Here is a 72,089-nt window from a genome sequence, read left to right on the forward strand (position 1 = left end):
TCTAGAGCCTAACAATAAGGTTTATTATAAACTGCTAAATCAGTGTAAAAGTAAAATAGAAAAGGCAGACTAGCAAAGACAAATCTGATTTAGATATAAGAGCCACCTCCGAAACCTAGGAGGCAGGCCCAATAAGTGACAGAGGTATACTGCTCTCAAGATCACTAATTTTAGAATTGGTTAAAAAGATTAGTCTCTCATGCTACTAGTTAGTACTCAATATCTTTACAAATAGGTAAAGGTCTGGCACAGAACTGATACAATGGACTCTGCTATACAGCTACAAATTGTGTTTTAATTGCAATATACAATGTATTACAAGATGGCGATGGTGAGCCTTATGGAAAATTCAATGCATTTTTTTAAAAAAATGCCTTTTTTAAAAAAGCGCGTTTTCAGAATGGTTTTTATATGTGTGTCAATTCCACCAATATCGCTACAGTATATGAGTAAATAAATAGATATGGCCATCAATGTTCAGAAATGCTTGCTTCTGACTTTTACCTAAGAACATAAGAATCTAATATTAGCCTGCTGGATCAGGCCAGTGGCCCATTTAGTCCAGCATCCGGTTCTCATCATAGTGACCAGCCAGATGACTGTGGGAAGCCTCTTGCTCAGTAAACTCCCTGCCTATAGGATGTGGCATCGGCAGATGACGTCAGTGAACAGGAAGCTCAATACGGAAGAAGGTATTTGCCTAGCCCTGAGTCCTTTGGAGCTTTATAAGTAAGAATGAAAACCTTACCCCTGGTAGCACATACACCAGGGGTCAGCAACCTTTTCCAGCCGTGGGCCGGTCCACAGTCCCTCAGACCATGTGGTGGGCCGGACTATATTTTGGGGAAAAAAATATGAACGGATTCCTATGCCCCACAATTAACCCAGAGATGCATTTTAAATAAAAACACACATTCTACTCATGTAAAAACACCAGGCAGGCCCCACAAATAACCCAGAGACGCATTTTAAATAAAAGAGCACTCTTGTAAAAACAAGCTGATTCCTGGACTGTCAGCGGGCTGGATTGAGAAGGCAACTGGGCCGCATCTGGCCCCAGGGCTTAGGTTGCCTACCCCTGATATAGACAGCCAGTGCAGTGTTTTTAAGAATGTGGGCATGGTAGGATGTCCAACTCAGGAAATTTGCTGCTACATTCTGCAATACAGTCAAACCTCGGTTCCCAAATGCCTCTGTTTTGGAACGTTTCGGCTCCTGAACGCCAAAAACCTGGAAGTAACTGCTCTGGTTTCCAAACGATTTTTGGAAGCCAAATGTGCTACGCGGCTTCTGTTTTGAGTTTCCCTATCGTATTGAGGCTACTGCTTTCAGTTTTCGGTTGTCGAACATTTCAGAAGTCGAACGGTCTTCTGGAACGGATTACGTTCGCAACCGAGATTTGACCGTAGCTGCAACTTCTGGGCCAGCCTTAAGGGCAGCCTCACACAGAATGCAGTCTTGAGGTGACAAGTGCATGAATCACAGCGGCAAAGCTATTGCTGTCCAGGATTGGTCTTGCTAGCCTTTTGGTCTGCTGGCTTTTTGTCTATAAATAGAAGGGTTTGTTTTATTAAAAGTTTATGTTTTGTTTTGTTTTAACCAGCGGGGATAATAATAGCAAGGGCAATATCTTCTGCTCATGGACAATTTAATGTTGCCCCATCTTCCATTTCCCATGCCTCTCATTTAGAAATAGTTACAAAGGTTTACATTGACTCTCCCACCTAAGGTGACATGTGGAGGGGGGGGGAATCACCCCCAGCTGATGAGGAGATGATAGCAAGTCCCACTTTCTCAAATGCCATGTTGTTGCTTAAGCTCCAGTGACAGTGACTGAAACTGGTGGATTGCCTTCTGGGAATATCTTTCACTGGACAACATGACAAGTTGAATTACAGCTGTATAACAAATTCTACATAGTACAACAGCATTTAGAAAATTGTTTTTGTCAGCTAAAAGTTATTGATTGAAGTAAAACTGTATTTAAAGGCTGCAGTGAGAAGGAGTAAAATGAGCACATAGGAGAGAACTTCTCGAGCAAGCATAACATTGCTTGCTATTTTTGCTACAGCAGTTACTGCTGAAGAAGCAAGCCATTTCATAGACCCCATGGTGGTGTGCCTCTTCAGTGCTTGAAACAGCTGCAGAGAGGGGTGGGGTGGGGTGGGAAGGGCAGTTCCAGCTAATGTGGCCGGCTCACTCTTGCTGTGTGCTTAATAAAAAACCAAAAGCACCTATTTGGACTGAACTGTGGCAAAAAAAGAAGAAGCAAGAATACCTACTAAAGACTTAGGAATTGGGTTCATAAAGAAAAATATCAGCTTAAATTCCATAACAAGAAACTTTAAAGTTGATGAACTTTTCCTTGAAAATCCCAGTTAGTAATATCAGAGTACTTGAAGAAAAATTGGACAAAAAGCCTGCACTGAAATCTCTCAATAAGCCAAAATAGTGTCAGCTGAGTGTGCCCTGCTAATTTAGAAGATTGCTAATCAATTTAAAGCTAACGCAGAAATCAGGTTTTATGAAGAGGGCCAGTTGATATCATTAAAGCAAAATAGTGTATTTTAGAGTCCTACTAGCAGTAGTAAATGTCAGTCTGTTGCAGAGATACAATATCTTTTTCAGACACCCAGGGCAGTACTCACATGAAAACCCAGCGCAAATGCAAAACGAAGACATGTTCCTTAAGCACAGCCAAGGGATGGTATTAAACACCATAAATAATGCAGGCACGAGAGGTTTAAAGCTACTGAGCAACTGCTTGACAAGAAAGGCATGGTAGGACTTCAGATTTACTAGCACCTTTTAATTTGTAATGTGAAGATCAACAAAAAAAAGGGGGGAACTATATAAAGAAAGCCCTGGTGTTGATGGCTGAGCAGGAAATGACGCAAATACCTCTTTAAGGAAGAAAAGCTACAATCCTTAGGACACGAACACTGAAATTCTATGCATGCCTACCCAGAAGTAAGCCATGTTGAGTTATATTGAGTTTATTCCCAAGGAAGTGGATAGGATTTCAGCCTTAACAGAAAAGTAACGCCAGCTGAACACAAGAAGACACACTTCTGGCTAAAGATATTTCAGATTAGGGTGAAGATCTGTTGAAATCCAAATACGGCATGAGCTTTTGGCAACTGTGAAAATTCAGTCCTTGAAAGACTTTCCCCCTACATATATTTAGCTATTTTTCATTAATTGCATGTCAAGGTCAAAAATCTCCATTAAGGTTGGGAAAAGGCAAGGAAATGTAAAAATTGCAAAACCTTTGCCCCCAGTGATGTTTAATATGTGCAATATGAGAGAGTAAACAGGACAAGAGGTCTGTGTTGCTGGTACTACAAACCACTAATTTATTGATAGGCACCATTTTCAGATTCACAAACTGTTACATGAAATCATTATTTATACAAAAGCAAACAAACCTGCCCCTCTTCCCAGTATTAATTGCATGGTAATAGTTAAGTATGGCTAAACTATTTTTTGTATTTTTATTTCCCCTCTGATGTTAGGGGGAAATCTCTTAATTTTGAAGAGGTGCTAAAGAAAGGAGGGGGAGGAACAGGATGTTTTTATTACTGTTTTTACAAAATGAAAATGGCATTGCATTGCCCTGCCTTCATATAGCTGCATATGTACAGGTCCTCTTTGACGATGCTCTCAATGTGTGGGCATTTCAGGGAATGGGCTACAGATATCAGGAGCGGGGATGGCTCTGGTCTCTCCTTCCCATGTTGAGGATACACATGGAGCGTGGGGTTCTGAAGAATCCTACTATTTGGTTCCAGTTTTGCCTTTTGGAAAGATGTTGGGAGGATGCCATTTTAAAATGTGGCAAGCGGGCGTGGTGACCAAAGAGAGTTCTTCAGGTTTTAGACCTTTCCCAAATGCCTCTAAATGTGAAATGTCTGGGTAATCTGAGAAGTATGGCTTGACAAGTAATCTGGAAAATATGTATATGTGCTGCCGAAGCGAGCACAGTAATCTGGAAAATATGAAAGGATAAAGCCTTGTTATATCCTAGCAGTTACTACATAGGCAAAGATTCTTTTGGAAAAAGGAATCCTGTATTTTGTTGAATTCTTTCGAGGCATAGAGTCTTGGGAACAGAGCTATTGGAAAGGCACACCAATGCCATCTCTTCCGTGAGCTGTCCATGGTTGCAGTGTCTATGACAGATCTATCTCTCAGCCCAGGCCAGAATTCCAGAATTCTCTGGCCTAAGCATAAACTATTCCACCTCAAGACTTACAGAGAATTCCAGAAGGAAAAACAGCAGTCTGCTTGTAACTGTGAGCAAGGGAAGTACTCTAAAATAAATCTCTTAATATAACAACCATACTATCAGTCCATATTCTGAGTTTTAGGAGTCCCTGACCAAGGTATTCAATGCATGGAATCCTTTACTGTGTAGATCATCTTGTCCTCTACAGACTGATGTGTGTGTATGGGGTCTTTCTGTCTTTCTTCTATGCATCCACAAAAGGTACTGGGCCTCAAGCCTGCATAGAAATCTTACTCCTTAACCTGAAAGCTCGGCTCCCAGAAGTCTAAAAAGGTAAAGGGACCCCTGACCATTAGGTCCAGTCATGACCGACTCTGGGGTTGCGGCGCTCATCTCTCTTTATTGGCCGAGGGAGCCGGCGTACAGCTTCCGGGTCATGTGGCCAGCATGACTAAGCCACTTCTGGCGAACCAGAGCAGTGCACAGAAATGCCATTTACCTTCCCGCCGGAGTGGTACCTATTTATCTACTTGCACTTTGTGCTTTTGAACTGCTAGGTTGGCAGAAGCAGGGACCGAGCAACGGGAGCTCACCCCGCCACGGGGATTCGAACCGCCAACCTTCTGATTGGCAAGCCCTAGGCTCTGTGGTTTAACCTGTGTCCCTCCCAGAAGTGTAGGGGCTGATTAAATATATTTAGCTGGGGAGGAAATGCACTCTTTATGTGCTCAGAGACAGATTATTATTTCACCACATGTCCCAGACATTGAAAATGGACCCCTAAATAATCTCAAAGAGTCCAGAACTGAGAAGGCCTGAGAAGCTCAAATTAAGCCATGTCCACACAATTCCTTTCCGTGCTTTCTGAAGCCGCTCAGCTATTCATGAAGTCTGCTGCTGCATCGTGTGGGTGACATCTCTTGCTGCCTATTTTATTTGTTCCTATCAGGAAGAAATGTATTTAGCTGCATATTGTATTGCCAGGTTTTTCTGTTTTTAACAACATGCTAATATCAGGATATCAGTATAAATACACATGCAATTGTCAGTTAATATTATGGTATGATTTTCACAGTGCCTGAGGCAACAGATCAGTATTGTCAGAAGGGGGGAAAATAATGTGGGGGGGGGGAAATAATGCAGAGAGAGAGAGAGAGAGAGAGAGAGAGAGAGAGAGAGAGAGGCGCATTTCCACATTCCTTCACCAAGAGCCCCATGACTTAAAACAGGCTCATTATCAACACGTGGTTCTGTACAATTCAATATGAATAATCTACATGCTGTATATCTGTGCAGCACCATATGTTGTGCATATGTAGTTGTGAAGAAACTGTGCGATGCCAAAGGGGACTTGCATTTTAAAGCAAACAAATTAACACTCTGAGTGCTACTAGAGATAGAAGGAAGGGTATGTGATACAGCGTGTCTCAGATTCTGCAAATCGTGTTGTATAGTACAGATCAGCCTGAAACACCAAGAGATTGCATGGGCCAACCAGGCCATCTCAGAGGACTGAAGCAGCTGGACCACTTCCAACGTTTGAGGCCTCAAGCCAAAATGTAACAGTTCTCTGTTTTACAACATGCACTTGATGATTCAGCACCAGTCAGTAGTAGTGGTTTGTTTACATAGTCAGTTCGTCTGAAAGGACATGTTCATCACAGTCTAATCTCGTGCCATCAGAACCAGTATTTTTAAATTAATGTTTATGAACATCTTTAACTTGTAATATAACCAAAATCTATACCAGTTTTTTTAAAGTCTTTTACCAAATCACATCCCTTATTTGTTTAAATTTGCAACCCTAAGCTAAGTGTCAAATTTTCATCTGATCCACATAAAAACAAGTTGCTAGACATATAAAATGCCCCCCAAGTGTTTAAATTTGAAGTCCCCTTTCTGATAGATTCTGCATGGGTCCGCCACTGCACAGCCTGTGACTCACTGCAGAATTCTTCTACAGTCTGTGACAGGCTGAAGCCACATACCATACATTAAGCATGAATAGACCACTTCAACTGGCATGGCTCCCCGTCCCCCATAGAATCCTGGGAAATGTAGCTTCTTAAGGGTGCTGAGACTGGTTAAGTAAAGGGACCCCTGACCATTAGGTCCAGTCGTGACCGACTCTGGGGTTGCGGCGCTCATCTCACTTTATTGGCTGAGGGAGCCGGCGTACAGCTTCCAGGTCATGTGGCCAGCATGACTAAGCCGCTTCTGGCAAACCAGAGCAGCACATGGAAACACCGTTTACCTTCCCGCCGGAGCGGTACCTGTTTATCTACTTGCACTTTGACGTGCTTTCGAACTGCTAGGTTGGCAGGAGCAGGGACCAAGCAACGGGAGCTCACCCTGTCACAGGGATTCGAACCACCGACCTTCTGATCGGCAAGTCCTAGGCTCTGTGGTTTAACCCACAGCGCCACCTGCGTGAGACTGATTAGGAGACCCTTATTTTCCTTGCAGAGCTGCAATTTTCAGAATGGTTTAACAATCAGTCTCAGGGAATTGTAGCTCTATGAGAAGCCTAGGACAGGACTTTCAAGCAGACTCAGCAGAATACGCAATAGAGGCCTGAAACGCAACAGAGATAGCTCACTACAAAATGAAGAAATCCATATTACCCTCTAAAGAGGTCCCCCCTGTAAGACCATTAACTCCAGAGTCTAAAATCACCTAACTGTACTACTGCACTTGTTACTTTGGTGTGTGTTTCCTTTTTTATTTACATTTTATTCTTTTTCTAACTGCTCTGGTCATATGACTGAAACAGCAGTATATATATATTTTTAAAAATACTTACATATAAAAATAAATGTGCACTTGAACTTTGCTGCACATAAGTGAGTTAGGACCATATGATTTGCTGCATCTTTCCAGTGGGTGCTTCGCTGCAGCAAATTTACATGCCTGAAGGATCAGCATCAAACACGATGATCTGCATTGGCGAATGATGCAGATCCCTGCGCAGAAGCGACTAACTTGAGTGTTGGAATGTCGTCATGTGTGAAGCTACCCTTACAAAGGCAACTGACTCTTGTAAGCATGCTCTGTTGTGAAAAGAATTACCTGGCTGTCAGTCATGTTACTTTAAAATACCTAGGTTGCAAAAGCCATATGTGTCATTATAGATATAGCGGTACTAGCAACATCCTCTTTTGTTAAACAAGGAGGCAATAAGACTAATTAACACTCACTAGGGAACCTGAAATAATGATCCCTCTCTCTTTGGAGAGCCAATTACCCCAAATATTCACATTAGCTACTTAGTGCTTCTTTGAAAGAAATGTCTTGATTTCTTCTTTTCTTTTTAATTTAAAGCATTATATAACATGTACCATCGCATTATAAAATGTTATGTCACATCCTGACAGGATACAGCTAAGGGTACGCTGAATACACTGGGAGCTTAAAAATCTGTTGAAATTAATAAGGAACCTAACTTTGCCTGGCAAGGAAAGCTTGGGTGATATCTCTCCAGCGCCTTTGTCATGGGGGAGAAAACACAAGGACTGTCACTATTGCCTCTTACAGAAACGCAGGACAGAGCATCTCTTTTCTGTGGGGAAAACAGATTGAAAAAACAACCAGCACTTATTCACTTATTCATTCAAGTATGCAATGCGTAATTTAATGATCTTTGAGGGACTTTCACCCAAAAGAACTTACCTAGTTCCTCAAAATGGATCTCGTTAATTGTTTACTATCATTTTAGACAGAGCAAAGAGAGAAAGTGTGCCTCTCTCCTTCCTTCCTTCCTTCTTCCTTCCTTCCTTCCTTCCTTCCTTCCTTCCTTCCTTCCTTTCTCTTTCTCTTTCTCTTTCTCTTTCTCTTTCTCTTTCTCTTTCTCTTTTCTCTCTTTTGGGATCAGAAAGCAACACCTCACAACTGAACATGTTTGCTCACACCTTGCATAACAATTACTCAAATATGTATTGATGACTGACGGACTGAATGAATGAATAAATAAAATTATGTAATTCTTATTAAGCTCTTGACGCAATCAAATGACAGTAATTTTGTGCTGTACGATATTGGTTGCTAGCCAAATTTTGATTGAGGCCATTGTTAAGGTGCTGTTTATAAAGAAACACGGCAAAAACATGAGCTTCCCTCTCTCTCTTTTTGCACTTAGCATCTTAACAACAATCCAAACCTAGGCCAATTATTAAGGTTAATTTGAGTCATGAATGGTTTCTTTTGTCATACATTAGGGAGTGATTGTCAATTATCTGTACAAGGTTTTGGCCATTTTAAACACTCCCCTTCACACCCATCACAGCATGTGGATCCTTAAGCATCAGGGTTACAATTTTAAAGAAAAAGCCATGTCCCAATATTGCACCGCAACAAATTTCCCAGGGAAACCACAAGTTTCAGCTGTTTGCCCTGCACTGTTACTTTCATAGTACATTATGCCCCCTCCTCAAAGAGGCCCAGACAAGGCTATAAGCTCCATGGAGTTGACAGTGTCTCAGACTCTACAGAGCAAAACAGAAACACCTTCCTATATTTAATATGGGGAAAACAAAAAAGAGTGAACTCGTTAAGCTTACTCTTGTCCCAGGCACACAGTCAGGTGAATCAAGAGGAAGAAGTACCATTACATGGGCCTATGGCAGTAGATTTCAACCTTTTTGAGTCCACGGCTCCCTTGACCAACCACATTCTTTCTGCAGCTCCCCTGTGGGAGCAACTGACACTGGGGTTTCGTTGCAGGATGCATGCAAGTGGGGATTCCCGTTCTAAGTGCACCAGAAATGGAGAATGTGGGGAAACTAGGAATCTGGGGTGTGACTGGGAGGCAGCGAGGAGGAGGTGGACCCAAGGAAGGGTGGCTACTAGGGAGAGAGAGATGCCGGAAGATAATGGGCTGCAAGTTAAAACTGCTGGCTCCCCAGAATGTTCCTGAAATACACACGGAGTCGAGTGTGGATTTCATGCTCTTTATTCAGCTCATAGTAGTGAGGAATAGAAGTTCTCACAAAATGTCTGCTTTATATACATTATTTACACAATGGGCCCCAAGTGATTGGCTAATTCTGGGATTCTCCTGTAGGCCAATCAGGTTGCGGATTCACTTCCACCTGGAGCTGGATTGGGTGGCTCCTGCGGACCAATCATACTGCTACATTGTTCTAGGATCAATCAGACTGCTGCATTTTGGATCCTCTTCAACTCAGTACATAACGGTTCCTCAAAGATAGAGAGAGAAAGAACATGCAGAAAGATATAGGCTACAGGTTAATGAAATGACAGCCCCCCAGAGTCCCCTGAACGTTCCTCAAGTCTCCTCAGGGTGCCTTGGTGCACTGGTTAACAACCAATGGCCTATGGCATAAGTTAAGTTCCAGATCAGAGGGGCCATAGGAAACTTCTTATGTAGAGTTGGGCCAGTGGTCCATTTGCTTAGTGTTGTCTACACAGACTGGCAGAAGCTCTCAGGGTTTCAAACAGGGAACATTCCCAGTGCATCTGGAGGTGCTGGGAGCAGGGGCAAACTCTGGTAATATTCCTGAATGAGGAAAAAATTTGGCACCCCGCCTAAATATATGTTTGCATGCCATCCTCTCTCTTACCTTCCCTTCTGCACGTGCTCTAAAGTGCACCACATCATAGTTGTGGCATATTTTGCACTCCTTTGGCTCAGCACCCTGTGTGGGGAACTGCCCACATCACTCTAAATCCAACACCGCTGGGGGATTGAACCTGGCACCTTCTGAATGCAAAGCAGATGCTCTACCACTGAGCTACAGTCCTAGCCCAGAAGAAATTCTACAAAATGCAGAAAAATTGCTTAGTTCTTTGACCTCAGAGCCCTATGAATCAATTTAAGTGAGGAATCAGGTGGCAGTGTTACACTGACTGTGACATGGCATAAATAGGACAGATCCATATGATTATGGGGGTCGTGCCTTCCCTGCCAATTTCTTGCTCCTCTACAGGGAGACTTGCTCCATGTCTTGAGAACCTTGGGTCTAGCCCTATTGAATTTAAGATGGATAATATTGCTTTCTGCTTTGCCAAAGGTCCACCAGCAAAAACACACACCACGGTCTCCATTTTTCCTTTGCTCATGCAGTTTCTGTGCATATGGGTGACTTTTTGCAGGGTTGAAATCTTGAGTTATTCACAGGAAATGTGGCATCACTGTTTTCCATGTTTTCCATTACCTGGAAACCTATTTCTTTTGATTTTTGCAGCCTAAGATGACATTTTCGGACTATGGCAGCTATTAGTAGCCCATTTGTTGTTCTCTTGCTATTTTATTTATCCATTTTATCTATATAATATTAAATGGTTTTTATTCTGAGGGCCCTCCTTTGCTGCTGACTTTTTATCAACATGCCACCATTCCTGCAGCTGCTGATTTCCTACAGCAAAATGCTTGAATCACATGATTTGTAGACAGATTTATCTATTGGTATTAGGTTTGGGTTTGATGCAAAAGGTGTGCATCTCCTTAAATTACTCCCAACTGAAATCAACAGTGGTAGAAGTCAAAGGGGAGCATGGAGGGGGAGAAGGATGTCTCCAGACATTTTTCAGAACCAGAGCAATGGCATCATCTGTCAGAACAGTACTTGTTTGCAGTCATTTGCATCAGGTCCAGTTTATAATAATTCAATTGTTCCGAGTACGCAAAGAACAATCGGACTGACTCCTTCCTTTCCTAAAAGGACGGCAAGCCACCCATCAAACAATCTGCACACTCCAAACTGAAGTGGAGTGTGATAGTGCTGCAAAACAAGATCAAGGGAAGTAATAGTGCCACTGTATTCTGCTCTGGTCAGACCTCACCTGGAGTACTGTGTCCAGTTCTGGGCACCACAATTCAAGAAGGACACTGACAAACTGGAACGTGTCCAGAGGAGGGCAACCAAAATGGTCAAAGGCCTGGAAACGATGCCTTATGAGGAATGGCTAAGGGAGCTGGGCATGTTTAGCCTGGAGAAGAGGAGGTTCAGGGGTGATATGATAGCCATGTTCAAATATATAAAAGGATGTCACATAGAGGAGGGAGAAAGGTTGTTTTCTGCTGCTCCAGACAAGTGGACACGGAGCAATGGATCCAAACTACAAGAAAGAAGATTCCACCTAAACATTAGGAAGAACTTCCTGACAGTAAGAGCTGTTCGACAGTGGAATTTGCTGCCAAGGAGTGTGGTGGAGTCTCCTACTTTGGAGGTCTTTAAGCAGAGGCTTGACAACCAGGAGTGCTCTGATGGTGTTTCCTGCTTGGCAGGGGTTTGGACTCGATGGCCCTTGTGGTCTCTTCCAACTCTATGATTCTATGATTCTATGAAAGCAATAGGAACAAGTAGCCACGGACCACACACACACACACACACACACACACACACACACACGACACACACAAGGAAGAATCCTACCTTTGTAACTCCTATATTTGCAGTTCAGAATGAACTATATTTACTCGGAATTAAGTCCCTGATGAACATATTTAATCCAGCAGCTTTGGTCTGATTCTTGGGGTGTGCTTTTGTAGTGGCATGGCTATGGTGGGCTGTCATGACAAGACCCTGCATTTCAAACTTTGCCACTAAATCACAGGGAATCAATGATATGTTGACCTCGCTGCAAGTATTGTTAATAATGATCCGGTAAAATGGTTTAGATGGGCATTATCTGAAAAGGCTACTGACTACGATACGAGTGTAAAAAGTGGCACAGGAAAGTATCCTCAACAAAAAGAAGTGAAGCTGAAAATATGAATGGCCTGCAAAAATAGCTGCTTAGTTCCAGGCTTTAAGGTGACACTTCAGGATGATTTTTCTTTCAAATTTTCATCTCTCTGCAGCTAAGAAAAACTGACGGAGATTGACAGACAGAGGAAGTGGCACTAGGATGACATGAAGCTGTCAAGGGGGAAAATATCAGCTTCAAACAAAAGAGAATGGGCAAATATTAGGAATGTTCAACTTATGGATGGTGCTTCCAGCCTCTAATGAAAGAGCCACAAGGCTTTTTCCTCTCCACAACTGCTGGTAATGGAGAATACATCTGCAATGAGAGGGACTATATATTTCCAGCCAGCCATGGGCAACATAGCATTTGTATAAGTGATGTGCATTTCTTGGTCTTTTGCTGTGCCTTTCACCAACCTTTTTTCATGTGGAGAAGCATTTAAACATGTGATCCTTCACCTGCAATTTGAATTTGGAACTGTACAGTCCGGCAAGAGCCACACCGTGTGGTTCTGCTGATTGCATAGCTTGGTTGCAAACCCTGTTTCTCAAACTTGACTTTTCCAGCATCTTTTTAAAAAAGAAGTTTTTAAAACCTACCCTGAATTATCACATGATTGTGAGTACATATGGATAAAGTCATACAGTGTGTGTGTGTGTAGAATCACACCCTGGGCAGGTCCTTACAAGCAGAATATACTGAATGGACAGAGGCCATCATCTCCATAAGGCTTATCAGCTCATCATCAGGGAAAGCACTGTGCCTTCATAGAATCATAGAATCATAGAGTTGGAAGAGACCACAAGGACCATCGAGTCCAACCCCCTGCCAAGCAGGAAACACCATCAGAGCACTCCTGACATGTGGTTGTCAAGCCTCTGCTTAAAGACCTCCAAAGAAGGAGAAACTGCACAGGCAAAGGGGGGGGGTCACCTGATATCATTGTGAGAGCCTTTCCCACCTGTCAAACCTGGTCTGCAAGGAGTAGGGAAGATAAGTATCTAACCCATTGGCCAGATCCCGTTTACCCTCCTGCCATAAGTAGATCGTCCTTATGCATAGGATCCATGCAAGTGCAAAGTTGTACACTCAGATATTCTCTTTGCGTGATACAGGACACTGCAATGAATTTTGTGATTTGTGCAACGAGGTCTGGATCAGACTACTCCACGGGCAGGATTCAACAAATGAGTCTCATCCTCAAAAGTCCATGCAAGGACTTCCTCTTATCCTCCCCATGTGATCCCTGAAATTGGCACCAGGCCATAGGAGCGAACTCCTAGGGGCTGAGGTCCCTTCACCTCCCCAAAAAATTGTGAGGGAGCCCAAAGTTGATGGGCACTGCCATTTATTATTATTGTTATTGTTATTAAAATTTGTATACCACCCTACAACCCAATATTCCCCTCTTCCACAACACATTTTAAAAGGGCATTGGATGTGTATCGGCCAAATAATAATAATAATAATAATAATAATAATAATAGTAATAATAGTAATAATAATAATATATTATTTATTATTTATACCCTGCCCATCTGGCTAGGTTTCCCCAGCCACTCTGGGCGGCTTCCAAAAGAATATTAAAATACTGTGATACATCAAACATTAAAAGCTTCCCTAAACAAAGGCCTGATAAAAGAGGAACGTTTTTGCCTGGCCCCTAAAGGTGTATAATGAAGACACCAGTCAAACCTCCCTGGGCAGAGCATTCCAGTGGTGTTCATGTACCACATCTTGTGATCGATTATGGGGGTGGGGCTTACCTCCCCCCAATATTTTGTCACGCCTGCTTGGGGGCCACATCAAAATAACCCATGGAAAAGCATGGGGGGGGGAGGAGAGGGAAAGGATATGGAATTGTTCCCTCTTGCAAGCTTGCATGCTTGTGCTATTGGAGCAATCTCCTTAATGCAATACTGAATTCTTCCCCGCATGTTCAGTGTGACTCCAGCCATTTGTAGAGAGCTTACATCTGATTATCTTGCTTTTCTCCAGCTCTCAATATGCGCTTCATGTGGCATTAGTTGAATCAAATGCATTACCTGACCACTGCAAGCAGGGCTCCTAACACTTGGTGAGGTTCAGAGGGGTTCCTATAGCTACCCTTTTTCCAGTTGTATCTGCAGTATGTTGCACTCTGGGTTCTTTTGCCAGCATCCTGCCGTACATACACATTTGCACGAACTCTAAACTGTCAGCCCATCACAAGAGTAAACCCTATTCAGTGAGTCTGACTTGCAAGGAAGCATGCATAGGTTTGGGCTGCAAAACCCATGTTCTCTTCCTCCAACAGGCACCAAAATAACCACTTCTTTTGCAACTGTTTTGAGCCGAAATGATGGGCAATTCAAACACCAGTTAGCTTTAGATTACTATGAAATTGTTGCGAAGCCAATTCAGTAAGTTAATAGTAAAGTTAATGGATACAGTGCTTTGCTCTTTGCAATAGACCGGCATAGTTGATGATGTGGCACCTGCAGACTGTTAGAATTACAGGTTAGTTGTTGTGCAAGAGGATAACATGTTCCCATGGCAGGCTTTTGTTCATGGGATGTAAAGAAAGAAAAGCAAGAAGATTCAGTACTGATTACAGCTATTGCTGAACTCAGTCTCGGTCTCTGTCTTTACTGCTGCTGCTATTACTGTACTTGGCCTTGCAACCTTTTCTACTCAACTCTGTTACCTCTAAACCTGTCTTGGGCAGACTTTTCCTATCAACAAATATATGCCCCCCAAGTGCTATACTGCATTCTCGGTACCTGTTTGGTTTTGCTAGGTTTTCACACAATAACAAACATTGTGAGCACATTGGTACCTCATGCAATATCATGCAAGGAGTTCAATAAGCCAAATTAAATAAATCACTAAAATCTTTGCCAGCATGCCTTTAAAGAAGATCCAATAAACCATAACTGAAATATATAATATTTATTCAAATATAACAAAATCTACACCCCCCAAACCACACCAAACAAACACAATTAGCTGACTCAAATACAGTGGTACCTCGGGTTAAGCACTTAATTCGTTCTGGAGGTCCGTTCTTAACCTGGAACTGTTCTTAACCTGAGGTACCACTTTAGCTAATGGGCCTCCTGCTGCTGCTGTGCCACCGGAGCATGATTTCTGTTCTCATCCTGAAGCAAAGTTCTTAACCAGTGTGGTGTAGTGGTTAAGAGCGGTAGACTCGTAATCTGGGGAACTGGGTTCGCGTCTCTGCTCCTCCACATGCAGCTGCTGGGTGACCTTGGGCCAGTCACACTTCTTTGAAGTCTCTCAGCCCCACTCACCTCACAGAGTGTTTGTTGTGGGGGAGGAAGGGAAAGGAGAATGTTAGCCGCTTTGAGACTCCTTGGGTAGTGATAAAGCGGGATATCAAATCCAAACTCCTCCTCTTCTTCTTCTTCTTAACCCAAGGTACTATTTCTGGGTTAGTGGAGTCTGTAACCTGAAGTGTCTGTAACCTGAGGTACCACTGTATGTAGTCTGGGCAAGGAAGTTCCCTAAGGTTGGTGAGATCAGGTCCCTTCTGCCTTCTTAGCATGTTTAGCTCTACATGTGGCTCTGCAGTAAACGATTGGGAGGAATTAGTCCTCCTTTCTAAGAGACCCTTGAGTATATGAACCTGACAGGTGCAAGTTGTTTTTCAGCCCAGTGTGCTTGCCAAGCCTGAATGGCACCCAAAACAACTCAACACCAAGCGAGTGATGGATGACAAAGAGTGCCCTTAACTCAATAATGCCTCGGGCATTGACCACACCAGATCTTAACTTCTCTTTCCAGCCTGGACTGAAAGCCAATTAAACCACGCAAAAACACCACTCCAGGAACTGGACTTCCTGCAGTATGGACAGGCAAAAATTGGAGTCCCAAGGCCAATCAGGGACACCCCTAAAAATTGCTACTCAGTGCCCAAAACAGGAACCTAGCTGACCCTGTACTGCAGAGGGAGGGAAGAAGGGCACTGCAAAGAAAATGATGGACTGTTTGAGGTGGACCCAGTTTCTAAAGCCTGGTTTCTTCTCCATCCTGATTGACCTGATGGCTTACCTGACCCTTCCCCAAATCTTCTGCATAGCAAAGCCATTTTGAGTCTTCTTTCTAGAGGTTGGCTCTTCCAGAGTGCTCAGCCTCCAGCATTGTGCATGCAACAAACACTGACATTCCCCACCAACTCCAATCTTGGGGTCAACCTGTCACCTCTGTATTGGCTCTATTTGCACTACCATACATAAAGCAGTACAGTGGTACCTTGGTTCTCAAATGCCTTGGTTCCCAAATGCTGAAAACCTGGAAGTAAGTGTTCCAGTTTTTGAACATTTTTCGGAAGCCAAATGTCCGATGAGGCTGTCGGCAATTGTTTCCGGGGCGTCTGCACCAATCAGAAGCTGTGCCTTGGTTTTCGAACATTTCGGAAGTCAAACGGACTTCCGGGATGGATTAAGTTTGGAGCTTTTGTTTTTGCTATTTGTTTTGCGTTTTTGTTTTTGAGGCTTTTTCAGTTAATTTGTTTTTGTGACTTTGTGGAACCCAGTTCAGCTGCTGATTGTGTGACTGTGGAAATGGATAAAAGCCTCCCCCATCCAAACAATGACTATCATCAGTGCAGGTAAGAATTTTTTCTTTTTTAATTTTATCATCTACAGTAATGTCTTATTCATTTTATAGTACAGTACATTGATTATTGCTTTCATTTTATGGATCAATGGTCTCGTTAGATAGTGCAATTCACGTTAAATTGCTGATTTAGGGGTTGTTTTTAAAAGTCTGGAATGGATTCATCAGTTTTGCAATACTTTCTATGGGAAAGCACGCCTTGGTTTTGGTATACTTTGGTTTTGGAACAGACTTCCGGAACAGATTAAGTTTGAGAACTAAGGTACCACTTTGAACACTTCCCTTAAAGAAGCCTGGGAACATTAGTGTGTAAAGGGTGCTGAACGTTGTTAGAAACCCCTATTAACCCCCCCCCCCCGAAGTTACAGTTTGAAGAGTTTCCTGGGAAGAGGGACTGATTGTTTAAATCACTCTGGGCAGAATGCAGGAGGCAAAACTGGAATTAGATGGCTCTGCCTGTAAAAATCTGAGCTGGAAGGTACTTCCAGTTCAGGGGATACTTTCCATGTTTCAGGTTGAGCTCTAGAGTGTAAAATGGAGAACATGAGCAGCTACTATGCAAATATACCCCACGAAGCTCAAACACCTGGTATTGTCATCGTCACCTTTTAATTAAAAATACGTATTGATCCCCAGCATTTCAATGAAAGAACAATTAAAGGAATACCGCACCCTCGAAGCACTCGGGAGAGCAACAACCGAAGCTCCAGCATGCTTTTCAAATGTTAAGCAATTTATCTTGCTAAAGGCTACATATTTAGAGCAGGAAAGCACTCCAACTAGATTGATACAGTTGTTGTTTCAGCGCTTGTCCAAATAGCCTTTTATGTTGCAATCAAGTAATAGATACAAGATTGACAAGTTACAAAGAAAAGGAGCTTTCAGTCAACAAACAGACTAAAACCCATTATTGCAGTGTGTGCACTGTGTCCTAGACTTGTAAACACATCTTCATTGATCCCATAGAAAGATAGTAATATCTCCCCTAGTATGGCTCAATCAAGATGCTTTTCACAAAGAAAAAGTGCAAACAGTATTGAAAAAACAGAAAGAGACTGATGTTACAGTCAAACAGTAAATAATGGCTGGTGTCGGGAAACCTATCTATAACCTCTCAAACTCCTGTCAACTGGAATGAAAGTTATAACCTCTCTATTACGCATACAAAAGATCAAAACAGAAGTAACGTGTATAAGTCCTCATTTTTTTGTTCACGTTTTACCAGCTGAGCAGATCGTTGTGAAAAAGAATCTCATTTTCTAGTTTGGCAGAATTTGTATAAGTGCTGTGGGGAATGGATAAGTCTTAGAAAAATGTTTTATTATTCAGAATTTTCTTTGAAAATACATATAAGAAGGACAATGAACATGTTGCACAAACTGGAGTATTAGGCGTGGGTGTGGAAAGAAATGATGTTCAAATGGATGCTTTGCTTGAATCCAAAGCTCTAGCCGTTCTCAAAGAAATTTATTCTAAACACACTGGGCAAATGCAGAAGATGGTGGTTGAAATGGATTTGGGGAGACTGCAATTGGCTCAGTTCGTCAACTTTATTTTCTTGATGGAGCTTTGTGGCTTTAACACCTACACGGCAAGGCAGAAATTCAGCAAATGAATCTCTTCCCCACTGTGGATAACAACGTTGGCAAACCTACCAGCTGGAAGTACCACCATTTGTACCAGGTTAATCCAGAAACACATTAATGGCAAGGCTGCTTCACATTTCCTTGTAGGTTATTTGATTTCCCTACACTTTTATGAAAAGCTGAATTAATTGATTCCATTGTGGGGTGTGTGGAAACGGTATGCTTAAGTGATGAAAGGTTGCTATAAAAGTTGTGTCTCTGGCATTAGACTGGTGATGTGCCCTTCATACATCACTGGAAGTTGCACTTAAAGCATCGTAGGGTATACACTTCAGATGGACGGGTGCAATGTGATCGTCACTCTACGTATTTTTTTTAAAAAGAAAGTTTTTTATTTATACAACAAGAAAAAACAACAACAACAAAAACCCAAATACCAAATTACACACAAATTACAAAAGTAACCATAGACACATAATTTTCTTAGCAAACAATAAAACATCTATTGGTCTTAACACTAAAGACCCAACCTCCCGTCTATTCCATATTTCAAATTCATATTACTTATTGCCAATACACATTTTTTTCATAATTAAACTTATTCTCAATAAATCTAATTTCTTATATCTACCTTGCAACTATTACTGAAGTTCCTCGAATGCTGCAACAGAATTTAAACTACTATATTTATTTTTCAGATATTCTTTGAGAACCTCCCATTTAGAAACAAATTCCTGTTTTGATTTATTCTTTATTTTTTCTGATGAACCATCTAATTTGGCATATTCTGTCAGCTTTTGGATCCAATCTTGTATAGAGGGGATTTAATTACTCTTCCATTTTGCTGCGATCAAAACTCTTGCTGCCGTCGTCGCATATAAAAAGATAGCCTTCCTCTTTTGTGGAATATCCAAATCTGTTATTCCTAGGAGGTAGGCCTCTGGTTTTTTATTGAAAGAGATCTTTAGCATTTTTTGCAGTTCTGCATGTATACTCTCCCAGAATACCTGTATTTTCCTACATGTCCACCACATATGGTAGAATGTTCCTGAGTCTGCGTATCTCCAACAATTACTTGACACATTTTTATACATTTTTGAAAGTTTCCATGGTGTTAGATACCATCGATGTTGCATTTTTTGAAAGTTCTCTCTAATCGTGTAACAATTTGTGAATTTCCAATTGATCTTCCATAAATTTTCCCATTGGGCCATGGTTATTGAATGGCAAAAATCCTGGGACCACCTCACCATTGCCACTGTTACCTCCTCCTCCTTGACTGTCCAGTCAAGGAGGAGTCGATAAGTTTTGGAAAGAGTTTTTCTTTTAGAATTTACAAGATCAGATTCGAATCGGGAAATTTCTGTTGAGAACCCCTTTTGTGTGTCAGATTTAAATTTTTCAAATAATTGATGGTATTGGAACCAGTCTGAAATGTGTTCTCTTATTTCCTCAAAGTTTTTTAATTTTATTTGGTTATCTTCATTTTTTAGAAGTATTTTATATGTTGGCCAGCTTTCCTGAGTATTTTTCCGTTTTACTGCTATGGCTTCTACTGGAGAAGTCCACCATGCTATAAGCATCGTAGGGTATACACTTCAGATGGACGGGTGCAATGTGATCCTCACTCTACGTATTAATTGAGTTAAAATATTGTTTTGGCCAAGGCAAATCTGCTCCCGTGTTCAGAGATGGACAGTTTGCTTTCCATTTTATTTCAATGATTTAAACTCCATAATGGGAATATGGCCAGACGTCCACTTTCTTATCATTTTGGGGGTGGGGAGGGATTATGTTAGCATCTTGGAGGCTTCTCAAACAGTTTGCGGGAAAGGGAGCTTCAGCTGTTTCTCTTGATCTGTGCAAGTATTTTGCACTACAATGGAAGAACACTAACTGCTCTGCCCCTAATAAATAATATCATAGAGGAAAGCTCATTTCTCCTCATTTAGCTCTTTAGCCATTTCTCATTTAGCTCACTTGTCTGTTGTTGTTGTTGTTTTTAAAAAAATGTATGGGAATTTCCTCACAAAGTGTCTGATCCTAAGAAATATGTTCATCTATAGAAGGGTAAAGGTATAATTTAAATTCACAGTGTGCTTCAATTTATGACACACACACACACACACACACACACACATATATATCTCCATATTAGCCTGTGTGCAAATCATTCACATTGTCATGATTAAAATAGCCATGCCGCATCTTTTGACACATGGATTTTATTCCCCAAATTAGACAGAAACTACACAATGTGACATGCATTAAAATTGCATCTTTAAAGTTTGCCAGAGTCAGGCTAGAACGCTGATGAGGATTAGATTCCAGTCTGCTGCGATTAAGTTTCATTTGAACTTTATATTCACTCTTAGAAGAAGAAAAAAAGCATGCATACCTGAAACTTGAAGAGTTTATTTTATGCATTAGTTCTTCTGCATTGAGAATGGAATAAATGCCAAAATAACTCAGGTCATTTGAATGTAAATCCAAAATCATTCACACTGAAAAAAACACCCCAAAAACCTTAAATGCTGGACAAGTTCACCTTAGCTCTTCAGAAACAGCCAGTCAGTTGCATTATTTAGATTTTTCTTTGACACTTGGTAAAAGACAAACCACATTTTGGAACTAAGTAAAAATCCTTCATTAAAATATCTAGCGGGCTATGAAAAACAAAAACTCTCTTCTAATTTTACAATCCATTCATCACAATTCAGTTTCATAGCTTAGGCTTTCAAGAGATCATCTACAGACGATATTGAAATATTCACAAGGAATTCAGTGTTTAGAAATAAAACAAAATTAGATACAAAAATGGCACTTCCCTCCAGCAAGCGAAACTGTCTTGCTCTAAGAGAGTTTTATGACCACCTAGATCCCTTAATTTACAGCTAAATTTAGCACATAATCTATATGTGCATATGCAATGAGTTTACTGTTTTCAGCCCTTGCAGGCAGTAATCTACTGCAAAGAGTCATCAAATATAATTTCCCTAAATTGTCAGCCCTTTTTCTAAAGTGTCTTGCTAAGAACAGATCAACAGAAGGATGGCATTTGAATTACCTTCATCCTAGTTCTGCAAAAAGTCCGGTCCATCTCAATTGACATTCTGCATTCTATACTGAAACCTAGTATAAACGGACAAGTGGAGAGACACATAAATTCATAGCGGTATGAGAGTGTGAGTGGGTGTGGGAGTGTTGTGTGTGAGTGAGTGTGTGAGTGAGTGAGAGATGCTTTTGCCCATTCTCACACACACCTCCTGTGAACACTGTTCATACCAAATAATCATATACACACTAGGAAAACACATCATTCACTTGCTACTCTCACAAATCCACAGCAATCACATAACCAGTCCAACAACTGACAAACACTTTAATAGTTATGCCTGCTTCCCTTTCCACCAACAGCACATAGCTCCACCACCTGCCCCTTGGCTTTCTGTACTAACATTAAGTGGCTGTTGTTTTGAGGTTTTAAAAAACAAACAAACCAACTTCTGAATTATTGGAATATTTATGGCATTTCCATAACAACTCAGTGGCTGCTAGTGTGGCTCATTTCAAACAACCAAAACCAATAGCGACAGAAACTGTAAAGACTGTAGCCTCCGTTTACTGCAGATTTTTGTTTGTTTTCCTTTTATCAAGTGTATCTGGTGGGGTGTTAATTGACAAAATGACTAGTTTGATCTAAATCTTTGTGTTCTGTGCTTTCATTTGATACTTCAAGCAATTATCTAAAGCAATTGTGTGCATCATAAGAGATTGTCTAAATTTGACAATGACTTTGCAAATAAATAATATATAAACAAATAGAGACCCGGGGTGGGGGGGAATCAGTTTGTCATTTTTTTATATATACATCATTCCTCTTTTCACTATATATAAGATATAACATTGTTTGTTTTTATGTATTAGACATGCACAAATATATATTTACCATGCTAGCAGGGATAGATGGAAGTTGAAATCCAAAACACCTGGCTAATACACAATATAATACATAGTGTGCATTATTCTAACCATTCACTGGCCAGCATGATCACATGGCCAGCATGATTAAACCGCTTCTGGTGCAATGGGACACCGTGACGGAAACCAGAGTGCACTGAAATGCCGTTTACCTTCCCACCACAGCAGTACCTCTTTATCTACTTGCACTGGCGTGCTTTCGAACTGCTAGGTTAGCAGGAGCTGGGACAGAGCAATGGGAGCTCACCCCATCACATGTATTCGAACCGCCAACCTTCTGATCGGCAAGCCCAAGAGGCTCAGTGGTTTAGACCACAGCACCACCCACTTGATGACAGCTTCTAGCAGCCACAGGTGAGAGCTGAATGCAGGGTGAGGACCAAATGTGGATAAACTACCATAGAAGGAGCACATCATTTCCCCAACCAGAGGTACTACCCGTCCCCTAACACCCCAGGCTACCCCTACTGTATCATATTCAGTACCCTGTGGCTCCTGTAAGCAACATTGTATTTGTAGCTCAGCTGTGTGCCCACAAATTGCCAGTGTCTTGTGGTAGCCTATCAAAACATGTTGGTAGGGACTGATTATCATCCACCATTTTATAACCATCCTGTAAATGCCACAAAATTTCATTAGTTATGTTTGTTAAATATTAAGCTTGGGGCACCACTACCATCAACCTATGTACCGTTCTCAGCAACCCTTTCTCTACAAAGGAAACGTTCTTTAATCTTAAGTATGCCAGTTGGGACATGGATGCCATCACTGTCATTGTAACACAGATGTCACAATTTGCAAAAATAAAAATAAAAACACCATCAGAAAAAAAGTGATCTAAAGTACAATTATGGAACTGAACCTACAAATTGGAGTTCCAGAATTGTGAGTTAAATTAATAAAGTAAGGAATAACATATGAATTCCTGCAGGACAGGAGTAGGTAGCCTTTAAAAGCATTCAACACCACCAGATATGTACACCGTTCATTTTCACAAATGGAGTCTGTTTCAATTCTCAGCTGTTGTATGATGATTTGACTTGGAGCAAAGGCAGCATAATTGGATAGCAGCTGAAATGAGCTTCATTTGAGAAAGGCTGAAAGAGCCATTGCTGGATTTCCAGGAGTGTGAATTAGAATTCCAAGAATATATAATACAAATAATTCTATTCTTTAGAAGTGAAGGCATAAAAGAATTTTAGGTTTTCTTATTTCAGGCTTTAATTGAGGCCTAGGTTGTAACTCATTTTCATCCTTGAATGGGTGGTAAAAACATACACAGCAGGTAATTCACACTACCTGAAAAACTGTTGGTGCTGTAAGAAGACTAATCAGGATAAGCTTCCAGTAGCAAATTATCAGCTACAAATTAAAATCTTGGCTTATGTCTGCTAAAAGCAACCTTTTATTTCCCACCAATACACATATGCCAATATTAGTAACAGTTGGATTACTCCAGAATATGGAAATGGAGGGGGGAGGGGGGTGTTCTGTTCTGTTTCTATATTATAGATAACACCAAAGGAATTTTAAATGAACACTTCAAAATCAATGTTTGATTCAGGAGGAAGAAAGCAGAACTGAGTTCTCTTTTTGTTAATGTTCAGCAGTAGGTGTTAGGGTTTTTATTTACCTGATGTATGTATTCTGCCCTAATCTCTCTGAGATTAATGGAAAACTCCTCTGATTTGTTTGGTAGTTGCATAGATGGACAGATGATAGATAAGATAGATGATAGATAGATAGATAGATAGATAGATGGATAGATAGATAGATAGATAGACATAGACATAGACATAGACATAGACATAGACATAGACATAGATATAGATATAGATATAGATATAGATATAGATATAGATATAGATATAGATATAGATATAGATATATAAGTCAGGATGCTCATAACATCATTGATCCTGTTATGTTTTATTTCCTGAGGTAAATACTCCTTTTTTGCATTCACAAAGCTTTCTTTTACTGTTGGTACTCTGCCTTAACTGACCTTCATTTACCGGTAAGTGTTGCTGTTCTGTTGGCATTCGTCTTTCTCGGGAGACAATGGAAGAGTGCTCCATTGGGGTGGGGGCAAAGTCAAACTGTTGGAGACTTACAGTGCCTGCTGTGTCTGTAGAGGCTGAGATAGGAGAGACATGGTTTATTGCAGGTGGGGCAGATGAAGGGGTCCGATTTTGCTGCTACAGGTGTGGGAGCTTATATAGTAAAGGATTGCCTGGACCTTGCCTTGGCTTCTTACAATTACTCTGGGTAGGCCTATGTTTCATTATCTGTAGTGTGACACTTGCACCGTGGGCTATATATCTCATCCACATGGACTAAGAAAGAAGGTCTGCAGTGACTTATAGCCCCCTTGCTGCAGGAGCACCCTATGCCTGACAAGTCATCCAAGCCATCAGAGGCCCACCCCCTAGTGGAGCAGTCTTCAGCCCCTTTCCAGTATCTGGAAAACACAATGAAAAACAAGGACTGAGAATATTGATAAATACTATAGCATGAAAAAGATCAACAACCCCCAGATTTAAGGGCACAGTCCAACTAAAGTGAAAAAATGTCTAAGTACCACTGAGTTCAATGGAAGAGTTAACATGCTTGCTTCCATTCTATTGCAATAAAAGGGATTTGGGTAGATAATGGCAAATATATATATATATATGTTTTATAGCTACCTGTATAGATAGGAGCTAGTTATTTATAACCTCCACCTGTCCTCCAAGACACCCAAGAGCAGTTTTTCTTGTCACATACAACAACCCTGTGAGGTTTGGTTAGATCAAGAGATGGAAATTGGCCTAAGGTTGCTCATTGAGGGGTGTGTTTTTTTGGCTGATCAGAGATTTCAACCTGAATCACCCCAGACCTAATCTGACATTCTAAGCACTGCACCTTCTTTTCTTGATTTGGATGTCCAAATTCATCAGATTTGCAAATGCTTTGCTTGCTAAAGCACACTCTTTTAGTTTAACCAGCACCAGTAGTTAGGCAATAGACTGGTGTTTGACTGTAGACGTAGCCACCTGAGAAGTTAGTGAGATACCAGGTTGAAAAGTCAGATTTAATTTGCAATCCCATGACTTTCTATTACATTCTAATTAGGCTTTGTATTTTTGTTATTTACCCCAACACATTTCTTCACTTCCTCTTTAACCTGCCTTTTCACTCGTTAATAACATTGTTCAAATAAAACCTACCACCACCCCCTGCATTGAATTATAGCACAGAGGGCTCAGAGTGGCGCTATGTCTTGGAAAATGCAATTCGTCTGTATATTTCAGTAAAGGGATCATTAATTGCTGCTTCACGAGGTTATATTCCTTTTCACTTTTATATTAATATATACAGCCGACTGCCACAATGGTAGTATAAATGTATATTCGAACAATATATAGGGATGCAGTTGCTACTTCTCAGATATTAATCTTTTTATATTTCTTAATTACAATACTGAATTGCATTGCTGGGAATGTATTATTTCAAAATTTTGTCTAAGCAAAGCAAACTTAACTTTGAACTGTCAGATGAAATGGAATTGGTATGTTCCGAACTGCTGAGCCTGGAAGGTTTTTGCAAAATACAAGCTAGCAATGCACTACTAAGAACTTCATCTTCCTTTCCCATCATGACTGGAGCAGCCACTCCTTAATGGTTCCACTCACAATCCACATCAGCTTGACGTTACTAATCCTTACTTTTTGAAGGGTCTCCACTTCTTGGAGCGTGGCCTGAATCACCCAGTGATGCGGCTGTGCCACTGCTAATCCCGAAAAAGAGGTTGGGGTGCTGAAGGTATGACAATCAGCTGGCCTGCCCGGTAGTTCGTATGAATGGTACCACTTCCCCTAACCTTGAGTACTACTGTGAATAGGGGACCAGAAGGTTCAGAGGCAGAAGGGAAAGTCTGGGGATAAGAGCCTGAGAAGGGATAGAGGAGTAATGCATGAAGCACTCAGAAATAAAGAGGAAGAGCCCTTAGAATTGATACTAGATGATCATCTATTAGGGATGCTGTAGATACATTGCTTTTGGATTCCTCTGCCCATGTTGTATCCCATTTTCTACTAGTGTTGAATGGTCATAATTTGAATAATGTGGATTGAGATATATCTAGTGATGTTTCTACATTGGTGGAGAATTCCATCAGTCTAATGGGAAGGGTGCCAATTCTGACCAATTTCCCACCTGCTGCAGCCCCATGGTATTCCAAAAGGGCTCTCCAATCACCTGAAGCACATCTGGGAGGAAGGGGACAATTGGGAAAAATCAGCTCCGTTGCCATTCCACTGACAGAAATGTCACCTGGGTCAAAGTCCCTTCCCATTAATGGAATAACATAATTAGGTACAAATCTATAGTGTGGATATGGGTTGATCTATGGGGGAACTAGATGATACTTTGCTATATTTCAGCTGTACAATTCTGTGATAACACTTTCCCCTTGTATCTGGGTCCTTGGACCATTTTGATCCCAGCAGTCTTGCCTTGAGCTGCGGCAATGGACTTATTTGTGCCAGTTTTGCCAGCATTGGCAGGATGACCTATAAATCAACTAAGATAACAGTCTGACGTATTACGCAGTAGATGGAACATAAAACTGTTCTTTAAAAATCAGTTAAATTGCTTGGAGGAACAACAAATTCCTACACCAGCCCATTCTTTGTGTTCTGAAGTGCAATTTACAGGGCTAAACCAAAGCATATGTCATACCTTTAATTTTGTAAAAAGTTATGTACAAGTCTATTATTCAAAATAATCACATAACTGGGAAATTCACTGAACAGCTACCTTTCTCCTCAGCGGGGTGCCATTTTATAGACTTTAAAATTCACTAAGTTCAAGCAGCTTTCGTTCTAAATAATACATGTGCTAAATATGTCACATTAAAAGTGCTTTTGGCATGTAAATGATCCGTTTTCACCTAGAAATGCTTTTAAAAGAATCTGAGCTCACTTTTTGGGAAATTATAAGTGCATTGAATTTCATTGTCCTACAGAACCATGCAGAGTTGATAGAAGTGAACTACAATGACAAGCCAGCCCTTGTCAGCCCATACACTTAAGTATCATTTGAACTGTCAGAAGTATATGCAGTTCTGTTGGCTTCCACACATTTTCTATCCAGATTGGAAAAAATAAGATTTGTTTTGTAGCTGGCCCTTCATCTTACGCATTTCCACACCCCCCCCCAACCTAAATGTTAGCAATCCATTGTGTAGTGGAGGGAAAGTTAGCATTTTGGTGCCTAACTCATTTTGCTTGCAAAAAGTGCTTTTTAATTTTTTTCTAAGCTTCTGTCTTCTGCTTACAACCAGGTACTGTTTCTGTCTGCAATTTCTTTAATGTTAGAACACAATGCAATGGATTTTACAGATGATTTAAGGCATTTTCCTTCCAATAATGAACTTATAAATACAGCTTTAAAAAAGTTATTTCTCTTCGTTATACTCTTTACTCCCTCCACAAGGTACACATACCAAAGAAGGAGATGAGAAGTTTAAAATTGATTAAATCTTTTTGCCAGCTACCAGAACTTCATGCGAAGGAATTTAATAATGTCAGGCTCTATTTCGCACTTCTCTCTTTTATTCTTCCTCGCTTAAAACACACAGACCAGCTCAAAATCCCATTTGGCATTTCCAGCTCTCTGATAGAGAGGGACAGGACCTTTGGGGTGCACTGCACATTTGGCAAAGAAACAAGCTGTCAAAAACAACTTGCTTTTCGTTTTAGATTTAAAAGCAAAATCTGTTCAAAGTCTAAAACTAAACGAATCTGACTGGTTGCGGTCAAACAACAAAAACAACAAGAGAGATGTAAATAAAGTATGTTGCGCCACACTCTATTTAGCTACCTAAGTAATTACCTGATTTGGGGGGGGGGTAATTTAGTTTGCCTTCCACCAGTAGGAACACTAACTGTAGCATTCAGCTTTTGTGTTCAACAGAACTTCCAAGGTTTTGTCATTACCCAGATGCAGAGGAACAGTGGAAGGCACCAGGTGGGAAACCCCCAAAAGAACGCCCAGGGGAAGAAGGCTCAGAGACCGGGGATTGGTGGTGGGATGACAATGAGTGGTCAGAGGGAGACGAGGGGGCAGACTGGGAGGAGGAGGTGTCGGAAGCTGAAGAGGCAACAGGGTTTAGTGAGCAGGAAGAGGCTGTGGCAGAGAGCAGTCCAGAATCAGAGGCGGCAGCAGAGGGGAGTCAAGATACTGAATAGAAGCAAGCTGCTGAAGATGCCAGGGAATCTCCTCCTCCTGCTACGACCAGCTCCCTTCCCCATTGGTCTCCCAGAAAACACTGAGAAAGGAAGAGAGCGGAGCAACAAGAGATAAGACCACCAAGGGAGGCTCCTTAGAGAGCAGTGGGAAGGTCTTCAGTCCTCACCTCTGCCTCATTGGTGCAGGACCTTCTGGGAAGAGTTGCTACGACTGCTAGCCTGCGTTGTTTAGTTTCTTTACTCTCGAATAAGAGTTCACTGATACCAGTGTTATTGTTTTTTAATTGCTGACCTACTCCTGACAGGTTTGCAGTGATTCCTCTCTACTGAGGCTCCTACAGGATGCTCTGATCTGAATGGAGCTCTCTATAAAAGGAGATCACCCCATACACTTCAATAGCAGGGAAAGAATTTGTGTCCTCTGTCTGTCTCTGGGCCCCCAGAATGAGCACACAAGGCACTATTAGATACAGGTCACTTTATGGGGATGTAAAGGATAAGAACAAAAATAAAGGCAGAGTCTTTTTACACCCCAATCCTAAACGGTGTCTATCATGCTTTTCTCAAAAATCATATTGCCAATGAAGAGTTCTAAAAAGTCATGCTGATTTACTGATCCAACATCTTTCTTAGATATAGTTGCTCTTGCTTGACAAGATGTGCAAATATGTACACACACCACTATCTGACCCTCCTTTAGCAGACATAGGGTGCAAACCAGCCCAAACCTGTTTGAATTGACTCAGAAGGGCTTTGCACATATAACTGTGGTCTGGTCTTGATTACTGTAACTCTGCATCCTAATCATGTGGATGTGGACATCTTTTCTCTGAAGCCCCATATCAGTTCTACAGCTATAAAGGCCCAGGAGGAAACAGCATGTTTATATCACATTCACTGCATAGCTTGTTTTGGCTTACTCTATATAAAAATGTTAATATGAGAATATTTAGAAAATGCGTCAAATATAGACAAATATTAGGGTTCAAAAATATGCAGAAGAACTATAAAAATGACAGCTATACAGAAAACAGTGTAACAAAGAGAATGCATTTGCAAAAGAACATAAAATAGATTTGGAATGTTAATAAAGAAGAATCACTGAGTACAGCCAGATTTCCTTTCAGAAAATGAGAAATGTGTCCATCGCTATAACATACTTTTGTTTTTAATGTACACTTTATACACATTGAAATAAATATTTAATAAAAATGATTAAACACCATCTTCTGACAGACAAGAATATCACAAATAGTTCTTTGTAGGAAAACTTTATCATGACTTTTTTTTTACATCGAGCCTGAATTCCTAAAGGAAAATGGATAGATAAATAAGCTTTCAAAGATCCTCGTTTATTCTTTTTAGTGTGGTCAGAATAATAATATGCAGCTGCCAAACGAAAGTACATAAATCCAATTAATATGCAATATTTCTTTTGGTGTGACAGTGCAATGTGAAGCAGCCTCATGTAATTCCTCTCCCTTCTTGGATGCTTCTCTACTTTGGGTTCTGTGAGGCCTTGGAATTTGGAACACAAAGGACCCTGAGTAAGGGGGTCTCTAGATCCCTCCCTGGACTTCCTTTTCACCTCTTTATCTGTCCTTAACAGTTGGTTTGTTTTGCTAAGGCTTCTTTGTGTTTCCGGCCCAAAACGCCACTAAATAAAGAAAAAATGGAACCACGACACCCAGGCTCAGGAAGTCTCTAAAACACCTAAAGTAGCAAGGCTAAATCCAGCTAACCTTCAGCTGCATACAGCTGGCTGTGTTTAGAGATCTGCAGGAAATGATTCAGCACCCAAGCTAATGTGGCTATTTCTTTCAAAGCAAATGACAGGGAGCCCTTTTGAAGAGTTGCTGCATTGTTAAAACAACGAGAGGTGCCAAGCAGTTCAGAAAACTGGTCTTTGCCCATTGGCTTTACGCTCCACCTTAGACTAATTTCGACCAATTATACGTGGGGTGGGGGAAAGAAATCAAGTAAATAATACTAGGTCATAGCCAAGGCATGTTATCTGGTTCAAAATAACCAAGCAGGTTGCATGCAAGGAAGGAAACACAACAGGATTCATAGAATTGGTTGGCACAAGATATAGCCAAATAAAATATTGTTTGCAATAAACAGTCCATCATTTACATGTATGTTTTTGTAGATGAGGCAGCTGTATCCTTAACCTTTGATAGAGGGCTTGGCCTTTAAATAGTGTCACACTTCTTTAATTATGAGTTAGCTGCTCTTCCCCAACTGTTCAGCAACAACACCAAAAGAGAACATTGCTCACTGACTGCTTGTTAAAATGTATATTTTATCATGTAACTGCTGGGAGAAAAATCGTAACCAGTATTAGAGATTGAGGGTGGGGAGTGGGAATTAGAACTGAAAAATATGACTTCAAATTTACAGCTGTTTATCAAAAGATAAATACACCCTGGTGTAAATTTGGAACCCAATTAGAATATTTCATTTCCAGTGAGATTATACATTCAGAAGAATATGGTAGCTGACAGTCATTTGCAAGCCAAGGAGTCAGTTTTTCTTAAACGCTAATATTTCCATCTCATTAGCATACAGGACTTGTCATATCACAATGGAAGGGTCTCAGAAGTTTGAAAAATCATCCTTAATTACCAAACAGTTAAAGTTTCTGAATAAAAACAAGAAAAGTGGACAGGCAGCCTTTGAAGTAACAATACGAAGCTCATTTAGAAAATGTTAGAAATGGACAGTTATTTCTCTATTCACCTCAAAAATGACCAGAGTTTTGTAATCATTGGTTGCAAGGACTATGAAAACCTGGAGGGGAATCATCCCCTCAAGGAAAAAGTACATTTCCTTTGTATTTTATTTATTCAGCAGGTGGGCAGGGACTGATCCCATGAGTATGAATCTACAGTGGTACCTCGGGTTACAAATGCTTCGGGTTGCAAACACTTTGGGTTGCAAACTCCACTAACCCAGGAGTAGTACCTCGGGTTGAGAACTTTGCCCCAGGATAAGAACAGAAATTGTGCGGCGGGAGGCCCCATTAGTGAAAGCGCGCCTCAGGTTAAGAACGGTTTTGGGTTAAGAACGGACCTCCGGAACAAATTAAGTTCATAACCCGAGGTACCACTGTACTGAAATAGGTGGCGGGAGTGGGTTGCATTTAGAAGTCATACCTCCTTACCAATCTGAATACTTGCCCATCTCAGGTGAGTATTCTGTTCTTTTGCTGGTTCATTCGTGTTAATGACTTAATAAATTCCCAATCTGCCATGAATCACACTGGGTAACCATAGGCATGTCACAGTGTCACCCTCTGCCAGCCTGACTTGCCACACAAGGGATAAAAGGGAGCAGTGTGTACTCTGCCTTGAGCAGTGAGACCTCTCTTTAAATATTCTCACCTCCAAGCAGCTATTATTCAGTACTGCCAACAAGTGTAGACTACTGAACGGGGCAGCTCCATCTGACCTCCTTGCCCTCAGCTGTCCTCTGCAGGTAGCCATTCCATCAGACTATCTCAGTGGGAGAGACAGGGAACAGGTAGAGGCAGATTTAGGGCAGTGTGAGTCCTGCGGTCACACTGAGTGTACAGCCAAGGAGGGGCCTTCTCAAAGCCTTTCCTGGATTTAGGAAGGAGGTGCAAGGGCTCTAGGACCCTGCCAGAGCCTTGCACCTCTTCCCAAGCCAACGCCTTGAGGCCTGGGTGGAGGGCATTAAATGTTGGCCTTGTACAAGGTGGCATGTTACCAAGATCTGCCCCTGAAGCAGGGCTCATTCCATCAGCTTCGCTGGAGGCCTAGCTGCACCTCCTGCCCATGAACTGTGCCAGCTAGTCATTAGTGGCTGAGTTTTGGATTTGATTTTCCATGTGTGTATGTGTGTGTGTGTGTGTGTGTGTGTGTTTATTGTAAGCCTGCATGTAGGGGCTGTCTTGTTTTAATTGATTGTATGTCAGCTGTTCTGAGAGCCTTTTTGACTGAAGAGTGAGGTACAAATGCTGTAACAAACAAACAAACAAACAAACAAACAAACAAACAAACAAACCAAGATGCTCTGAGTTCAGAGATGTAGGGTTAATATAATGGGCTAATTAAATACACATAGGGGCTTGAGTGACTAAAGAAGAGAACATATCACAAGTGGTGATCTTTTTCTGTGTAAGATTCCATTCTACCTTGTTTCTCTTCCAGAATTCATAGTTTGGCGTTATTGAACGAGTTGAAATTACTAAATTACAAAAAGAGGAGTTGGGAATTATGATTAATATGAAGGTCTAATATGGAATATAGGAAAATGCCATTAACTTCTCCATTTCAAAATTCACAGATTATCGCCATAACTAGTTTTTCTATTTCTATTTTCTCCATTTGTCAAATGCATGGCATTTTAAAGATATCTAAAATAAAAATGTCCCACCAGAGCCAGCAGAGTTACACCACAGATTCCTGGAGCTCATTGTAAATTCTCACATAATATGACTTCAGAAATATAGAATTTTGCACTGTTGTCCATACTAATGCAGTTTTGGCATCTTAATTATTGGGAACTGAAAATATCATTTAAACATGATTAAATTGACTGTGTACATTATGTACTTAAAAAGCCCTGTGTAATAATTAAAAAGGGCCTCTGTGACATACATTCATTGAGCAAGTCAGCAGTAACTATTAGCAGGAAAATGAAAGGCAAGGCTAAACTACAGACATTTCAAAAATTGGATTATTTTGTCCCTATTATTGACAATATTTACATACCTTTTATCCAACTCATGCAATCTTTTTCACAAATAAAATTTAATTTGAATGCAAGTGAATCTAAGTGGTGTGCATGTTAAATGCAAACAGCCAGCAATAATCGTCAGCGCTAAGGATTTGCAGATTTTAGTAAAATGTATCCATTGCTTAAGAACAGGGATGGAGAAACTGTGGCGCTCTCTGTGTTGTTGGACTACAGCTCTGATTATCCATGGTAACTGGCCATGATGAGCAAGACTCAGGACCATAGCTCAGGAGGGGAGCATCTGCTTTGCATGCAGAAGGTCCCAGGTTCAATCCCTGGTCTCTCTAGATAGGGCTTGGAAAGTCTCCTACCTAAGATCCTATAGAACTGCTGTCAATAGTGCAGACTGAGCTAGATGGACCCAATGGTCTGGCTCAGTATAAGCGGGCTTTCAGCAGGGACGCAGATGGCACCATGCTCTAAACCACTGAGCCTCTTGGGCTTGCTGATCAGAAGGCTGGTGGTTTGAATCCCCACAATGGGGTGAGCTCCCATTGCTGTGTCCCAGCTCCTGCCAACCTAGCAGTTCGAAAGCACACCAGTGCAAGTAGATAAATAGGTACCGCTGCAGTGGGAAGGTAAATGGTGTTTCTGGGCGTTCTGGTTTCCGACACGGTGTCCGATTGCCAGAAGCTGTTTAGTCTTGCTGGCCACATGACCCGGAAAGCTGTCTATGGACAAACGCAGGCTCCCTCGGCCTGAAAGCGAGATGAGCGCCGCAACTCCATAGTCACCTTTGACTGGACTTAACCGTCCAGGGATCCTTTACCTTAAGCGAGCTTTCAATGTGGCTCAGAACTGAAGATCAAAAACATCTAGAGGGCCATAGATTTTACATCATTGTTTAAGGGCATAATACCTTTTCACAAACCAGGTATTTCTAGGAAGCCCATAGGCAGATTGTGAAGGCCGGGTGATCACAAAGAAAACAGCTCTTCTATTTAGCAGCATAATATCAAGTAACAGAGAGATTCCTTGTAGCTGAACTGGTTTTAACTAACGCTATGGCTTGAAACATCATTGTCTCAGTCCACCTAAGGTATGTACATCTGCAGGTTTGACTGTTTCAGTCTTTGGGAATCAACTCTGAAGTTTTGGTGCAACTTAGGGGCACATATAGTTTCATTAAAATATTCCTAGTGATTCTGATCTTCTGTAGATCCTGCAAGACAGATCTTCAGGCAGGATGAGCTCTCTACTTGTGGACCTACCCGTCCTCCTGTTCAAAGAAGCAGAGAACAGGAGTCCAGATTCTGCTGACAACCCTCTTGTTGGAAAATGGGAGAACCTTCTGGCTTGAAGCCCAGTGCTCTAACCTCCCTCATTTGGCTCACTTGCCTTGTATTGGGGTGGTAGATGAGATGTTGCTCTGTTGGGCCATTACAGTGCCATCACCACCACCAAGTAATCCTGCAAGTGAAACAGCACAGGGGAAGAAAGGGCTGGAACAGCTGTCAACCTCCTGCTTATGAGCATACACTGGAGAGGAGAAAGTGGCTAAGGCCCAGTGGGTGGGTGGTAGAGCAATATGTTAGTTCCAGTGGACCCTACACATGCTGCTAGGCTCCACCAAGTTCCCCAGTATTCCAGATGTTGGTGCTAGTCCCAGTTCTGTTCCACCACCTTTGTGGAGTGTATTATTAAACCTCCTGTTTACATTGGCCTCTATCCCTCTGATTCCATTTTTAAGATAAAGAACCATAAGTAGGAAGGGCAGAGGTTCTGAAGACGGAAGCGCAAGAGCCTTGAAACTGCCCATCAAGAGCTCTAGATAGCACTTTGAGCGGCTGCAATAAGCCACCATGTCACAGGCCTTCCCAATATGGTGAGAGCAACTGTATTTCTATTAAATTATAGACATTGTCTCTAAGTTCACATCTATAAAAATAGTATCTGTAAAATTTATGCAAATAAGGGCCCTCTTTTTTCTTCTTTTTTGGACGATGCATTTCCTCTCTTTTTTATAAACTATTTTTACTGAAAGTTTTCAACATAAAATACAATAAAAGTCAAACTAATCTAAGAAGGATAGTGAAGAATCCAAAAAAGAAGAGAAAAAGAGAAAAGGAAAGGAAAACAGGAAGCAAAGTAAGAAGTTAATAGTACCAAGCTCTTTATCACAATTATACCTTAACCAGGGATGTGGGTGGCACTGTGGTCTAAACCACTGAGCCTCTTGGGCTTGCTGATCAGAAGGTCGACGGTTCGATTCCCCGCGACGGGGTGAGCTCCCATTGCTCTGTCCCAGCTCCTGCCAACCTAGCAGTTCAAAAGCACGCCAGTGCAAGTAGAGAAATAAGCACTGCTGTGGTGGGAAGGCAAATGGCGTTTCTGTGTGCTCTGGTTTCTGTCACGGTGTTCCATTGTGCCAGAAGCAGTTTAGTCATGCTGGCCACATGAACCGGAAAGCTGTCTGTGGACAAATGCTAGCTCCCTCAGCCTGAAGCAAGATGTGTGCCACAATCCTAGAGTCACCTTTGACTGAACTTAACCATCCAGGGGTCCTTTACCTTTACCTTACCTATACCTTAACCCTTATTCCACACACAGAAGTGTGAACCCTCCCAGCTCTCACCTGGGAGCTTCCGCCTCTTCCCTGAGCCTCCCACCCTGGGGGATCCTCTCTACCCAGCCTCTCACACAGGAGCCTTCACCTTCTGTCCATCACCTTCCTGTGTGTATCTTCATTTATCCTTTTTTGACAATGTGTAAATAGCCACCCTCTATCCCGATCCAGTTCTTGTGGGTAGGATAAATCACACCTGAACCTCTTCATATCTGCTGTTCTTTTTATTTTTATTTTCTGTCGTGCTGCTGACCTATAATTGTGGGCCTGCAGCCTTTCCAAAAGTCCACCGACAAAATACGCCCAAAATCAAATTTACCTCTTAACCTGTCTTCAGGATTTAGCAGAACAGCAACATATGGAAAATGGGCTGCAAGTTATTGTTATTATTATGTTATGCAGTTCATGTTTAAGGGCGAACATTTACAGTAAATAACAGAGTATTGCAGCAGCAAAAGTTACATACCTGGAGGTGACAATGAAACACTGTGTGGTATTTTTTAAAATGCCCCGAAATGTATATGTATACAATAATAATGTTTCTGAATAAGAAATTGTAACCATTATTTTTTATTCTTCAAACATTGCGTGAAATCAATTAATTCGCACAGTGCTGTGGTGATAAGCAAAGAATATTGCTTCCCCACATGCAAAGATCAGCCCCTGCTGAATTTTTCAGAGAGAGCAAGGAATGGAAGTTAAGAGGACAAAAAAGCAAAACAAAACAGAGGCCACCACTGATTCTGCTGCTTCCTTTCAGGCTGAGCCAAGAGGAAAGGCTATATTTGGTGGTAAAATAATAACACAACAAAGAATACTTAGTCATATTTGAGCATTCCTGCTTCATTTTTTAATGATACAGTGTGATCCTAAGTATACTCCTCAGAATTAACTCCCATTGCACTCATCATTGCCTAGAAAGTGTGCTTAGGAACTGAGGCCTTTCACAAGCCAAAGTTCTCTCTTTATCTTCCCCTCCCAAACCTGAAAATATTGACTTAGGTCTACACAGTCCACATCAGAATAGACCAATGGAAATCGCACCCCATTGCTTTCAGTGGGTCTGCTCTAAGGCTCCTACCTATAGCCACAGTAAAAGTTGTTGTTCTTGTTGTTATCTGCCCTTCACCAACAGTACCAGGGCATGTTACAACAATTTCAAGTTCAGAATTAAAACCAATAGATACAAGAATAGAGTGGGCCCTGAAAACACACATCTCAGGTGTCAAAGGCCAACGTAAAGAGTATCTTTAGCATTTATCCCAAACTATATAGGGAAGAAGCCAGATGCACCTCTGTGGGAAGGGAATTCCAGAACTTAGGGGCTGCCCCAGAAAATATCCCCTCCCAGGTCACCACTACCTGAACTTCTGTGGGAAGTAGAACTAGCAAGAGGGCCTGCCTCTGTTGACCAGGAGGGTCTGTAGGGAAGGAGGCAGTCATTCAAATATTGGGCCTACATCATGTAGGGCTTCAAATACTAGCGTGAAAAACCTTAAATTATGTCCAGAAATGAACTGGCAACCTCGGCTGGTAAACTAGCTCTTGCATTTTGGATCAGAGTGCATGGCAATAATCCAATCTGCAATTATTTAGTATAAGAGTTCCAGAGTTCCAACTAGAGCAGTAACTCACCTAAAGGACATAAATGTTATAATGTTTGCTATTACAATGGCAAAACCACCAAATCTCTATTATGATGATACAGAACATTTACAAAGCAAAGTTTCTTTAAATGAGTATCTGCTAAATGCTTCTCTTGGCCTACGCTGAAGATCTAAAGAGAAGTCTGATGTCTACTTACTATTCTAGTGAGGAGAAATAGATTCATCTGCTCATAATTTCCAAGTGGCTAGAATATTTGACAACAGCATCCATTGTTTTCATTGACCAGGCATCAAGGTTGATCTTCAAACCATTCAAATCATACAGTTGATTAAAAATCTTTTCAGAAATGGCATGCTTCTATGTGTGTTCAGCAATCACAAAGCTGTCTTATCTGAAAGATGGGTGACAGTGTTAACGGAACCTGACTACAAAAGCTTTATAACATCTGCACGAAAATGTCTTGTCCAAACACATCTGTCTTAGGCACAGAGAATTCCTTGCATTTAGTAGAATAAAGAGTAAAGCCTCAATTATGTTAATGGACGGTGGACTTCTTAGCATGACCCTGTTTGCTGATAGATAACAAGGAAAATACTACATGCTGTATGAAAACAGCAAATGCAAAATTATCTTTATTTATTTGGAGAATTTGTTCCTTGTTTCTCAGCCGCAAGGGTGGCTTATATAATATTGTAAAATAAAGATAAAATATGGTAGCATTGAACAACGGATGCAGTTAGGCAGATAATAAGCCTGAAAGGCTGAGGCAATTTAAAAGGTCTTCACCGAGCACTGAAAAGACAACAGAGATTGTGCCAAGTAAGCTTCTTTGAGGAAGGAGCACCAAAGATGGACACCACAACAATAAGAAAATATGAAAAACCTGCTGTATCAGACCAGTAACCCATCTAGTCTAGTCTCCCAGGGGCCAGCCCTAGTCACTACCAGCTCTACTTGCAATGATGGGAGAACATTCTTAATACCCAGGTAGGTTTATGTGAGAGAAATTATTCCTGACCACTGGGCTGCTGTCAGGGCAAACTCTACTTATTGCATACCTGTCCACAGTCCCGATTTGACTGGGACATCCCAGAATTACAGATGCCAGCCCAGCTTCTGATTGGATGTCCAATTTCCGGTGCTGAGTTCTCCCACGAGTCAGCTGGCATCCGCCAGAGCTCGGCTCCAAAAGACGTGCGTCTTTCATGAGAAGTAGGGTGCCCAAGCTAGAGCCTCTAGGGCAGGAGGAGGGAGAGTTGCTGCCCCCGCCCCCACTGGAGAAGAAGCCAACAAAGACAAGGACGATGGCGGGAAGGAGGAGGAGGAGCCTTCGTGGTGCTTGCTGAGGGACCTGCTGCGGAGACAGGGCGCTATGGTGCAGAAGCCCCAGCTGGCTCGCACGGGAGCGCGACACAGAAAGACACATGTCCCAATTTTAATAGGTGGAATGCTGGAGTTTATGCTATTTCTGATTTAAAATCTGTTTTAATGCATCTTAACTATTGTTTTCAACGATTTCGTTTTTACCACGTTGCATTTTATAATGATGTTTTCAAATGTTGCAAGCTACCTTGAATCCCACCCTCTCCCACCTTTGGAAGAACTGTACGGTTCCCGTTGCCTTAGGAAAGCAAACAACATCCTGCAGGATCCATCTCACCCGGGATACAGTCTGTTTGCACTACTGCCTTCTGGCAGGAGGTATAGAAGCATCAAGTCAAGGACAAATAGACTGAAAAACAGCTTCTATCCAAGAGCTGTGGCCTTTTTGAATGCTGTAACTCGATAGTGAGACCTGGGAGTTTGGTGGGTGTGGGTGTGGGTGTGGTTGGAAGGTGGTTTGTTTGGTTGTTGCTGTTGTTTTGCTTTTGTTGTTTTTAAGGGATGGCATCCAATTTCGTTGCACTTGTGCAATGTTGCACTAGTGTAATGACAATAAAGAATCTATCTATCTATCTATCTATCTATCTATCTATCTATTTGGGAGGAAGGCGGGATATAAATATATTATTTCATAAAAACAACAACAACAACACTACTACATATTCAAAATTATAAATCTTCAAAATAGCCAGTCATTTTAACGATTGCTCCGTGTTGCTTTTTAAAGGTTTTTATGTTGCTGTACACCCCCCTGTGAGAGAGCAGTGTATAAATATTGTTTTATAAATAAACAAAATTGACAGCAATAAAATGAAAAGGAGAATAAAAACAAAGATACAACCAATCCAGAGGCAATGCCATGAATGCCTTCAGGTGTCTTTCCTCAGCTGGATAATTACTACGCCTGCTGTGGCAGCTCCAAAGGTGAGAGGATTTTCCCTTTGAGTCAACCAGAGGTCTATACCTTTCATTCCACGGCACTACTATTTTTGGCCTTTAGCTTCTATCACAGTATTTACCAGCAAAGGTCTAAAACCATACAGCAAATCTCAATTCAAGAGCTACTTAATCTATGGCAAAGTAACTGGGAGTGTCTTTGTGTTTGACTGCAGCACTGTGGGGAACTAAGAACTGGATTGACAAATTAGACAAAAGATATTACTAATCCTATTCACTGTAAACTGTTAAATATGTATGAAGTGGATTTATAACCAGTTTCTGAAGAGTTACTTTATCATCAGCTTCATTTGCAATAAAAAAATAAAACAAAAAATACTGAAATATTTTACAGCAGGAGCTTTCTTTTCAGCATTGCTTCTAAAGTTTCCCATCCATCTATCTATGTTTCATTTATTGTTTATAAAGGAAGTAACAGAGTTAGCCAAAAGTTCACTTTTTTATCTTTTGAGCTCATTTTGTCAAAATGTAGGTTTTTCAAGCTTCCTTTACCTGCTCAGACACCAGAGAAACAAAATATTTTTTGGAATATGGGTTTTCAGGGATTTTACACCACATCATGACCTGCACCGGGAGGCTACTTTAAATTGGATCTCCTCATAGATGTCTTCACAAGATACTAGCAGTTGCCCAGTCTCCAAAGGGATATTGTAGAGCTGAAAAGGAGGGGCACCACAAGGCTGGCCCAAGATACTTTGCAGCCTTGAGGCAAAGGACACAATGGCAGCAAGGTACAAAATGGATAGAGAGAAATACTTTCCTTTCTCACTTCACACTAAAACTTGGAATTATAGAATGGTAGTAGATCTGGGTGAGACAAAAGAATGTATTTCTTTATCCAGTGCATAATGAATATATAGAATTTTCTGCCAAAATCTTTGATGATATTAAAAGGGGGACCAGACAAATGCATGGATGATTGGTCTTGGTCTACCAACAGCTATTGGCTATGATAGCTAATCATGGGGATCTTCCAGCTCAGGGCCAGTATGCTTCTAATACTAACTGCTGGAAAACAAACAATGGGCTCATTGCCTTCATGTCTTTCTTGTAGGCTTCCTAGAAGCACATGACTGGCCACTGGTGCAATGGGGTCGTGAATCATATAAGTCAGGGGCCCTCCACAACCACCATCTTCCCTGACTATTGATCATGTAGACTGGGGTTGATGGGAGAGTCCACAGGCTCCCTGCCCTTGCAATAAACTTTTGTTTTGATCAAGCAGCACAGCTCTTATATGCTTTGCCAATGCGATTGAGAAAGCCCTTTCAGACAGGATTTCACAGTGAATTGCTGGATCAGTACTTCTGCTTACAGATTGCGGACCTTAAATCTCTGACATCCCAATCCTTTTCAATGGAGAGCTTGACACAGCAAACACAAGGCCAGTGTTAGTTGGGTTTTCTGTACACGCTTTCTATGTTGCCTCATGTATCCTGCTCCCAGGGTCACCATGAGGAGGGTTCAGATGAATCAAAGGTCACCACAAAGGAAGCCAATAATAATAATAATAATAATAATAATAATTCTACAGATGTGCTTTTAGTCCTGGAAACTAATAATAACTTACTATGAAAAGTTAGAACTTCATTAAAACAATTAAATAATGTCCAACTCAGTGGAAATGAGTGAAAGGTACAATTTCAGAGTACACATTTCAGTATCTTAGATGTTATTTCCCCTTTATTAACCTCTCTATTTATACTTGCTGGGAATTAATTAATACATTTTCTCCAGATTGTGTTTGTCGGGAAATGAAAAGCGGTCTGTCATTTTTGTTTCACCAGTGTATTAGGTAGGTTGGTACAATATTCTGGAAGCTAGTTCCTTAGTGCAAACAGGAGATGAAAGTCCTTCCATTCAATTCAATGGGACTTTCACAGGGGACCGTGCTTGCTAAGCACAGCTCTCAACTCCATAGTTCGCTTTAGGCATTATTCCCCCACCATGTGTTGAAATGATGTTTAGAGGGGTGGTTCTGGCCTGCCCACAATGTCCCCTTCTGCCAATCAGTGTAGACAGTTCTGAGTTAGATGGATCAGTGGTCTGGCCCAGTATATGGCAGCTTCTGGTGAGCAAGCAAGGCAATGGCGTTTCTTAATGTATTTGTTTTCCTTGGGTGTTTTTCCTTCCCCTGACCCTTTCCTCCCATTTCCTTCCTCTGTGTTTATAGTGTCTTTCCCCTCCTCCTTTCTTCGCCATTTAGCCCCGCAGAATTAACAGAAGAACAAATGAAAAAATAAATGAAATGCGTGTGACTTTATATGGTCTCTCTTTATACAGCTAGAACAAAATGAAGATGATCTGATGAGATAAATCGCAGGAGGTTAATAGCTTTTTTAAAATCAATCTTCCTTACAAAGAAAAAGGATAAATGGCTTAGTGGATGAAGCGTTGGCCTCTCACCTTTGTGACCGGAGTTCAAGTCTAAACTGTGAGGGTCTGGAGTAACACGGCTTTATTGGGCTGAGATCAGTCTCTAGTGGGCAGGAATCTGTATTACAAGATTTTTGTGTGTAATTTCCCATACGGGTGGTACTGACACATAAAGAGAATATAGGCGACCTGGGTTCTTTCTCTAACTAGCAGCAGGAATAGACTGGAGTTTAGACAACTGTGAATAAGTTGCTACCAGAGGTCTTTAGGCTGCATCAACATACTAGTTGCTCTTAACTAGGGCAGATTTAAGCCTCTTGTCAACCTAACCATCATTTTTCTTCCTTTCCAAAAAGAAAAAGAAAAACCCCAAAACAATGACATAATCCCCCCTCACAAGCGCACGCGCGCGCGCACACACACACACACACTAATTAACTAACCTTGGGAGAGATTTTTAATAATTGCAACTGATAGTTTTTAATATCCTGTCCAGGCCGAAGGATAATTTATTTGAGCTGTTATTCACACAGAAGGTAGAATTTTTAGAGAACCTAGTAATTGAAATGTCAATTAGGAAGTTTACCTAAAAGGGAGGTACTTTTTTTAAAACACACATACACACACCATAATTTATTATCACATTAATCCTATTTTAATCACACATTAGTCTGATAATTCATGTATTCACATCCATCACTCACATATGACAACTATTAAAGGGTCTCATTTTTCTGGGGTTTTAATTATATATTTGAGATAGGAAAGTGTGTGGCAATGCAAAGTCAGAAAAAAAAGAGATTTATTTACTGGGCATCTATGTGCCTGTCATTTTAAAAAAAGTTGTCACTAAAGGTACTTGTATTAAGCCTGTTTTGTAAGTCAGGGTATCATATTTCATGTACTAGCCTATGAACCCCAAAGGTTGCTTGACCTCACAGAAGGTTAATTCCAAGAGACGTTGGCGGTGGGGGTGGGAGTTCAGTGATTGGAAACTTACATGCTTAAATAGCATTTTGAATAGATTAATTCTTGAACATGGAAACGAGTCTTTGGAGAATATAACAGTCTGCATTTTTTACCATTTAGCTTAGGTTGGAGTGTAAATAAAAATAATATATATAGTATGTTACAGATATATTAAAAAAGAAGAAGGTTTTTTTATTTAAACGTTTATCATCTCCTATCACTTCAGAATTATTCCTACAATTTATTAAGGGCCATTGTTTACTGCTAATTCAAACCACCTGCAAATCCCTTTGTTTTGATCAAAGCATTTTCTATTCCCTTCCACTGCTCCCTACAAGATTGATAGATGGCTTTGTAATTCGTGAGATAATATGTTAAAGGTCACGAGTTAATGCATCCTATGGAACTTTTTCTCTTCCTTTCCCAAATGGGTAGTGGGAATATGTCTGTGCTCTGTCTCTAGTTCTTTGTAATATCATTTATAACTGAATTCAAAGTGTGTGTGTGTGTGTGTGTGTGTGTGTGTGTGTGTGTAGACATATACAGGCATCTTTTAAAAGATTATTAAAACCTTTCTGTAATAATGTATTACAACCGTTGCCTGAATCAAGTATTACTATCACCCCTTTTAAATTAAACTATCCACAAAACACGCATTTGCTTTCTGCTATAGAAAATGCTAATAATGCTTTTAGAATGGTATTTAAAAAGTCTAATTATATCATTTAAAAACTGAGAGACCAAAGGGCAAACTAAATTCTCCTAACATAAATCAGATTTTTTTTCTTTATTCCAATGACTTTAAAAACCTCAAATGCAGTAATTTTAATAGCAACGAAAGAATGAATAAGTCATAACTCCACCTGATCACATAACTGTCTATAACTGTTATTAAATGCTCGAAAATAAGTGAACTCATTATGTTTCAGAGCTGCTTTTAGCTAATTTAAGATTCTGCTCACTTAATCATGTAGAAAAGGCTTCAGCACAGTTTTAGACCCTCAGGAAGGTCAGGAAGGAATAGGGGGGGGGGGGCACTGCTTTCTGCTGTTCATTTAAGAACAGCACTTTTGACCCGAAACTCATGATCTCTCATATGAGCTTGAATTTTAACCCCGATAGAGTTTTGCTGAAGAGGAAACGTTTGCACCGCCCATTGCTGTAACTGCTGCAAACAAAATCACAAAGAAAGGCGCAAAATGCCCATCAGACGTACTGCATGCAAAATGGAAGTCTACTCTGTGGCACCTACAAATACCAAACAAATCATTTTTTTAAAAAAAAAAAAAACTTTATAATCTCACTATATAAACTCTGTAATGAATTATAATTGGCTGAATGGCAGAGTGACAAAACATTGTGGCTTTTCCCTGCCCACATATATATGTCTCCCAGCCAAAATATAAATCTCCTTTATGGAATTTCCCAAGTGCTACACTTCGTGCCCCTCCCCCTGGCCCCAGTATGTATTATTTATTTATTTAGACAATTTCTATACCACTATTTATACGTAAAAGTATCTCTAAACAGTGTACAGAAAACTAGAATTAGGTGCCTGGTGAAAATGTTCCTCTTCAACCAAGCCTTTAGCTGTCCTTTCTACGTCCTTTTAAATGCCCAAGCCTTCTATGTACTTTTAAATGTGTTTGCGGGGGGGGGGGGTATTGTTTTGCTCTTGTTCTTGCTTTTATTATGTATTTTGTGTTCTCATTTTGTATTTTTATGTTGTGAACCACCCCGTGATCTTTGGATGAAGGGCGGCATACAAATTTAAATAATAATGAGAATGACAATAATAATAATGTTACAAAAATACACAATAAAACTATTATTACTAATAAATATATATTGGTATGTTAATTGCTGCCTGGAGTGCCATTGGGAGGTAGAATCGGATACAAATTTAATAAACAAACAAATAGCAATAACTTCTCCTTTTGAAACACCTTCCCATTCAACACTTCTCACCAAAGGCTACACCTACCCACCATAGCTGCTTCTACTTCCTTCTTCAGCAATCACTTGTAGCTGAGTAAGATTGTCTTCCGAAACAGGGTTTTAGCATTGAGTCGGTAAGTGACTGTGGAGGACAATTCTGGATCCACACATTCTTCCACAGTGGGGACATTAGTTTCTGGGCGGGAGTTGATAATGGTGAGTGTTTGCCAAGTGTGCCTTCCTCTTAGCACGTTTCTCCCTTTCATCCTGAGTTCCAATGTCTTCAAAACCCATGACACCTTTGGTAAAGGTTGTTCTCCAATTGGAGCACTCGCAGCCAGTGTTTCCCAGTTGTCAGTGTTTATACTACATTTTTTTTAGATTTGCCTTGAGAGAATCTTTAAACCTCTTTTGTTGACCACCAGCATTACACTTTCCATTTTTAAGTTTGGAATAGAGTAGTTGCTTTGGAAAACGATAATCAGGCATCTGCACAACATGACCAGTCCAACGAAGTTGATGTTGAAGTATCATTGCTTCAACACTGGGGATCTTTGCTTCATCCAGTACACTGATATTAGTTCGCCTGTCTTCCCAAGTGATGTGTAAGATTTTTCAGAGACACCGTTGATGGAATCTTTCGAGGAGTTGGAGGTGGCATTTATAAATAGTCCATGTTTCACAAGCCTACAGTAAGGTTGGTAGAGTTTCAACCAAGGCCCAAACAATATCACAGACCACCCCCAAATTCCCATAAATTAGAAGGATCCTGGAACCTGCTGGCATCATCCCCATTTCTCACTCTAAACTTGCTTTTATGGACAGGCACCATGGTAGCTTCAGCAGCCTTAGGCAGCCTGCAGGTGAGTCCCATTCAGCAGTCAGTCAGCTGCACTGCACACATTCATTTCCAGGCTGGTTCAGTGAGATTCCCAGAAGACCCAAAGAATGGGAAATCGTACACCCCTCCACTCACAGTTCCTTCTCTGGTCTCTGCAGCTCAGTTGGTAGAGCATGAGACTCTTAATCTCAAGGTCATGGATTCAAGCCACATATTGGATAAAGGATTCCTGCATTGCAAGGGGTTGGGCTAGATGGCCCTCATGATCCCTTCCAACTCTACAATCCTCTGAGTCTATAAGTGGAAGCCACTTAAGGCAAACCTGCAAAAATAGAAAAGCAAACAAAATGATGATGATGATGATGATGATGATGATGATGATAATAATAATAATAATAATAATACAAATTGAAACAGATGGGAAATACCCTTGCTGCATTCGGGATCTTCCTGCTTATCCACTGCTCTTAACTGTTATTATAAGCCTTGTCTTGAGGAAACCACTAGGATAGTTTCTGCAGAATCAATACAAAGGGATAGAGAGATCTTCTGTGATCCCCAAACACCACCTCTTGTGTTCTTTCAAAGGATCGCCTTACCCTCTGGATATGCCTGGGAGTTTCCAGTAGGGAGGAGAATCGGCAAAAATGGCCTCTCACTTCCCTTCCCCTTTGAATGTTTGATGTTTTATTGTGTTTTTAATATTCTGTTGGGAGCCGCCCAGGGTGGCTGGGGCAACCCAGTCAGATGGGCGGCATACAAACAAACAAACAAACAAATAATTCCAGTCACAGTAGTCTCCACTGGTTACAAACATTTCTTCCATTAGTTGAGAGACACAACTGGAATCAGCTTACACTATGGAGGATGTCATTATAATTAGATCTGAGCTTAGCACCTTTTTAACAGGATGTAGTTGCCCCACCCCCCATGCCAAGGTGAAGAATTAGTAGAGGACATCTTGCTATGCTTTAGTGAAAACATGAAATCTGTATCCAACTACATCATCCTTGTCGCACTCTGGTTTGTAGAAGATGGATGCCTGTGGGAAGACACAAGGCAACAGTTTGAACAAAAACCCATCTTTCCCTGTTTCTTTCATTGGATAGGCATTTTGGTGCATAGATATTTAATATTTACCAGCCTGTGGGTTCCATCATTATCTCTTAGAGCCATTTGCTGCTTAGTTAATTTTTTTGAGCTACTAAGATTCTTCTGAAGCCCCAAATGTTATTAACAAAATATAATGTTGACTAGAAACTGGCCTTAGAGCATTCTTATTTGACATTATTTTTCATAATGATTCCATTCACATGATCACCACCACCACCCAGTTACAACTGACCAATGGGGGGCACAGTGGAACAAACCAGAAATTGGAAATTGATAAGTACTCAAAATAAAAATTATCATGCTAATCAAATCAGAAATGGCTCTTTTTAATGAAGGGACAGCCTCCTACAGTATAGAAATGTATAGAAATTCAGCTTTTACTTTCATTGGAAGGAAGCTTTCCCTCACTTTCAACTCCGCTCCCCACACCCCTAGCAAAGGTCTTTGCCTTGTTTCATCCCTTCCCTTCCAGCCAAAAATCCAATTTGCAGGGTCAGAATCTGGCTGCCAAATAAAAGTGCAAGGTCCCCACAAACAGGTTCCATGGAGGTGAATTCAAATTAGCTTGAAATGTAGGGACATGTTTGTCTGGTATGTGTTCTAGGCAGGCTACTCTCATTTTTCAATATCCAGTTTCTAACCTTTTTTTTTTTTTTGCAAAGAACATGAAGACAGGACTGGAAAGATGGACCCTGCTGCAGCCCCTTAAATGCAGGGGGCCTGCAGCCTCTCTGGGAAGCAAAGTCATCAAAGCACTTACACAAGTCAGATTGATGCAACCCTGCTTTTGGAAGTATGGTCAATTGTTGTGACACCACGGCACTGCCATGGGGCAGTGCCACACAATCACAGCTGTGAGGAGAATGTCTTGCCCCCAGCTTGTTTTCTCTTCCAAAGAAGCCTGTTTTCAAAGTCGCTTGCACATAACCATGCTCAACTCTTTTAAAACAATCTCATAACAATGCGAGATGTACAGCAGAAACAAGCATCAATAAAAATGCCAGTCTAAACATATTTGTGGTCTGGCTGTCTTTTTGCTCCAAAACTCAGACAGCCAGAACCTGCCACCTATGATATGGATTCACACATGGAATTCTAGGTGCACACGTAGAGTATTTGCAGCAAAGCCTTGACTGCAAACACAGGTATTATATTCACATGCAATATCACATATGATGAATTGGGGGGGAGGCACGGATTTGGTGGAAAACTTAGGTTTGTCTCTGTATGATGTGTGAAATGGCCCTGAAGGCTGCCTCAGAGAGCAATGAAAGTCTTTGAACGCTGAGGGTTTTCTAATTGATACTTAGCTTTTGAATGTTTAGACTGTGATTTAAGGAGATGAAATGAATGAAAATGGTAGTCCAACACACACTTTTTTGAGGATCAAAAGCACTGTGTGCAACATTCTACACATGCACAGAGGACTGTTTCCCCTCTCCTCTCAGAAGGAATTTCTGTCACCAAAAAGGCGCCCCCACCTCTGGAGCCTCCTCCTATGAGCCACAGGCACATACGAAGTCACAAAAACTTTTAACTCACGTGAGTAATGCATCAGTAAAGTTGACCGACCTGTTTGTTGGTTGGTTTTAAAATTATATTTCTGAAGATTTCTACAAAATAGCTAGAAGGAATTATGGTCAAATAAAAACAATATGCAATAGCCAAAAGAATAATTGTCAATAATGCTGTCTTCTTTTCTTCTATAGCGATCACTCGTAGCCGAGTAAGATTGTCTTCCATAAACATGGTTTTAACAGTGAGTCCGTAAGTGACTATGGAGGCCAATTCTGGATCCACACGTCCTTCCACAGTGGGGACATTGGTTTCTGGGTGGGAGTTGATCACGGTGTGGATTTGCCAAGCGTGCCTTCTTCTTAACATGTTTCTCCCTTTCGTCCTGAGTTTGAGCGTCAAAATAATACTATAGAAACAATCTAAAAATAGTGAGCAAGCAATTCTAAGCCCCGATCCATACTGCTCAGAGGGAGGATAATAAGGATGTGGTGGACTTGAGGCTCCCTCACCGCTGAGGGCCTTGATGCATTCACCAACAGCATGGACTGTTAACAGGCTACTACCAGTGAAAAGGCCCCAAACCAGGGTGGAATGCGGGCAGGAAGGTGGCAGAACTGGAGCAGTAGAGATCTGTTGGATCTTAAACCAACTCAGTAGCTACAGAGCAGTCCTGACTGGTCCTCTCTGCTATACTAACCTGAAACAGGTGCAGCCAAGTATAGGTAGAGCCAAGTCTAGGTAGAAGGACATCAGATGCAGCAGCGGCTCTGCCACTCTATTGTTCCCTGGCTGAGAATTGCTCCCTAGAAGATATTAGTGGTACAGAATGCAGCAGCATAGTTGTGCAGCATCCGTCTTCCAGCAACACCCAGGGTCTGTGTGGCTGCTGAATGGCTGAGAGAAGCAAATACTGTATCAGTGCAGCAGAAAACTTCTGGAATCCTTCCCGTATATGCGGTAACATCCTGCTCCGTGCTGAATGCCCCCATGAATGTGATAGCTTGGAGAAAGTAACGTCTGAACCAGCATCATTTCATTGACAGCTGCCAGGAAAAAGTTGACCTGCCCACCCCATCACCACGTGAATAACCTCAGATATGAAATCTGTCAACTTGGCCATGCTGGTCAGTCATGACTTTCTTCTTCTTTGTCCACAAGAACACTCAACATGGCATGTTTTATAGTGTCTGAAATGGGCTTCTGCCTCCTAAGTTGAACTTTGTAACTCCAATACCAATTCACTTTGCAACATTCGGCCAAGAAGCTCATAGCCTAGCAAAGGCAAATCCCTTTGCACTTCTCAATGGGAGAATAAAGACATGGAGACAAACATTTGAGTCGGTGCAAATATTCACTAATCGCTGTCTTTTCCTATATACTAATTAATGTTCTTGAGATGTGAATATTCATCAAACACATATGTTTCTACTTTAGCTTCCTGTCTGAACGAATGGCACCTTTTAACATGAGAAATACAGAAATAACCATTCTATAAAGCATATTAACAAGAATGGTGTCTATTTACCACGGCATGTGTAAAAATAATGACACAAAGTTCATCCCTTTAAATTCCAAAGTTAGATACAGTTTTATATTTTTCCAGTAAAAATGGGAAATTGAGCAGGTTCAATAATTTATTTTCCTTTTTTAAAAAAAGAAAGATTCCTACCAGTTTTAGGCAAAAGAAGGATATCCTTTGCTTATTCTTGTCTTGATTTATGTGATAATATTTCTAGTTAAGACACTAAGTGCTAGAATAATTAGTCTAGAGTAGTTCTACTGTAGGTAATGTGGCATCTTGGATCTTAGCTGCAGCCTAATTAACACAGTTGACTATTCAGGAATAGTTCTGCCCCCCTCAATGCAACGAGACTACTGCCTGTATTCTCTGTGAAACTTGTCTCCTGCTGAAATAAAACCAACAAACTGTCTAGAATTCAAGCTTATCAAGCCTGATGCTGTGACCATGGCTCCGAGAATGAACATGGTGCCCCATCATTCCACAATCTCTAGCGGCTACAGCTGATTTTTGATGGAAAACAAAGAAGAAACACACATGTTACTACCATAGGTTCAGGTAGCAATATCAGGACCTACCATGGCTTTAATGAATAAAATCTGAAGGAACTCAAAGATGCTTGGAATTGTACCAGCACAGCACTTCTTACCATGCCCTTCTCAAGTGGGTGGACCCAGATTCTGAACCTGATGTCTTTCTCCCCTAGTTATCCTTTGAAGAAAGGAAACATTAGCCCATCTCACAAAGGATTATGATGGCACTGATGCTCAGAAACCGTGTTCTCTCCAGCATTTCTTTACTGCTGTGGAGTTGCTGCAGTATGGCTCCTTCTGCCCCACTCAATAAAGTCAAAAGTCTGAGGACACATTTCCAAGAGGCTCCCAAACCACAAGAGATCATTTCAGAAAGGGCCCAGCAAGGAAGCAGAACGACAGCTTCCGGAAAGGCCCACGGTGCACATACTTCATAGGCAGAAGGTCCCAAGCTCAAGGCCTGGTATCCAAGTGAGGATCTCAAGTAGCAGCGCTTAAAATGACCTCAGCATGGAACCTTGGGGAGCTGCTGCCAGACTGATTTAGTATTAGGCAGCTTCCTATGAGATCTGCCAGTTCTATATGTCAGACTTGCATCTGAGGGTTCTGACATTAAAAATGTGCTGCTTTGTTGGGAAAAGAAAGCTGTTGCTCTTGAGGAGCTGTGTAGGATACTGTATATTAGTAATACAGGATGGGATGAATGATTCACCAGGTTAAGGTGGGAAGATCAGGTTAGGATTAAGTCAAGCTAACTTTTTAAAAAATGAACCAGGATGCTCTTTGTAAAATAGACACAAGCTCCCAAGCAGATGTATCCTATCTTCATTAAATACTCTTCTACTTTTATTTATGTATTAATTTTCAGGTCACTACAATTTGTATACTCTCTCTGCCCCCCCCCATATCCATCCCTCTTTTTTTCATTTTTGTGCTGATCTTGGGGTGGTTAAATTGCATTTTCTAGGTTCTTGTTATTTATAGTTACAGGTAGGTAGCCGTGTTGGTCTGCCGTAGTCCAAACAAAATAAAAAAATTCCTTCCAGTAGCACCTTAGAGACCAACTAAGTTTGTTATTGGTATGAGCTTTCGTGTGCATGCTTGGTATCTGAAGAAGTGTGCATGCACACGAAGCTCATACCAATGACAAACTTAGTTGGTCTCTAAGGTGCTACTGGAAGGAATTTTTTTATTTTGTTTTGACTTGTTATTTATGTTATTCTGCTTTATGAGGATGATCTACCATTTTCATCATACTGGATATGATGAAACAGCTCTGGATATAGGAACAGATCCCTTACCTTGAGTATATTGTGACTGTAAGACTCCATATTTGTGTAGCAACTTGTGTTGCTTGTATCTGTAAAACAACAACAACGGATCATTTCAAGAACAGTATGTGGTTTATGCTAGTTGATTTGGGGGAGGCTGGTGTTTGAATGAAATAACTTTAGGCAGGTGGGGTGGACTAGCCTACCCTCATTCATTGTCACAATTGTATGGCATTAGTATTGAAAAACAAGGTTCGCAGTTCTTGTCCATTTTCCATGGTGGAAGGATTTTGCAAGAGTTTTAGTATGTTTTCCAACATGCATGAGCTACAGGAGAAAAAATGTTTAGCAAAAGAGTTTTGAAGGCTGCGTTGGAACTGAGTGATTCCTTTGTGTGAGACAAGCCTATTTGTTAATTTTGAAAGCTCTCTAGAGTTAGGTGATTCATGAAGGCATGCACGCATCCACTGAGGAAATCACCGTCAATTTTCTCCCATGAAATATACAGTAGTCAGATGCAGTGTTTAATCACCACTCTGTTTTATAAGAATATGAATGAAATGAAATCTGCTGGTGTGTTTAAATAAAACTGTTTAGAAGCCAAACTCATCAGTGGGTACACTTTTTTAAAAGAAATGTCATCTTACATTTATGCTTGGGAGAGAAGCAATCGACTTAAAACTGGATTTGAATGGTAAGAAAGCTGAAGTATTTACAGACACCTTGGATATTCTAGTGCTCGCACTCTTTCTACCTGCCACAGTGAATTTGAACTGGATTCTGCAAGGGCTGTCAAATCCAAAACCAAGTGTGTCCTTCATGCAGAGATCTCCTACCAAGAGTATCAGTCAGTAGGTGCCCCTCCCCCCCCCGACTGCCTCCACTACACCGTAGCCTGCAATTAGTTGATATAGCAGAAAAGCAAAACTGACAGAATGTGTGAATGCTGTTGTTTGTCTTTCTCTGATGGGAAGGAATGGCTTAAGGGGCAATCCCCTTGTGAAAAATTGAGAGAACTACTCACCTCCCAAGCTTAGACCATGATGGTTCAACTTAAGGCTGAACTGGATTTACCATTGGTTTTTGTTTTGTTTTTACAAAAAAAATTGCAACAATTAGATAGGGTTTTTCTTTTCTTTCCCTGAGCAATAAGCTCCAGCCTCCCAATATTATAGCTCAATGTTTGGTTCACTCCTAGTCTCAAAAATAGAGATTGATAGTGAGACCTTCACCTATAGCGAGTCTTTGTTAATCATATCCACAGAATGGGTTCTCTAAAGATGGCAGCTCAGATATGTGAATCTGTATTGCTTCAGAATATCTTGGAGGTATAGATTTTTGTATCATATTGCAAAATGGAAAATCGAGAAGATTAATTCCTCAAAGATAAAGAAAGAAAGAAAGATCAGTCCAATGGTCAATAGATGAGCAACTAATTGGCCAGGGAATCTGAATATCTAGGAATTCTTTTCACAGATCCACATTCACAGAAGAATCATGGGTACCATGAAGCATTCAGCCTCTAGAACTTTGGCAGCTGTATTAAAATTTTATTGTAAATTTTTATTGTATTAGAAAGGTGGCTTTCTAACTGCTTTAGAAAGCAGTTAGAAAGACTCTGCTTTAAAAATTCTTTTTAAGCTACATGGTGGCCCAGATTTTGAATGGAGCACACACATGGGGCTGGAATTGTGTAATTGTATATGATTATGTTGATGAAGCTTTCGGGCAGTAGGTTCACAATAACCCATTCTAGTCTTCAAAAACCTGTCAGTTTACTGAATAATATTTCTATTTGGTTTTTAATGGATTATCAAGTTGTTTTATGTTATGGATTTGTAAAACTCACCTTGATGCATCTTCTTGTAGAAAGCAATGAACAAATAATAGTAATAATAAAAGTTTTTTTATCCTGCTGTGACAATATAAACAGTGACTAATATCTGTAGTATATAGGCTGTGAAAATGGAAAGAAAGTGTTGCACAATGGATTGGACTTGCACGGGATAGTAAGGTGTCTGTTGCAGCAAAACCCCCAAAGTGAATCAAATATTCAAAGACATTGTTGACAGCACTTAGTGTGGAAGAATCAGATGCTGCTGCTCCTTTTAAGAGAGGGTTTCTTTTTCTGTTATGTAAATAATAATCCAGGGGAAAATACTGATGATATAATGTATGAGAGAATTTAGGAATTTTAGAACTGGACTCTTTTTCAGCTAGACACTGGTGATTTATAAAGTGGTGGCAACTGGATAGATCTTAAACAGCATTGGTTTATGCAGTGCAAATTTGTGGCCGTAGTCATTCTGGAATTTCTTTTGTCCATTTTCCCTACGTGTGACATATCAGCAGGAATGCATGCAGTCAGCAACGTATAGTTTAATGAAACCTTTGCAAATCCACGGCAACATTCATCTAAATGAATCTCTCTCATACCTAAATGGGAAATATTGAAGCACAAATATTTTTGTGTTTGGTAAGGATTCTCTGGGGACATGCAGACATAAAATGGAAGCTGTGTGAGTAATGAGTGACAGTTTCTTAAAGGTTAATATTTTCTTTAATCTATTTCCATAACAGGAAAAAAGGAGAGAATACTGTGCTAAGCACAAGGTGTGCTTTTGGGATTAGAAAAACAATCTCTGCTGTTATGTATATCTGAGACTATTGGGAACAATATGAATACCACAAACAAATTTTATTACATTGCATGAAATATAGAAGTGCCTTAAATATGGTTTCCCCTTTTATTAAAAAATAAAAAAGGCCAAGGATTCTTTAGAATTTCTCTCCCCACCCCCTTAAAAGTAAGACTGCCCTTAATACTGGACTAGGCACTTTGATTGTCATGTAAGGTAATGAAACCATTAAATGCACAGTATTAAGAAGAGACAAGATGCAATTAGCCAAGAAATTACTCTGATCTCAGTGACATTTTCAAAAAATCATAATACAATATACATCGGAAGACATGATTGACAGACTAATCCAGTTTTGATGGAATGTAGTCCACATTCTGAGAGTAAAGCAGTACATGGCCAGATAAAACTCACAGCTGTGGATCTCTGATATGTCCTTACAGCCTTGTCACCCTGAAAATTCCTCAGGTTTAAAAGATGATGAAAGTATCGACCATTAATGACAGGATCATCTCCTACCCTGAAATAAAATGTACTAATCCCTTTTGCTAGGTCTATGAATTCCTAATATAAATTATATAAACTCTAGTAATTCATCTCTGTTAGCACAGTTGTGTTTGGAAATTGTACAGCAGTCTTTGCCCTGTTTGAAATGCTAGATGAAAGCAAGACATGTTCGTTTAAGCTGCAGCATAAAGTAATTTAACACAGGGAACAGAATAACTTCAGGATAATGAGCGCAAGATATGCGGGGGGGGTGAATGAAAGAAATTCTAAAGTTCTAAAGTGGTAGGAGAGGGTGATTGAAGGAAAAGACAAAAAAAATTATAAATGTCAAAAATAGGGTTAAAACATGGTTCTGGCTGTGCAAGGTGATATAGTGCCTAAGTAAAACATGGTATGCAGGCTACTTCAAAGAAAAACACACAATGGCTTTACATGAATTACAAATAATTTAGCGTGGAACCTCTCCATCATTTACAATCCGTCATTAAAATGGTGAGATGTGGATTCCTTTGGATAAAAATTAGGACTGATACTTTCAACAATTCACTTTAATCATATTTTGCATTTAGGGTGCTTTAGGGTGTCTGACAAAGTGCTTCACATATATTGTCTCGGTAGTTATTGTTAAGTTGTGGGTGAACATATCAGACGACACAGCGATTCTTCAAACAGCTCTTGCTTATTCACAGGCCAGAACAGAACTGAACTGAAGGGTTCAGCCAGCCTGCTTATATAGAGCTCCAGTACAACGTAACTGTAACAATTTTCTAAAACTATCCAATCATTGAATGTCACTTTCGATCCCTTATTTGCATAACTATCTACAGTATCCCCCTGCTGGCCCAGAGTGAGAACTTCAGTACATAACAGTTATTACAACTACCCTGTAAAGTAGGCCAGTATTATCTCTCATATTGCAGCTAAGAGGATGGCAGCTGGGAGAGAGCAATATGCCAAGACACGAGAGCCTTTGGAAAACGCATGTGGTTGCAGCAGAGGGAAAACCCTTTAAATAGTAATCAGAAATAGCAATTCAACTGTTGCCACTTTATTTATTGCATTTATGGAGTTGTTTCCTGTGAAAACATCCTGATGTGATTTAAAAATAAAAGCAGATATAAAAATCATTTCAAGTCTGATACAGATTGGGATAAAAAAATTCCACTTAAAAGGCTTGTGGGGAAAAGGAGGTCTTCCAATAGGGAGCAAAAGGGTAATGGGGGTGATAGCTGCCCAATATGTAATGGGCGACAGTTCAAAAGGGTAGGTGCTGCCAGCACACTGAAGGCCCGATCTTTACATCATATGGAATGTACTTCCTGGTGAGAAGCTGTCTGCATACACAAATGTTAGCATACACAGTCCATTACACTGTAGAATTCCATACATATCCGGAATACTTCAGCCACGAGCAGTGTCCGGGTGGAAATCGGCAGATGTATGGTAACCCACATTGCCAGTGTCGTTTTTCCCCAATTTCCCTCAAAAATAGCTCAAAAACGACCAATTTATCTTAAAAAGGTCAACAACTTTTCTGTCCACTTTTTGAAATATGGCAACCCTATTACACTGATGATTATGTCCTATCTCATGACTTCAAATGGATCCAGGTTTATACTTTCTGTGTGCCCTCCCTTTTAATAATAAGAATAATAAGAATAATAAACAACTTTTATTTGTATCCCAGCCGAAACCGGGCTCAGGGCAGCTAACATCAAATATATAACATTGGTATAAAATCAAACAATAATTAAATTACCTCCTAAAAACAAATAAGGATCAAATTAAAATCTAATTAGATGGCTTTCCACAGGATTAGCATTGGGAACAGTAAATGCTCATCAGGCCCAACTGTTTACGCCGTTCTTATATGTGCCTGTTAGAATGCTGGGAGGCCTCTTTCATACTAGTTCTTATACAGAAAGAGAAGGGGAGTCAGGCTGAGCCCTGACCAAAGGCCTGACGGATTAACTCCGTCTTGCAGGCCCTGCGGAAAGATGTCAAATCCCGCAGGGCCCTGATCTCTTGTGGCAGAGCGTTCCACCAGACCGGGGCCCACCTGATCTCCCTGAGGCCTGGGATCTCCAAGATGTTACTATTTGCAGACCTTTAGGTCCTCCGTGGGGCATACCAGGAGAGGCGGTCCCGTAGGTACGAGGGACCTGCAAAATAATGATGATGATGATGATGATGATGATGATGATGATAGTCAAGCATAGGTAGTTGGTTAATGCCAGGATAGTCTGCTGGTTTGTCTAGCTCAGTAATGTATGGTCTGACAGGTAGCAGCTCTCTGGTTAGTCAGGCCGAGGCTTTCCCCATCACCTGCTACACAAACCATTTAATTGGAGATGCCAGGGATTGAATTTTGGAGCCTTCGGTAAGGGAAACATATGCTCTGCCACTGAGCTATGGGCTTTCCCCGAAGGCATAACAGCCAAGCATCATTTACACTTCAAATCAAAGATGGGGGAAATATGGAGCTCTCAACAATTCATTTTCCATATTTACACTGCTCATGTAGTTGTGTCATAACAAGGAAAGGAAGCATCTTGTACAGGTGTCATTGCCACATGCAAACATAGCAGATGCACCTGATTTAAATAAAGTGAATGTTATGGGGATTAAAATAAAGCATGCATTGAAAAACTATGCTCATATTGTGCTGGTGTTAAATTATGTGCTATAAACTGGTGTCTTGACAAATCTGCAAGAAGAGGTGCTTCACTTCAGGAAGCAGAACAAGAGTCCATTTTTCCCCTGTCTGACTAGCATTGCTTTTGCGATTTGTGTTAGAAATCATTGCAGTGTGATCAATGTACATCCCCATAACTTGTGGGATTGAAGACATGCTGCAGGTGTGATGGGTTACAGCAAGCTAAATTCTTCAGACTACTAGAAATCAAACCCAAACCACAATTGATTGCATGCTGTTTTCTATAGTCACCTCAAAGAACTTCAGGAGACAGAACCAAATTGTATTTTTTTACAGAGATAAATGTGACAGCTAGCATTTGGATTAAAAAAATAGGGCCGCTACTTTTGACAATTCACATTAATAATACTCAGCATTTATATAGCACCTGACAAATTGCTTCATATATATTATCACCGTAATTCTTACAACTGCCCTTTGAAGTAGGCCAGTATTATTTCCCATATTGCAGATAAGGGGTGAAAGCTAGGAGAAAGAGAAGTGCCAACGTTGTGATGTCCACAGCTGAACTCAGCTATTTAGGTCTACAGCAGCTTTTACTATAGCACAGCTTCAAAGCTGGTCATGTCCAATTCTTCACAACAGGCCATGGTACAGGATCTTCTGGTAGAGATAACTGTGTCATTTACAAATTGCTTCCCATGAGGCATCCTTAAATGATTCTAATGCTTGTGGGAAACTGTGTTCAAAATGCTTTATCTTCAGTTTACAAAATGCATCGCAAGAATGATCAACAGGTTAATATTTCTAGAGCCTTCTTCAACATTATACTGAGGATTGACGGGTTCCCTACTTCAGATGAACGATTCAGTGGCCTTATTCAGAAACACCACTAAACCAGCCTTCCTCCACCTGAAACTCTCCAGATGTTTTGCTGTTTGGAGAGCTCCAGGCTAGGAGAGGCTAGTTTATCTACGTCTGAACTGGATCCGCGTTCAGGAGTTACAAAAAGTGATACTATTTCCTTCATTGTAGGATTTCAAATATTATGTGGGGGAAATATCAGTGTTGATAATGTGAGGCTTCCTTGGGTGACCTCAAGGCTTGCTCTATTCCGTTGGGCCTACCCTTCTATACTACAGTGCAGACCACAAAGAAAGGAGCTTTCCACCAAAGTTTAGGTTTATCCCACCATAAGATGCGAAATGAGTTTGGAGCGTTCTGCTTGGTGCTTCTCATAAGGTTCTATGACCTAGCAAAATCCTCAGACCTTCAGAAACAGAAAGGGCTCTTTTTAAATGTGGGGAAATCCCTTGCTTCCCTTTTCGATGAATTATTTCTTTCAAAACAGTGAAACCTCCTCAGGCAAAGTGCTGCCAACCTATTTCATACACAAAACGATCTCTCCTTGCTTCCTTAAATTCTCTCTGAAAATAAAATACCTTTGAGCATTACTTCTTTCACCAATTCATCTTGAAATATACCAGGCTAGACCATTTCTTTTTAAAAAAACAACAACAACATTGGAAATGAACTCTAAGCCCAGCTATTTCGACTAAATAAGCTGAATTAATTAGTCTAAATAAACAGCTAACAAGCCCCTTTTCTTTTTAAATGAGGGTGGGAATCTGAATATGTTGTTGAAATTTTCCAATTTCAGTTTGCTCCTGTATTCAGTGAAAGCCAGTTACATGCCATTTATTTCTATGGCTGGTATTTTTGTTTCATTTTTAAAAACGGTAACAGAATATTGTTGACACAAATTAGTTTATATTATATGTCTTCTGAGGCAACAGTATTAGGCATTTTATAAAGTATATTTTTAAAAAGTTTTCTATTTCCTCTCATTTTAAGTAGCTTTATAAGTAAGTAAGGCTCGCTTGGCACCTTCATTATATACCTTTAGGCACCAGGCAAAAACATTTCTCTATAGCCAGGCCTTTGGCTGATTAACATTCTATGGCCTTTAAAATGTCTTTGTGGGAAGGGGGTTATTGGTTTGTTTTTGTTTTATTGTGTTATTTTGTGTTCTCATTTTGTGTTTTTATGTTGTCAACTGCCCTGTGATAATCAGATGAAGGGCGGTAAACAAATTTAATAAATAAATGGAGAAAAAAGTTAGAATGTTTTCCAACAAACAAAAAAGGGCTAAGAATATGAAAATTGACTGGATTTCAATGTTTTGGCATTTATACTTAATTTGTAGCAGTCAGATACCGTTTTAAACACTGTTAAATCACAGAATCTGTGATTTTTTGAGAAATATCAGAAAGCGAAGTTATTAACACCTGACAGTAACCTAGACGCTCCAAGTGTCCCTATTTTCCAGGGACAGTCCCATATTTACAGCAGCTGTCCCAATTTCTGATTTGATCCTGGAATGTCCTGCTTTTCCTAAGAATGTTCCTATTTTAATTGGAGAAATGTTGGGGGGTATAGAGTTATGTGACCCCCGAGTCAAGGAGAGAAGTAGTTGTGTGTCGAGGTCCCCAATACACCCCAAAGGAAAACACAATTGACACTTAATTTTTGTTTAAATTTTTTGGCATAATTTTGGCCACAACTTTATTCAAATACAGCAATGTGAGTGGTTGCTTAGGCATTGGTAGCACTAACTGCCCCCGCACAGGGACAGCTCTGACATTCGCGCCCTCCGCGAAGTCAGGAAGGATAAGTCACCTGGGGAGAGAGACGGGACTGGGAACCATGCCTCACCTCTCCCCAGGATGCTCCCAGGGGCTTGCGTGGCCCTAGCCCCTTGCCAGGGGGTGTCGGACAAAAGCATGGGGGAGCCCCTGGGTTCCTTTAACGGTAAAACCCTTCAGTAGCAGCAGCAGCATTTTGGGGGGCAGGCACAGCCGAATCCATACCCCTCCAGCAACCAATTCCAGACCAATGCCTAACCGCAAACCTTACAAGTTGTGACGATTTGCTACGCAGTAGGCAAAAACCAAGTGGCACACACTAATCAGCCAAATGGACAAAATTCCTACCAGGCCCCTGCCCCAAAGCAGACGACCCCATGACAGGCAATAGCAAGGTCAAGCAAACAGCCTAACATTAGGGAAGGGAGGGCGGGTGATCCGAAGCACGCAGCGAAAGAGGACGTCCATTGCTGCGTGCCTTGTATTTAACAAATAGGGCTGTCAATCACTAAATGGCAACATCTAAATTTCCCCAGTAACAGCCCGCCCCTGCTTACGAGTTGGCCAAACCATCTGCCCAGAAACAGCAAGGTGTCTTGGAATCCCCAACCGCAACACGTGCTCTCCGTGATGGAGAACATGCTCTATACAACCTTTAGAAGACATCTGAAGGCAGTCCTGTATAGGAAAGGGTTTTTTTATGTTTAATGTTTTATTATGTTTTTATGTATGTTGGAGGGGACGCGGGTGGCGCTGTGGGTTAAACCACAGAGCCTAGGACTTGCCGATCAGAAGGTCGGCGGTTTGAATCCCCGTGATGGGGTGAGCTCCCATTCCTCGGTCCCTGCTCCTGCCAACCTAGCAGTTCAAAAGCACCTCAAAGTGCAAGTAGATAAATAGGTACCGCTCCGGCGGGAAGGTAAACACCGTTTCCGTGTGCTGCTCTGGTTCGCCAGAAGCGGCTTAGTCATGCTGGCCACATGACCCCGAAGCTGTACACCGGCTCCCTTGGCCAATAAAGCGAGATGAGCACCGCAACCCCAGAGTCGGTCACGACTGGACCTAATGATCAGGGGTCCCTTTACCTTTACCTTATGTATGCTGGAAGCTGCCCAGAGTGACTGGGGCAGCCCGGTCAGATGGGTGCGTTGTTGTTGTTGTTGTTGTTATTATACATCCTGATTTTAATCGGATAAAAGTTGGAGGGTATGGACCTCTGTAAAAAATAATCTCGGTTATTTTGCTCTGCAAGAATTGCTGGGATAGGGAGAAACAGTGGGTGGCAAAAGGAAAAAAGAAATAGCACCAATAATTGTCCTCTGTTCAAACTTCTGCTATAAATTCACAGATTTTTCCAAAACCATATTCCAATTAAGATGCATTCCAAAGAAAGCTAAGCAGGTCCTGTATTCCAGGTAGCTTTCACCTTTCCACCCTGCTTTATCTTACAAACACCAATATTTAAGGTAGAACTCCTCATCACATGGCAAAACCATGTCCCCATACACATTTGTCAAAGAAATACAAATGTGGGGATGGAGGGAGGCGGGGGGGCACATAAATGCATGCAACTTGGTTCTCCTGAGCGTCATTTCCTGTAAGTCATTTTCAAGTAAGGCTGAACTTCTATGGACACTTGCCTGGGAGTAAGTCTCACTGACCTTACTGGGACAGACATCTAAATAGAGATGCATGACATTGAACTATAAAAAATATTTGTTGGTTGTTGCGTGTTCAGACCCAGAGACCTCCCCCCTAAGTAAACACACATTTGACTCTAATTTTAGTTTTGGGGTTTGGCAGAATTTAGGCCACAGAAACGTGAGTGGTTGCATAGGCTTTGGTTCGACTAGCTACCTGCACCCTTGCAGGTAGCGCTGACCCAGGGCACCAGCAAAGGTCGGCCAAGGATGAACACCTGAGGTAGGTGAAAAGCCTAGGAACAGACTCTATTCACTCCTCCAGATGCTCCCCTGGACTCAGGCACGGGCACAACCCCCTCTCAGGGGTTGACCAAACCATTTGAGTCCCTGGACTCCTTTAACGGAATACCCTTCACATAGGGATGGCGAGACCATTCTCCCATCCCTATCACATGAACCAGTGCCTATCCACAAGCTTACAAGTTGTGACGATTTGCTATGTGGCAGGCAAAACCCAAATGGCAACAGCCAATTAGCCAAGTGGGGAAAATTCCTGCCATGCCCCTGTCCCAATGACAGACGGCACACAACGGCATAGCAAGGTCAAATGCAAAATGCCCTAAAAGTAGGGAGAGGTGGGCAGGTGTTCCAATGCATGAGCCAAAAGAGGTCACGTGCATGGGCATAAATAGGTCCCTCGATCCGTTTAGACTGCACCCCATTGGCCAGATTAAACCCAGCAACGAGGGACCTACCAATCGGGTGTTGTGGCTATCCAATATACCCACCCACAACCAGGAGGTCAGTCTTCAGGTCTCACTGCAACACATGCCCTCTTTTAGGGAGGACACAATTATTTGTTGTTGTTGTTGTTGTTGTTGTTGTTGTTGTTGTTGTTGTTGTTGTTACTAATTGTACTCTGAGATGAAGGATTTTATTCTACTTATTTACTGAGGGGGACACAGAAGACTTTTAAACTCTTCATTCAGAAATATTGTTTTGTGTTTCTGGTTTTTCAGAAGCCCTACATAACACTTCATTGCTATTTCAATCATTTGTTCAAAAACACAAATAAAGTTACAGTGCTTTAGTTGTGTTCTAAATCCAGTGCATCCTGTGTGGGCCCTTCCTCGATAAAGTTTCTGTTGTTTAGTTAGTGATGGCTTGGTATAATAAGAGAAAACATTACGCTTTATGTTTTCAAATCCCTGTACAAACTTACAACCTCATGAGATTTATGAGCAAAAGAATGATTTTCTATTGGAAAGATAAAACATCAGCTATGGTTGAAGAGAGGGGGGATTAAAATGCAGCTTACACAATTAACACAAATGGAAAAGGAGACCTTCCATCTGCTATTTTGGGGGTAGGGTGTTTTGGGGGTGGGGTGGGGGAGACGAGAGAGAAATCTTGTTCATTTTAAAGAAATGTTACTTCTTTCTGTCAACATTCAAAATAGCTATTTGACAGGGTTGTTATGGCTAATTAATTACTTTCATTTAGTCTAAGTTGTATACTCGAAGATGAATTGTACATGATAATAAGGCAAGGCTGTGTGAGGAAGACCTTTGGTAGTCTATACAGTGTGTGCTGCCTCATTACAGAACTAGCTATCTGCAGGAAGCCTGACATTGAAAGGTACCACACATCCCATAACGCCCTCCCCTAACTGAGATGATTGTAGCTTCTTCCTAAAAGTGATGATTAGGAGAGAGAAAAGCAAAACGGAATGCAGTATGAATATTTCATGTAAATGCAAGCAGGCACTTACTGGACGCAGAACTTGATTGATGCTAGAGTGCCTCTAAATGCCTTGACATTGAAGGGTTTAGACTCCCCTTTGCACAATGAATGCTTCGAGAGCGGCAGTTAATATTAGAATATAGCTGTATTTAGCTGGAGAGCTCTTTATTACTGGCTGATATTAAACAAGACCATAGGCCTTGGATTTCAGTAAGTGGATCTAGATAAAAAGAGTTAGTCGAAATCGACGGAAGGTGGGTGAGATATTTTAGTCTCCTTCCTCCAGCCGGCATCCTTGTTGCTTAATTCAAGCTGCAACTTTAATTCAGGTACACAGTTGCCTAGAAGTATTGAATTCAGAGGGACCTACTTCTGAGTAGGCATGCCTGAGGTTGAGTTTCATGCTCTTTTCCACAGTGAGGTTAATCAACACAGGAACAAAGGTTCAAATTACTTTACACTGCATATTATAAAATACAAGATAATATATAGAAATATAAATGAAGAAGAGAGATTGTGTCTCCGCACCCCCACGAACCAGACAATTGAAACTAATATTTATTATTCATAGTGAAAATAGCTTGTTTTCCAAGTGGATATTTTAAGCCATCAAGAAAAAATAGCACAACTCTTTCAGTTACTAATGTCTTCTGAATTTCTTTCCCCCAACCATGATAGTAGCTTGGAAACAGAAACAATATACACAAATAATGCTCTAAAGGAATAGTATTTAAAAATCTGGAAATAAAATGCTTAGGTAAATGGGTGATATATGATGGCCATAATAGGTGTTTCCTTGCTATCATAATAAATTTTTAAAAAGCAAAACAAAACCCATCATCATTAATGTTGGGAATTTTTAAAGCTCAGTGGTAGACCTATATACATTATAGAGAATCCAGAAAAGAAAAAGTAATTGCTAACCATATATACACTGATGGAATCTGAGTGGCTGCTGATTGACACTGAAAGAGATCTTGGGTTCATGGTGAAAATGTTGAGCCGGTATGCAGCAACAAGTGTGCAACAATGGCAAATTCCATGTTATGGGAGAAATTTGGCCCAGTTCAAATTTTAATGCACATCTACCAAAACAGGAAGGAATGTAGGAATGTCAAGAGATGTGTCACCAGTGTTTGTGACTGGGGAGGAACTAGAAACTAGGTCAGGGATGAAGAAGCCGTGGCCCTCCAGATGTGGCTAGACAACTCCCACCCCATGAGCCAGTGTGGTGTAGTGGTTAAGAGCGGTAGTCTCGTAATCTGGGGAACCGGGTTCGCGTCTCCGCTCCTCCACATGCAGCTGCTGGGTGACCTTGGGCCAGTCACACTTCTGTGAAGTCTCTCAGCCCCACTCACCTCACAGAGTGTTTGTTGTGGGGGAGGAAGGGAAAGGAGATTGTTAGCCGCTTTGAGACTCCTGAAGGGGAGTGAAAGGGGGATATCAAATCCAAACTCTTCTTCTTCTTCTCTTCATCTTTCACTACTGGCCCACTGGCTGGGGCTGTTGGCCAGTGTCCAACAACATCTGTAGGGCCAGAAGTACCCCATGATCAGACTGTGTTACACCCTGCCTCTCCATATTTGTTTTTGTAAAAGATATGAAATGGTTCTATTGCATGTAAAGTCTGCCACACAGAGAAGCAATGTGTAACTGTAAAAGAGAGAAAGGGGGTGTCTTTCAAGAAGCATGCCACTTCTCATGACAGTGAGGCATTTCTCAAATTTCCTCAACAGCCCATTACAACTACTGTTTTGTCTGAGTCTTGGTCAATAAAGTCCCAAACAGATTCCAGCTGTGAACAAACTTCAGGTGCTTGCTCAAGCCAGCAGCTGGTTTTGTCTGAACTGCTCGTGGTGGGGGTTCCGAATGCCCCCAACTACACATCCTGAATCTTATACACTCCTTGACACATTTATAAAAATTTCATAGGCCATTCAAGTTAAGTTTGTACAGGTGGATCAGGTTTGCAGAGTGAGCTAGTGCAGTAAGACAGAACAAAGGGAAATATCCAGCAATGTTGCTGTCCTGCCTGTTTTCTTGTGCACAATAGACCATGCCAGTGACATACTCCAGAGACCAGGAAAGGAAGAGTAGGAATGTAAAAATGTGCACTGCTGCTCAATGGGAGATGAGTTACTGAATATTGGATGCCTTTGCTATTAAAATTAAGCACATATTTAATTTAAGATTTCATGAATAGTCATGCAGCTTTCTCTAATAATCACAAACTAGAAATCAGAGCCACAGAGATGACTTCCCTGTGTTTTTTTGCAGGCCTTTTGTTGCTGCCTTCTGCAGAGGCATAGTTGCGAGATCAAGCTGTTAGACTTGTATCTACAGTCAGTCTAAGGGTGCATTCAGCATGTCAATCAAACAGTTTAGAGTCACTGCAGGGTGTGCTGTCCTCCTGCCCCACTGCCAGGCCTAGCTCACCTCCAAACACTGGACACAACGTGTAAATAACGTGTCTGTGCACAGAGTTCAAACTGCACAAGCCTAATAACCTGCCATCATGACCTGCTCCCAATTTTTCGGGGCAAGGACTATGCAGGTTTTTGGACATATGTGTGTCAGACTCAGTACACATGTTTGCCATTCCTAGGTTACATCCAACTCACAAAGGCCTGGAGCTGGAATTGGCTAGGTGCAATTCTCGCCCCTACCACACCTGGGACTCAGCTACATTGGTATAGAAAAAGCACTTTATATGCATTATAACTCTGTGTCACCAGATGGCACTGTGGAGTCCTGTCTTTTGCCAGTGTGATTTCCCTTTATGAAGTTTAGAACACGTTTTCCTGAAACGATTTTTTGATGTGTCTAGATCCATCCCTGCAGTCTTTCACAGTCTCCATTCAAAGGCCTTCTCCTCCTGGCATTGGTAGGTCCATCCGAGAATAGGCCGTGCCCCTGTGGGAAAAGCCACCATGGAGAAAAGTTTGCAAGCTACTTCCACATGGGTTGTATGACGTTTGACTTAACCCTAAAAATGTTTGCACAGAACTAGTCCCAATGGCCCTTTCCGCACATGATTGCAGCAAGGTAATGAGTCACTGCGCTACCTGCTGGAACTGCAGCTGATGGGTATTTAGGCAGGCACCATCACATTTTGATGCCACAGTTAGATATTTATGAAAAGAGATGCATTCAATTTTATCTCAGTAGTATAGATCAATTTTCAGGACAGAGTCCCTAACAGTGTATTCATAGGCTAGGTACAAAACCAATTTTATCTGCTTCACTGGTGTGTGAACTGTATAAGGAAAGACATCTCTTTACTCTCTGATAGCTTATCTTCCCTGGTGACCGTTTATGCGTGCTCTTGTAAATATACATATTTTACAGGGCGGGGGGTGGAGAAGCTCTTTAAACGATCCTTTGAGATGACCTTGAAAGAAGAACATTCGAATATTCCAGGAAATTAGCAGCAAAGTGTGTTTGGGTAATGATTGGTGGGGTGAGAAATGCCACTCAAAGCAGAAGAAATAATCGGTGCAGCCGGCTATTTAATAACATGGGTCTCTCATAAAGGCAGGTTTTGACGAGGAAGTCTAAAAGGGGTGGGGGCAGGGGGGCAGAAATACCAGTCCAGCCGTAGAAAAATTTCCATAGAACTGGGAAAGCTCTGAACTGTTCCTCCTCTCAAGTCAAGGTTGCTGGGGAAAAATAATAATGAAAATAATTTAAAGGAAATCCAGGTTTCTTCAGTTTCAAGATCTTATAATTTGTATCAATATTGCCGGGAAAGATAATGAAGATTTTTCTAATTATTAAATTGGAGACTCAAGAATCTTTTTCTTAAAAAAGGGAAATGGATACCTTTATGTTTATTTTCTTTTTTAAATTCCCAGCTCGTCTCTCTTCTTGTCAACTGATATTTGCCAAGTTAGTTTACATTTTCTTCCAGAGTAGCCTGTCCAGAGCATAGCTTCTGCAGACTCTTACTCCTTGCAAATACATCTTTACACGCATTTCAGTATCTGCGTGAATCAGTCCACATCACTCCGTGGCTCAGACATAACAAATCTACATGATCAGCAATGCCTTTGCAGACCAGAATAGACTTTGTTCTGCTGCTATAAACTGGTACAAACACCTTTACTGCTGAAGGAAAACAAACAAGCCTTTTCAAATATTTAAAGTGTCTGCCTTAGCAATGTGGTTTTGTTGTTGAAAAACATCTAATGAAAAATATCAGCCTACTGTATATGCAAAGTGTGAACTGGAAAATCCAGTGAATTGTGGCCTTCATATGTGCCTTCAGGCACATCCTCCTTTAAGAATTCTGGGGAGTGAGTAGTCCTTCATGAGCTGAAGCAGGGAAGGACCACCATTATGGGCTGTAACTAAAAATTAGATTATTTACCTCATGTTAGGATGATACCCAACCATCTCCTACTTCTTTAAGGTACTCAGCCCTTAGGAACAAGTTAGTAGTGAAACTTCTGTTAAAAGAAAAATTAAAAGGAGTTATAAAGTTGCCCAAGACTGTAAGTTCCTTCTCTTTCTGGGTTCTTATAAATTTCATTTTCCTGAGTTATTGGTGCTGGCAACCATTTTGAAAGACCGCTGTGGAACTTAGGCGAATGAACAAGGCAATTTCCCCTCTCTGACCAGCAGCATATTGAAAGCACATCCCTCATCTACTGCAAAAGGATCCTGTTGTAGCTTTGTGAAGAATAAACTATACCTTCGGGTATAGGGAATAATAATAATAATAATAATAATAATAATAATAATAATAATAATAATAATTTGCAGAGTTCTTGGGGGGAAGTGGGAATGTGCTTTAAAATTACATTGTGCACACAGCCCAAGCTGATACTGACCAAAAAGGAGAAATCCTGTGGTGACAGAAGGCTGAACTTTGGGAGGACAAGGCTCTGCTTTATTGTTTTATGTCATTTATGTAAATTGCGTCATTTATGTAAAATCCTTATATATTTATATGCCTTTCATCAGTGCTTTTTTCTGGGGGGATGCAGGGATACACATACCCCTAAACATTTTGTGAATCTAAGTTTGGCCTCATTGAGGGGCAGTATTTCAACATGAGTAGGAAAATGAGAGTAACCCTAAACATTTTTTTCAAAAAAACCCCACTGCATATCATTAAGATAGAGGACTAATATCATTTGATATCTGGGAGTGTTATGCTATTTACCTCAGCATAAGTCCTTTGCTGTGACTTTCTCTGCCCCGCCCCCTGAGACCCTGAATAAAGATCTCCGACATATAAAAGTATAGTAAAATCTTCTAAAGATTCCCACCACACATTACATGGCAAAAGATTCTGGGTCAAACTGTGCATTAAATTAAGTGTGCTTAAGAAAAAAAAGTGTACTTAACAGTGACCGCTTCATTTTTCCAGACAAAAAACAGCTCTGCTCAGAGTCCCAATATGGATCAAGACTGTGACACGGTGGTAAAAGGAATTTAATGCATTCCTCCCTGTACCACTCTCCTGTTAAAAATCACACACACTCAAACACTGATATTTGCCCCTGATGGTGCTATTTGCAGTAAATTGTACTTTTGAGGGCAAAAAGCAATTGAACCTTTAACAAGGAGAAAGGAACATGACATTCACAGATTTCAAATTAGATTTTGTCTTACTTTAATCCCTCAGATGCTAACTGCAAAACACTGAATAAGAAAGCATATTTCAAATAATGCCTAAGTTAATGGGGAAGTAGCCTGTACTTGTAAATCATTTTTCTAATTGTTATATACCCATGAATCATATGTCTTTTCAAACAGGGCTTTACTGCCTGTTGTTTAATGTCACCCCTTTACCAAGAACAACGCCAGCCAAAATGCAGAAATCAACTGAGAGTTCACAAGAGAAAGCAACACAGAATGGATGACATTTGGTTATGGGTATTCTGTGTTATAGCTGTCCTAGTCTCTGCAGGGGATTCTCCTAAGAGACATTTGCAAGACATTTTGTCAGAGTAGTTACACTCAAGACTGAACGAAAGAAAAAAAGGCAAGAAATGAAAAATGAAACATCCCAATCATAAAAACTACATAGGATTTTATGTAATTTGCATTGTTTATCCTAACTGCAAATTCCAGCTTTGCAAAATTAGATTTTAAAAAGGAGTTTGTGAATCGATAAGGCTGATAGGGACAGGAAGCGCTGAATTGTCTACATTAAAAATGAATGATGTTCCTCCAGCCCCCTTCATATGTATTCAGTGTTATGGGGATCCACATATAGAAAGATCCAACAAGGTCGCAAGGTTTCCATTAACCTCAACACACACACACACACACACACACACACACACAAAATAGGTGTGAACAACCAAGCCTTATATTTGTTTATCCTCATTATTATCATCATCGTTGTCATTTCCTTTAAGAGCAAACTCAGGAGGTTGAGAGCCAACAGGATTAACACCCAAACAGGACCACTGGGTACTAAAATATATACCTTGAAAAAGAGTGGGGCGGGGGGAACAGCTCAGTAAGAACTGAGCATGCTCAGTGGCCTCTGGAAGCCATGGAATCTTGAGTGCAGTTGCAAAACCATCATCTTCATCATCATCAAGGGGTAGAGAGGAGAGCCAGTGTGGTGTAGTGGTTAAGAGTGGTAGTCTCGTAATCTGGTGAACCGGGTTCGCATCGCCGCTCCTCCACATGCAGCTGCTGGGTGACCTTGGGCCAGTCACACTTCTTTGAAGTCTCTCAGCCCCACTCACCTCACAGAGTGTTTGTTGTGGGGGAGGAAGGGAAAGGAGAATGTTAGCCGCTTTGAGACTCCTTCGGGTAGTGATAAAGCGGGATATCAAATCCAAACTCCTCCTCTTCTTCTTCTTCTTCTTCTTCTTCTTCTTCATGAGCCACTTCTATCTCATAGGAAAGCTTGGCTGGTGGACTGGAATCCTGAAGAGGAGTGCTAAAGATATGGGTTGATGAGGATACACTGCAACCTCTTGTTGCAGGTTCCACTCCTCCCCTCATGTGAACCTAGTTAGTTACAATCTTGTATGTGTTGTGTGATATGATTCCGACTAAACATTCGGAAAAACTTTCTGACAGTGAGTTGTTCAGCAGTGGAACAGACTCCCACGAGAGGTGGTGGACTCTCCTTCCTTGAAGGTTTTTAAGCAGAGGTTGGATGGCCATCTGTCATGGATGCTTTAGCTGAGATTCCTGCATTTCAAGGGGTTGGACTAGATGACCCTTGTGGACCCCTTCCAACACTAAGGTTCTATGATTCTATGATTCCATGTGTACTGGGTGAGTGTGTAAGTATATGATTTGTCTAGATTTCAGTTACGAAAGTGAACACAGTAGATGTCTTCACAACGTTTGAAGGAACACACACTTTTGAGCTTTGAGCCAGTTTTTTTTCTTAAGAGAAAAATAAAAACTAGAGAGGGGGACATGTTTTGCTGACCTATTTGAAACAAAACATGTATCTTTATGAATTGCCTTTTAAGACTGTGCTTAACGGATTAACCATCTACTTTCCTAAACAAGCAATCAGGAATTAATGACAAAACACTGTAGCAGTGCAGGAAGAAAGAGGTCTACACTGCTCAACACCTACTTTGCCTCTCTCTTCACCCAAAAGGTAAGTAGTGCCTAACCTGATGATAACAGAATAAATGATACAAAGAGGGAGCTGCAGCACAATATCGGAACAGAGGTGGTAAGATCTGATGAGCTGCACCCCAGGGTACTAAAGGAGCTTACATGTGTAATCTCACATACTCTGTCTATAATCTTTGAGAATTCTTGAATAACAGGTGAGGTTCCTGTGGACTAGAGGGGGACAAATGTTGTCTCCATCTTCCAAAGGTGGAGGGAGACGACCCAGGTGACTACCGACCGGTGAGCTTGATGTTGATACTAGGAAAAGTCCTCGAACAGATAATTAACTATCTGTCTGTGACCATTCAAAAAAGGATGCTCTGATTTCTACAACCCAGCATGGGTTTCTCCAAAACAAGTCATGCCAGACAAATCTCATTTCTTTTTTTTTGATAGAGCTAAAACTTGGTGGATCGGGGGAATGATGCAGGCATAGTGTATCTTGATTTCAGCAGTGTTTGTGTTTTTTTACAAAGACCCTCATTATATTCTTGCAGAGAAGCTAGTAAAATGTGGGCTGAACGTAGAGGGTTGCCATACATCCAGATTTCACCAGACATGCCCAGGATTCCAAAGATGAAATCACCATCTGGGTGGATTTTTTAAATTTTGAAAAATGTCCAGGTTTTTTCTTTATTGCGTGCTGAGGGCAAGCTGTCCGCCCATCAGTCTAGTGGCTGGCTGGCCAACTGAGCGGGACCTGCTTCTCTCCCACACCGTGTTCAGAGCCACATCAGGCCTCCCTCTTCCTCCTCCCCTCAGCGGCCTCCATGCCCAGGCCTGGTCAGAGCCACCACAGGCCTGGTTAAAAGGAGAGGAGATATGGTAGTCATTTTCAGATCTCTGAAGGGCTGTCACATGGAAGATGAAGCAAGCTTGTTTTCTCCTCCTCTGGAGGGTAGGACCCAAACCAACGGCTTCAAGTTACAAGAAA

Source organism: Podarcis liolepis (assembly GCF_965112155.1).
Source record: "Podarcis liolepis genome assembly, chromosome: 1".
NCBI lineage: Eukaryota > Metazoa > Chordata > Lepidosauria > Squamata > Lacertidae > Podarcis > Podarcis liolepis.